The sequence below is a fragment of the Aotus nancymaae genome, unplaced genomic scaffold (genome assembly GCF_030222135.1).
Source record: "Aotus nancymaae isolate 86718 unplaced genomic scaffold, 86718_ANA_hifiasm-v0.15.2.pri h1tg000076l, whole genome shotgun sequence".
NCBI classification, from domain to species: domain Eukaryota; kingdom Metazoa; phylum Chordata; class Mammalia; order Primates; family Aotidae; genus Aotus; species Aotus nancymaae.
The window spans coordinates 23,520,214-23,585,392 of record NW_026988491.1 but is presented as its reverse complement, the minus strand read 5'-3'; the positions used below and the strand labels follow the sequence as shown (position 1 = coordinate 23,585,392).

At 48.2% G+C, this 65,179-nt stretch overlaps 1 long non-coding RNA gene across 1 annotated transcript; it reads left to right on the top strand.

Moving 5' to 3' along the window:
* Positions 1-15,547: 15,547 nt before the first annotated feature.
* On the top strand, positions 15,548-40,219 carry LOC105715240 (uncharacterized). Its single transcript, XR_010339324.1, has 3 exons — positions 15,548-15,589; positions 39,068-39,167; positions 39,996-40,219. It is a non-coding gene; the product is annotated as an uncharacterized LOC105715240 (long non-coding RNA).
* The last annotated feature ends 24,960 nt before the right edge of the window (positions 40,220-65,179 follow it).

The following is a 65,179-nucleotide window of genomic DNA, read 5'->3' as shown; positions in this document are numbered from 1 at the left end:
TGAACTGTATTGTTGCTTTTTGTGTTTTGAGAGGGTCTCAGCTGTGTCGGAGAAGAGGGAGTGCAGAAGCAGGATCATGGGTCACTGTGGCCTCGATTTCCCCAGCTCAAGTGATTCCCCTTCCACGAGTAATTGAGACCACAGGTGTGTGCCACCATGCCTGACTAATTAAAAATATATATATATTTTTGGTAGAGACAGGGTCTCACTACATTGCCCAAGTTGTTTTTTTTTTCTGTTGTTAAGATTGTACTGATTTCCTTTTGTTTTCAGCAGTTTGATTACGATGGAAATAAACACTAGTTTTCTGTGTATTCGTCGAGTTTGAGTTTACTGAATTTCTTAAATCTGTGGGCTGGTATATTCCATCCCTTTTATCAAGTGCCAGCCTCTTCTCCACATACCTTCTGACGGATGGGGCAGCAGGGAGAGGGATCATCTGGTCAGAATCTGATAATTGGGTCACTTTTAATCCTTTTTAATTGTGAAATTAATGTAAACATTTTTGTCTGACTTAAAGTAACTGATTGCTTCTATTAAAGGTTATAAATGCTTATTAAATGAAACTCCGTAGAACTGAAACAAGAAACAGGTAGACCCAGGGAAACGTATCTTTTAAAAGTGTAGATCAAAGGCATTTAAAAACTCACTTACATTATAACCGGACTTGAATTCACATTTCTCTCTCATCGGCCCCATGTTTACTGTTAGAAGGCTTCTTCAGGAATGTCTGTTTAGCATCCAGTCACCGAGGAGCTGCCTCTACCTCTGCATCTAAACCACACTGAGGCCCCTCAGCTCTCCTTCTTTAAACTTCCTTGCTGGCAGGAACACAAAGGTCATCACGGTGGGGACTGTGGGGTGGTGAGGAGGCCCCGCTCATGGAGCCTGCTCTAGAAACACCTGATAGCTGTGGGCCCAGGGATTTGATTCCTGACAGAGATCCTCTCCCTGACCAAACTCCGCACAGGCCCCTGAACTTCCAGCAGGACCTTGACTTTGGGACCTCTGTGCTTGTCTCTGCATTGTCGGCTTTTGGCAAGAACCCCCACCCTAGATAACAGGTCAGGAGACCCCGCCGTCCCCAGGTGCTGCTGCTCACCCTGGCCTGTCTTCTGTAATCATCCTGTTAGGTTGGTTTCTCCAGAGGCTCCTGAGCCCGGCATTTTGTCTTGGTAATTTCCCATCCGGCCCCCACGCGGCTCCTCGGCTGTGATCCCCTGGACTCCTGCTGTCTTCAGAGCTGAATCTGGTCTCTCCCCATTCAGGAAGGCCTGAGTGAAATCTGCTGTTCCCACTTCAGCTACTGCCCAGCTTTGCCTCTCTTCCTCTCTCTCTAGCCAGGTCTTCCAGGCCATGGTTTAGCCCCTTTCACACTCATGAAGGGCGGGCCTGGGGTTCCCTCCTCACTTTCTTCTCGGAAATCAGGAGCCTGTGGTAGATGTGTCTAGATTCTTAGGTTAATACATTATGATTTTTGTTGTTCTTGTGTTTTCTTTGCCCATTTGCAGGCAGACACAGTTTCCTGCAGACGAATCCAAGATCTCATGATGGCCCAGTCCTGTTCTTCCTCTGACTTAATCTAAACGCAGGCATATTTGTGCTAATATGACTTTTCCTGGATTCCTAGAAACCTGACACGGAAATCCCTTAGCCTCCCGGTAGTGTCTCCCGTGCCCAGTCCCATAATTAGGCCCAAATTGCCAGCCACGCAGTTTTCACCGCCCAGCCCTGGCTTCCTGAGGCTGCAGTCTTGTTCCCAACCTGGAGGACGCTCCTGCTCCCATGGCCCTTGTCCCCCGTCTTGGGGCTCCCTTGGCCCCTGCCCAACCTTCTGGGGCTCCCTCGGCCCCTGCCCACCCTCCTGGTGCTCCCTGGCCAGCTGTGTCTGAGCTGGTCTCTGCTCAGAATTCCCATCAGGGTCTTTTTCTTAAAGGGCCAGACCTCAGTTCCGTTCTTTCCAAACACTGTGGACGCCTCCACATGCACTGAGCGTCCTGTCCCACATCCCTTACACTCAGTTCCGTTCTTTCCAAACACTGGGGACACCTCCACATGTAGGCCTGGGTGTCCTGCCCCACATCCCCTTGATTTGGCACGGGCATTCTTTGGTCCTTTGGAAGGTGCATATCAAATCATGCCAGCAAAAAATGAGGACGAAAATGTAAACCCAAGGAAGACTGAGCCCGCAAACCTCGTGCCGTGCGGCCCCGGCCCTGCCTGGCAGCTCCTCCACGAATGCCTCGAACGCCCAGCGCTGGGTTAATGTTGCTGTGCACTGGGGGTTGTCATAAACGTTTTCTTTAGAAGGCCATTTGGTTCCTGTAATTCGGTAACAGCAATACACAGGGCTGGAAAACTGTCGCGAAGCCATACAATTACCCCCAGCTTCTGTGCGGAAGATGAGCGGAGGATTATAAGGACTTGGTGTTTTGAACGATCTGCCTTGAGGAGATCTATCAAACAGCCAATATCGTTCGCAAAATGAAATGTGCTTCCAAGCAGGGAAAGGCCAGCAGGCTAAATCATTGCTCCTGCTTGCGTGGTACCTCATGGCTGCGGGGAGAGGCCAAATTAAAAAAGGAGGAAGAAAGGCATTGAAGTGGTTCTTCAGGTATGCTGTGGCAGCTACAATTTAAAGAATAGTGAAGCATATCTTACTGCAGAGGTTAAGAGATTAGCAGTCCCTTAATTATTACAGATCTGTACTCACATCCCTTCTAGGCTCCTAGGTAAATCCTTTAACGGAATCATCTCGCTCCACTCTCTGTGATTACGAAAATCTGTTGACTTAATACAATAGAAGACATCTTTAAAGCATGTGTGCCTGTAGTTCCTGCTTGTCATTATACAAATTAATTTACTCACATTTAACTGGCCTGACCCTACGTACCTCATTAAATGTCACGCTGAGCAGGATGCAGCCGTGACTGGGCAGATGGGGCTGTGCGGTCACGCGAGGACTCCTGTGGGGACGGGCCAGCTGTGCGGGCCCCCGGAGCGGCCACTGGCAGGTTAATGAAGATGCTGCCAAGGACGGAGAACACCGTGAAGGCAGCGAATGCTGTGAGGGCTGGGAACACCTCTCTCCGGCTCCTCTGTTCCCAATGCTGGGGGGCTTCCAGTGTGGCGTCTTTTTCTTACGAATATTGTTAAGCTTGTCAGGAAAATTAAGTTATCGTCACTAAGGTAATAACTGAGGTCAAAACATGGCTGCAGAGGCGAGTGTAGAGGATCCTAAGACTAAATTGTAAATACGAGGACTTAACAAAAGAGGGAGGGGCAGGGTTCACTGCAGCCAGATTCGGAGTCATCAACGTGAGGGCTGTGGGGCCCCTCGGGCGTGGCCGCAGCACCTCAGCATCAACCACAGAGCCAGACAGCCACCGAGGCCCAGGCCTTCGCTCCCTCCGTTGCAGGTGTGGTGGCCGGGAGCGCAGTGACGCCAACTTCTTACTGTCCCCCGAAGCCATGGGGTCTGGGTGTGGGGGACGCTTACCCCCTTCAGCCTCCCTCCCCCAGCTCCCTCCGTCCAGGTGGCCGGGACAGAGGGTCCCATAGAGGACTCCAGGGCTCTGGAAGGGGCATGACCCGAGTGGGGGTGTCACAGCGTGCCCCAGATGAACTGGCGATGCGTGAGGTTACAATGAGTACGAAGTTCTGGAAAACAAACCTCCACGATGCTGCGGGTTTTGCATCTGTGTAGGATGGACACATTTTAAAGCTTCCAGGTAATGAAGAAAAGATTGATTTAACTAAATAAACATTTCAACCTTCAGGCCAAAGACAACGCTCACACCTAAAATAATGGTCCAGATGGGCTGGGGGCAGCTTTTGCAAAGCGAGTTAAAGGGCCTGTGTTGGTATCAGTCGAAGGGCTTAAGAGAAGTGGGCAGTGGGAGTGGACGGGGCATCCTGTCCTCCGTGAGTCCTCCTTCTCCTTTGGGTGCTCCCACGCCCTCCACAGCTCTAAACTCTGGAGACAGCACCTGTAGAAGCCCTCCTGGGTGCTCCAGGGTGTCTTGGGCTCACTGTGATCAACACTGGACCTCCACTCCCTAGACAGTCCACCACGTCTCTCCCCACTACTTCCAAATCCCATGGGCTCTGCCTCCTCCACACCTCCGGGATGCTTCTGTGGTCAGCATTCCTACGGCGCCATCCTCTTCTCCCACCCGGACTACTGCGACTGGCCCTTGTCCACTCAAGGGTCTGCTTTCTAGGGAAGGCTTTCCCGACCACCTGCAGGGAGATGCAGCCCTCTTGAGCCCCTGCCAGGGAAGGAGGCCTCTGCCTGTGTCAGAGTTGGTGACAGATGGCCTGGAGGATGCTGGCCACCATTGGCTGTGTGGAGAAGGGCTTGAGTGGGACCCGCTGCACAGCATGGCGAGGGACCCTGGGCAGTTGGCCCGGAGCCCGGCGTCACCTGCTGCACTCTGCTTCAGAGCCCACACCTGTCTCTCTAGGGCTGAAGCTGCTGTCAGCTGGACTCTGTTACTGGCAACCAATGCTTAATGACGGATAAAACAGGACTCATGCAAACAGATGCCAAGCCAGGACATACGTGCTCCTTCGCTCATTCGCTGTGACTGTGACCGCAGAGTGGGAGTCTTCACCTGAGCAGGGGACGCCAAGCCAGAACATACATGCTCCCTCGCTCATTGGCTGTGACTGTGACCGCAGAGTGGGAGTCTTCACCTGAGCAGGGGCAACTTTCTGCTTCTGCCCATTGTGTCACCTCCGGCTCATGTGCCACTGGCCTTTGCCCTCCTTCCTCATTAGTACGAAATTGAGGTAACTGTGGGTCAGGACTGAGGCCTCTGTGCCCAGATGCAGAGAGGCTGCTCCATGCAGCAACACAGACCCCAGTGCCGCCCGGCACGGGCTCTCCAGGAGCTGCCAGTGCATGTGGAGGATGTGACTGCAGGTGCATGGGCACAGCCCCCCTCCTTGTGGCCCTTCATTTAATTAAAGCACTAGGCATGAAAAATTAGGATAACCCGAGTGAAGTGGCTCATCCCCATAATCCCAGCACTTTGGGGGCCAAGGTGGGTTGATCACGAGGCCAGGAGATTGAGACCATCCTGGCCAACATGGTGAAACTCCATCTCTACTATAAATACAAAAATTATCTGGGCATGGTGGTCGGCGCCTGTAGTCCCAACTACTCAGGAAACTGAGGCAGGAGAATCAGTTGAACCCAGGAGGCAGAGGTTGCAGTGAGCCGAGATCGAGCCACTGCACTCCTGGGCAACAGAGCAAGACTCTGTCTCAAAAAAAAAAAATTAAGATAAAATATCTTCACCTTGAGAACTAAAAATAAAATCCTAAGCTCCCAAACAGACTGAACAGACCCCGTTTTGACAAAGGGGATCCCAGAGGAACCTCAGAAACTGAGTTCCCAGCTACAGTGAGACAAGAGGTCAGATGTGCCTCCATGGCACAGACAGCAGCCGGGCAGCATTGGTGTTAAAGTAGAGACCATACAACCAGCAGAACAGACCCTGTGGCCAGAAGGCACCGAGCCATGGACAGAGTCAGCAGAGCAGACCCTGTGGCCAGAGGGCACCGAGCCGTGGATGGAGTCAGCAGAGCAGACCCTGTGGCCAGAGGGTATCGAGCCATGGACAGAGTCAGCAGAACAGACCACAGACATCCCCAGTGACGTTTGAGAGTGACGCCATGTCGGCAGGGCCTTGTTGGTTTACAGAGCTGCACGTGCGTGTGTGCATAGGTCTGTGCTCCTAGGTGGACAAGCCAGCATCCTCACAGGCCCACATGTGCCTCGTTCTGATCTGTGTGTCTGTCTGTTCGTGTGCTCACGGATGCACGCACACAGCTGCATGTGTGCATGTGTCTGTGCATGTGTGTGCATGTGCCCATGTGCAGACACGCATCTGCCTGTGCACGCAGGTGTCCAGGTCTCCTCAGACCACATGGGCTCCCGGGTGAAGCCGCTGGCACTGAGAGCCTAAGGATCACGTGCGCCTTAATCTTTGCAGTCACTTCTGTGTCTATCGAAACTGCGGTCCAGATGCCTCTGGACCCATTTCACTCCCTGACTCTGTCCTCTGCATGTCTTGACCCTAAGAAATACTGAGAAGTTGTCATTGCATTTAATGCGAATTGCTGTTATTTATACCAAGAAATTCAGGAAAGGAAAAATGTGCATATCCAAAGAAGTGTAAATCTGATAGCTGATCAGTCCTTTAAGAGGTGTTAAATACAAACAGCCTGACTTTTGGCATTTATAAATTATTTGGTTCATTACAACAAACGGCGTTTGACATTTTTCTATGTCAGGTGGAAAGAGAGCAATTAGATGGGTTTTAGGTTTGTGAGCAGATACGGTTGCATTCATTATGGCAGGAAATGCCAATTAGAACCAGAAAAATGAGAAGAATTGGTTAAATTTTCTCATCAATTGTTACTTATTTGTGTGTCTGATGCGACAAGTCCAGATCTGGAATGCCATTTCTGCTTGATTGATTTAGAAACTGTTTCCCAGAAATAACAAATGCCAGCCTCCTGTAAAACCGCAGCGGGCAAGAGCAAGCCACGTCCTGCATCGTGAATGGACACAGAGCTTGGTGCCTGTACACACAGGTGCACACACATGCCTCCCACACAAACTCAAATGCGTGCCCCATGTTCACATGGCTGCACACTGCACCCCACACCACATGCCGTATTCACACAGTTTGTCCAGGCCTCATTCAAAAGCCTACCAGCTGTGCCAGAAAACAGAATCTTAACTGCACATTTTATATTGGGTTGTACCTTCAGCACTTTGGCAGCCTTGGAGTGAGACAGACCAACATTCCAATGCTGGCCTTGCTGCCTGTGGCTTGCGTGACTCAGCAAATCATGTAAAGATGGAACTGACCTCCCACTTATGGTCAGCTCTGAATGAGATGCAGCAGATGAAGGGTGAGCATGGGACTGTGGCCATGCGGTGTCCACGAGGAGAGGCTCTGGGCACTCTGTGCACTTGGCCGTGACTCCAGCCACCACCCTTTGTCCGGCAGCCCCTGCAGTGGCCCCTCCAGTGGAATGTGAGCTGCCCAGCATTGTCCTGTTCCAGCTCTCGTTGCTGTCCCCAGGGTCAGCCTTGTGCTGGGCACATTAGGCAGCATGTGGAGGCTGGGGAGGTGTGGTCAGTGCCCTCTGATGCTCCTTACCTTAAATCCACCGGCACCACCTCCTGTGGCAGCAGGCAGGGATCTCTGAATTTGGGGTAAAATGCAAGAGAGGCCGTGGTGTCCTGTGTCCCTGGCCACTCCTTCTGAGGACCATAGGGCATCCTGGTCACTGCTGGAACCTGAGCAGCGGGAGAAGCAGATGAAGTTTCCTGACAGGGAGGTGTGTCCCTTTCATCCCAGAGAGCTGGGAGCAGAGTGAGAGTGAGGACGAGAGGACACGTAGGTGCACAGAGAGCCCCTCAGACAGGCCTGTCCAGGGGAGCGTTTGTGAGATGCAGAGCTCTGGTCTGCAGGGCCGCCTCCCCACCATGTGGTGTGCGGTCAGCAGCCATATATATATTATTTACTTAGTTTTACATGTTTTTGAGATGGAGTCTGTCGCCCAGCCTGGAGTGCAGTGATGTGATCTCAGCTCACTGCAACCTCTGCCTCCCTGGTTCAAGTGATTCTCCTGCCTCAGCCTTCCGAATAGCTAAGATTACAGGCACGTGCCACCACTTTTGTATTTTTTGTTTTTTGGTGTTTTTTTTTTTGTTTTTTTTTTTTTGTATTTTTAGTAGAGGTGGGGTTTCACCATGTTGGCCAGGCTGGTCTTGAACTCCTGACCTCAAGTGATTCACCCGCCTCCCAAAGTGTAATCTGAAAGTGCTGGAATTACAGGCATGAGCCACTGTGCTCGGCAGGCAGCTGTATATTTTAAAACAGTGTGCTGTGTTCTGACAGACTGTGTGTTTGTCTGTGTGCATATGTGTGTGGTGTGTGCATGCATGTGCATACCTGTGTGTGCATATGGATGCATGAGATATGTGTGTATATGTGTGCACAATTGTATGATATGTGCATGTGTGCACTCGTGTGTGCCTGTGGATACATGTGGTGTGTGCATGCACAATCATGCGATGTGTGTGTGTGCACCTGTGTGAGTGTGCATGCATGGGGGAACCAAGCAGAGGAAGATGGCCACAGGTCATGTGTGCACATGCATGGTGTAGGTGCACGTCTGTGCACTTGTGAGAATGCATCTGTGTGTGCACTGTGTGAATGCATGTGTGTGTGTGTGCACTTGTGAGAATGTGTGTGTGTGCATGTGTACAATGCACATGGCACGTGTGTTTTCCAGTGTCAGGGCCTTCGCACTTAGCCCAGTCAACCCTGAAGCTCTTTAGTCAGAAGTGACCTTAGAAAAAATAAATAAAAACAGAACCCAACTCCCTCCTCCCTTTTTCTTTTGTTGTGAAAATGTTAATCTACCGCGTGTGGGGCTTTAGCAGAGCCTCATGCATTACCAGGCCTCCTGCCCCGCTGGGCGCCTCTCCATGGAGCTAAAACAAAACGATTTATTTGTGTGAATGGTCATAGCATTCAGGCCTCCAGTGATGTCTGTCTTTAAACTTGGTCTGCGAGATGAATTGAGGTCTACTAGCGAAATGGAAATACTTTGATGCCAGGTGCAGGTGGGGGCATGCTCTCACCTTGTTAAGCTCAGCTGCCCTAAAAGTGCATCACTTACTCTCAGTGTGGTGGGGACATCTCCATTCCAGCCGATGATGCCTCCGTATAAAACAGTTTGTCAAAAAGGTGGCCTCTTTCCTTGAACCAGAAGAAAAAAGAGAATAAGAACGAGATGCTCCGACACCTTGTGCTGCCTCCTAGTATGTGGGCACCTAAGGAAGCTCTCCCTGCTCACGCCCCCCACCCCACCCTGGGACCTCCCTGAAGGAAACTCTGAGGCTGCGCTGCTGGTGCTGGGTCTGGAGGGGAAGAGCAGGGCAGGGCAAGTCCACAGCACCCCTGCAGCACCTCGCAGACCTGCCTGGCTCCAGGATCCTGAGCCTCCAGGGCAGGGGCACCACCTGGGGCTCACGAAGCCGAGTTCTGCTCAGCAGAGCATGCGCCTGCCACACACCCCTCTGTGGTCAGACCCCAGCTCAGAGCCTGGTGAGGGGTGAGCCACAGAACTACTTTCAAGTCCTCCTGGCCAGGCCCGTGCTGCACGCCTTCTCTATCTTGGGCTTGGGGGAAATGGGAGGAAAGTGCAGACCCAGAGGGAGTCAATGGCAGTGCTCTCTACGGATGCCAGCGCTCCCTACAGAGGGAGTCAATGGCAGTGCTCTCTACAGACGCCAGCGCTCCCTACAGAGGGAGTAGATGGCAGTGCTCTCTATGGATGCCAGTGCTCTCTATCGAGAACTGAGGCAAGCCTGGGAGGATAGTGCAGGAGGACAAACTGGCAGCCTGGGAGGAGCCAGAATCCTGGTGCCAGGGCCTGCTGTGTGGACCGATTCTGTGGCTTGTGCCCCACACCACACATGCAGTCGCCAGAGGGGCTTCCCGAGACCTCTGGGCCCAGGAGAGGTCACGCTCCAGGGGCGTCCTTGGGCTGCGATGTTCCCCGCCCCGTCCTACAGGTGCTTCCGAGAGCTGGGCAGTAAAGCCGTTTATTGTCCCTGGAGCATTCATTTCTGGCCTATCCATGTTTAAATAAAACTTTTATATATCTCAATAATTATATCAATAGATCTCAATCTAGGTAATTAAAATTCAACAAGACATTCCCAAGGATATAACAAACACCCACAAGCCATTTTAACGACCACAAGCTGTTCCCCTGAAGGAAAGTGTCCTCGCCCGGGGGTGGGGTGCAGGTGGGGGAGGACTCGGGCCGGAAGCCTCTTCAGGCTCCTCCAAGACGGGCACCTGGCGGCATGTTTTCATTAAGTATTTTATGAGCCTGCATTGGATCCTTTAATAAGGTGACATGTAGTGCAGGACAGAGAACGCAGCAGGGCGGCGGCATGGCATGGTGAGTTGCTGGCCTTCTCTGAGGTGCTAAAACTCTGGGAGGGTGACCCCAGGCTCCCGTGGACATTTATCCACTTGAATGACATCTCCTGCAAACCTGCAATGCAGCCGCAGGGCTGCGAAGCGGCTGCGAAGGTCACACAAGGAGGCGTGGAGGGCTGCGGCTTGTTGTCACCAGCTCTTTGCTGTGGTGTTTGATGACACCGGGATGCATGGCACTTTCCAGTTCTGGTGAACTGTGTTTCACGCTGTGGCAGAAGGAGGCCAGGCTGGCCTGCACCATGCTGCATCTGTCAGCCCCCGACTAAGGGTCTTCTGTAGGGCAGTGGGGAGGGTCACCAAGGTTGGGGGTCAGTAATAACCAGGGCAGGGGGGGGTGCTGCTTCAGGGTGGGGGCCAGCGAGGCACCCTCTGGCTCCGACAGCCATGATTCTCTGGTCCTCATGTTTCTCAGCTCTAAAATGGGGCAATGATGGGACACAGTTCAGGGCTGTGTTGAGGGGATGTGGTGCTGAAAAGCGGCCAGGGAGGTGGGAGAAGAAGCCGAGTCTCCAGCTCTGCACTCGCTGCCCAGTCGTTGGGGGTCGGGGACTGTTGCTCAGATGGCCTCTGGTCCTGTCCCTCACTCCACCGACTGGCCGTGGAAGTTCTTCAGGGTCATCCTGCATCAGTGCCGTGGCAGCGGCAGAGAGGCCAAGGGGCAGTGGTCTGTGCTCCTGGGGATTAGAGGATCACAGGAAATAGAGCTGCCCTAGGGCTGGTATGCCTCCCTTCCTGTCTGCAGTCAGCTCAGGCATGGCTGAGACGGGACAGTGCCTCACACCTGGATGGGGAGCCCACCTGGACTAGAATCTGAACCTCATGGGTCAGCAGGATTTGGGCCTCCAGCCAGAGGCGAACCTCCTGCCTGTGGTTCCTGGGTTTCCCACAGAGCTGGGGGCTCTAAGAGGAGCTGGGAGCAGTGAGAGCTCTGGGTAAGGCCGGGAGCCCAGTGTCTAACTAGATGTGGTGGCCAGGGTCCAAGGGGCAAAAATTTATTCAGCAGAGTTGAGAATTGTTGTGGGACCCACTGTTCCAGCTGTTGGATGCCATGTGTGGGCTGAGCCGCCATGGCTGTCATCACAGTGCCACTCTTAAGAGGTGACGAGAGGGCAGTAACCCCAGATGACTGTCCCTGAGCAAAATGGAAAGGGGCTTTGTAGGGAAAGGTGGGGCAGAGAAAAAAAGGAGGGGCTGGATCAGGCGTAGAATCTGGAGGTCAAGACCCATCCCTCCTCCCTCCTTCCCTCCCATTCTCCCCTTCACTCAAAACAGATCTACCGTGTGTCCAAAGTCACACCACAGGCAGTGCGGGGACAGTGTCATCTCTTCAGGTCCTCCTCCCTCATCTGTAAAGTGAAGAAACTGGATGGTGGAGTCCAAATGTCTTTTACTTCTATGGCTTTTTACTCAAAACTATATTATTTTACTTCTTGAACAGAACTGAGAAGAACTGAGTTTACTTCAGTATCAGTGCATTTATGTAAATCCTTTACTGAAACATCCAAGGGTCTTGAAGAATAAATAAAATGCCAATTAAAATGCCTATGCCTTGGCATGAAATAGATGTTGAATAAGTGGTAAGTTATTTTTATCATTGTTATTTGATATGACACGAGTGTTACTAATAACGTAGAGTTCTTTATAATTAGCATTGATGCCGACATTGAACGGGGCCATCTAAACTTGAGCAGTGGCTTTCTGCGGGCTGCAGTGTGGCCCTGATGAGCCTGTGGTACACAGCACTGAACAGGACACATTCGTGCATAGGTCTTTGTCTTGGAGGCAGATGAGCTTTGTGGGCTGAGTGAGGTTTTCTGCTTCCTATTCCATGGAATCAAAAGAATTAACGTCAGGAAGAGTGGGACTATGGAGGAGCGGGTAGCGTAAGCCATTGGAATATCAGTTTCAGGGCAACAGTGATTTAACTTGACTGAACAGAGCACTGCTGTGGAGGGTCAGTGGGTCGGCATCAGTTGGATGGGAAGGTATTTAGAGACTTTTGGATTTAGCATTCCTGCAGTTTTGTGACTGAGAAAGACAGGCCATGGCAGTCGGAGGAGAGGCACCTCCACCTCATCATTTTGAGCCCCAGAGGAGGAGAAGCGGGATTCGTTTGTGTGCTTGGTGATGGATAGGAAACCAGTGCACATGTACGGCAAAGGTTCAGGAGTCGCTTCCTGCAGGGGGAGCCAGAATGAAGGTCAGAGCGGGATCTTGCTATTGACCTTCAGCTCAGGCTCAAGTGTGAGCTTGAAGTTGGTATTTGTAGAGGCTTATGTCCACGACATGTCAGAAAAAGCATGCACAATTCCTTCCTCCATGGCGGCCGATGAGAACATTCAGAAAGTATCACCAGCAGGCCTTCCGTGTTAACTTCACACTGCCTCTCGGGGATCCCACCTGGTCCAACTTGTCTCTCGTGCTGTACACAGTCTCGCTCTCATTATTAATAAAATGTCTCTCCCTACAGAACTCAATACAATGATATTTTTGCTATATTTACATTAAAACCAACAGATGTTAGCAAGTTAACGTCATTTATTATATAAGACATGATGACAATACAATTAGTATTTTTAAAACTGTAATTGTAAAATTGACCTTATTAAAATTCCACTTCCTCCATAATTAAAAAAAAGTAATTACTTCTAGTAATTGGACCAGAAATGACATTTTCAGTTCATTAATATTCAGCAAATTGTTGTTGAAGATGTTCTTGGCACGGCACACTGTCAGCCTCTTGCATTTCTGTTGGTTTCTTATTTAAAAGTCATCTGGAAATAATAGTTTGCATTTTAACAAGATGTGTATCCATGAATTGATTTTATAAATAAAGTTTTTAATTGCTAATTAATTTGTGGGACTATGTCTCTGTAACACTTCCCAGGCGTGAATGTGGGGGCTGGTGTGCTGAGCCCGGCTTCCGGCCTGGATGGAGCCTGCCCACTGCTGGTGCTCCTTTTGCAAGCCATGAGGCAGACCAGGACCCCGGGCCACGCTCTGCTGCTCCTGAAAGTCTCTGCCTGATCACTCAGCCTGGAAGGCGGAGGCAAATCAGAATAACAGAGTGTGAGCTAGTTTTGTAATTAACTGGGCTCAGCTGAGATTTTTAAAGACTGGAAATCAAGCCACTTAGGGCTGCCCCGGCCAAGTGGCTCCTCCTGTTCCAGAGCAGACACCGTTTGGCCTGGGGTCAGGGGAGGAGCATTCTCTCTAGGAAACAGCTGAGCTTGCAGGAAGGACTTCCAGGATCCCACTCTCCCGCCGTCCCCTGCAAGCTTGTTTGCAGAGAAGCCTTTTCCTCGCCAGCCCCCCTGAGTTTCCCGGCCTCCTCCTGATGTGTGGAGAGGAAATGTGAGTCCTGAACTGGCAGCTGCTTCAGAACAGGGTGGGCAGGGGACATGGGCCCCCCAAAGGCGGGGGGATGTTGCTTTTTCCAGAAGTGGGGTGCTGGATGCTAACGGGGTCCCTCCCCGCATGCACACGGCACACATTCTGGAGAACCCAGGAGCTGGCAGACGTGCGGGGCAGATGGAGCTGGAAAAACGCATGAGAAGGACCTGGTGGGGCAGGACCTGTTACTGATCCCCATGTGAAGCGGGGCCCTGGGGAAAGCCAAGGCCATCAGGAGGGCGCCTGGGCCACGGCCGCCTCCTTTGTGTCTGTGTTGCCGGATTTCTCTAGAATCAACATGGCTTTGAAGAGGAAAAATGCATGCATGTTTAAAGAAAGGAACTTCAAAGGCCAGGTGACAGCCCATCTCCTGAGGGGGGACCAGTGTTGTCCCGGGACACTGCAGTCCCACCTGGGAGCCACAGGCTGGTGGGAACCTGGTCTCACTGTCTAGCGATGGTGTGAGCTTGGCCGGCCACCTTTGGCTCTGCCTGTGCACAGCTCTGCTGGCGACAGTGAGGTGTGGGTGAGAACGTCTCTGAGGTGGCCTGTCATCCTTCCCAGGCAGGTAATCCAGGTGCCTGTGGAGAAAACTGCCTCAGGCTTCCCCTGGGCCCTGCTTCCAAGCCTCCTTCAGGCACCTCAGGAGCAGCCGGAAGCCTGCCTGGTGCCTCCCGCCACACCCCGTTCCTCCTGCGTCCACCCTCTTGGCCTGTGTTTCCTGCCAAGGCACTTGTCCACTTCTCGTCTGTCCAACTGGGAGGCTGCTGGGAGCCTGACCCTGAGGGGGACCAGGGGCCCTGAGTTGGGAGGCTTCTGGGAGCCTGACCCTGAGGGGTAACAGGGGTCCTGGGTAGGGGAGGCTGCTGGGAGCCTGACCCTGAGGGGGACCAGGGGTCCTGGGTAGGGGAGGCTGCTGGGAGCCTGACCCTGAGGGGGACCAGGGGTCCTGGGTAGGGGAGGCTGTGGGAAGCCAGATCCTGAGGGAAGCCCAGGAGTTCTGGGTGAGGAGGCTACGGGAAGCCTAACCCTGAGGAGGACCAGGGGTCCTGGGTAGCCTTGCTGAGCTTCCTGGCAGGGTGGGTTCCAGGAACCCAGGCTGGAAGGTGGGGGGAGCAGGTGCTGGGTCCCTGCCCCAGCCGGTTGGAAAGACATGTTGCATCTGGAGCTTCTCTGTTCGGGGGCCGGGGACGGGGCTGGCCATGGGCTCTGTCCCCCAGCAGGAGTGGCTGGTGGGGCTTCCTTCATGCCCATCAGCCCCTACTGCCCACTCCCAGGCCCAGCCTCCTGCCCCTCCCTGGTGCTCCGTCCTCTCCCTGCCTGGATGTGTCCTTTCTGAGCACATGGCACCCATGTCCTGCCTTGATCTCGCAGCAGCCCCCTGCTGCACCTGGCATCTGTCAGGGACCTCAGGTCCTCCCCACCCCCTGCTGGGCGATATCCTTCCCACCCCCAACCCTGGGGACAGGGCCTGGTCAGCCTCACACCTGGACCCAGGATGGCTCTCTTCCTGAACACAGAGTGGGTTCTCAGGACCCCTGGGCCCAGGCTCTGAACTCACCGTGGCCCGAGCTGGGAGCTGAGGTTCCTGGGGCCCCACAGAGAACTTCCTAGGAGGTGGGAGGGACAGACCCCATCATCATCCCATGGCCATCAGATGTCCTGAGTGTTGCCAAGGCAGGTCCATGCCTGCATCTTTCCCTTCAGGCCTTCCCCTGGGCACGTCCTCAAGGGGTGGAGAAAACCCGCCCCTGGGAGTGGGGTCTCCAGAGCTTCTGCAGGCTCTGCTGGTCCCAGGGGCTTCTGATGAGAACCGGGTGGGTGCAGACCTGGTGTGGAAGGTGGAGACCGGGGGTGCGGGGGGGCGATTCGGAGGCCCTGCTCTCTCCTATTTCCCTGCTGGGGCCAGTTGTGCTTCCTGGGTGATCTCTTGGGGATGAACCCCCCTGGTGTCACCCAGCCGAGTCAGCAGTCAGGACGAGGAGGGTTCCGGGGCTCCCTCTGCCTGAGATGAAGTGGCATCTGCGGTGGCTGCTGAGCCGCTCCTGTGCTTTTGATCTTGATGATTTTCTTTTTTTTTTTTAAATATATATTTGATTGCACTTTAGGTTCTGGGGTACATGTGCAGAACATGCAGGATTGTTGCATAGGTACGTACATGGCATTGTGGTTTGCTGCCTCCACCCCCCCCCCGTCACCTATATCTGGCATCTCTCCCCATGTTATCCCTCCCCAACCTCCTTGCCCCCGCTGTCCCTCCCCTATTCCCCCTCAACAGACCTCAGTGTGTGATGAGATCTTGATGATTTTCAACGATTTTCCCTCCAAGGTGGGTCCTCTGCATGAGTAGCCCGGGGAGGGGCTGTGGAACCTGGAGAAATCCCTCTTTGTTTTGACTTTGTCCTGGCAGTGAAACCAAATGTCCCCTGTGGACGCCGTGGGCCGTCAGTCATCTGCTCGGCCCCTCCCTCCCTTCACAGTGGCTGCTGGCCACCCCAGGTCAAGGACAGGCTGTGCAGAGGACAGCATGTCATGTTCCATGCATGCCCCCACCCAGGCACACTTTAAAATACCTCTGTGTGTGCGTGTGGAAATATCTATAGTTTGTCAATCCATGCACATATGTGCGCACCAGCCGCCATTGTGGTGGGGGACATGCATTCAGCTTCAGGTGCCTTAGAGCCCTGAGTGCACCTGTGCCTGGTGTGAACTCCCAGCTCAGCACTGTGTGATCCCTGAGAACCGTCAGGTCCCTGGAGTCTTTCTGTCATGCCAGCCCCCAGCAGGGGACTTCATCCCTGACAAGCTGCTTCCCTGAGGGTCAGTGAGGGCTCAAAGGGGTCTCTGACACCAGCAGGCAGCCCCCGAGGCTCTGTGCGCCAGTTGAGAGCCGAGCCCTTTGCACCCAGAACCTGCTGAGCACAGTAGAAGCGGGAAGGTCAGCGTCTGCCTTTTTAATGTAAATCAGAAACAAGTCGATACTTGACTCCAAGGCTATATGGAGGGAACACAAAGATAACTTGACACTTCTTTCTTCTTCTTAAAGTCGGGTGGACTCATAGTTCAGCGGAAATCAATGGGTAATTTGAATATGAAGTTTTGCATAGCTGCCATAACTGAGTTTCACCTCAGTCCTTTGGAGAACTCTGTTAGAGTGGCCCAACCTGCCTTCTGATGACCCTTGCTTGGAATCGAGGTGATGTCGCCCCATCCGGCTCCCTGTGCCCTTCCTGTCCATTTCCCACCAAGTAACAACCCCCACTCCCACTCCTCCACACTCATGTTCCCCCAGAAATCTCAATTAGAGTGCAAGATGGGATTAAACCTGACAAAAAGAGAATTATTGTGCTGAAGAAGAGTGCAGATGGCAAGCTCACATGCTCCCAGGAGGCAATAAAATGTCTTAATTTTACAAATTCAGTGGCAGAGATTCTAAACCAGAAGGTGCCATTAGAAGCCGTTCTCAAGAGAACCTCCCACCCCAATTTTAGCACGAGGCATCAGTCACATCTCAAAACCCTCTCTAATCGTGGAGATTGAGTTCTCAGAAGATGGAGACAGGGCTGCATGGGAGATCAGCATTGTAGGTCTGGGTCTGCTCAGCACAGGGAGGAAAGAGTGGACCCTCTGGCCAATCTGAGGTCCTGGACCAGGTGCTGGGGGAGGGTAGACGTGGACTGGTCTATAGCCAGGTTCGTCCCAGCATCATGGAGGGCCATGCAGAGAGGTTCGACCACCACCCCTCTGAGAGAACCCTGGACCCAATCCTGACTAACTTGTATACACCTTTGGGTCCTAATCTGCACGTCCAAAGACCCCTGGAAACCCAAAGCTGTTGTGTATTTCACGACATTCCAGTGGCCTGAGAGGAGCTGATGGAGGGCTATGGAGAGGCTGTGTCCCATGCCGGTGATTGTCTGTCTGCTTCCTGCACCCCAGGGCCTTTGCACCCACTGTGCCTTTCGAATAGAAGGCTCTTCTCCCAGCTCCTTGTCCCTCCTCAGTGTACCTTTACCCTCCAGCCAGGATACATTCCTTTTTCTCAGAACTACCTGACTTTCCCCGGTCACATGAGCCAGAATTGTTAATCACGTGATTGGATTAATGTCTCTCTCCCCACTGGGTCGATACTTCGAGAGCGGAGGGGCCCGGTGTGCTTACTTCACCGCCAAATCCCCAGGGTACTCAGCACAGGACAGAGGCAGGTCGGCACTCACATCACACTTGTCCAGTGGGTGAATGACTAGGTGGGTGAACATTACAGGTGCAGAGCGAGGAGGGGTCTGTCTGGCCTGTGGGATGTGATTGATCAGGAGTTTCAAAGAAAAGATGGAAATGGAGCTGACTTGATATTTACCCTCAGGACTTGAGGTCAGAGCGTGAGAGCACTTTGGGCAGATGAAGCAGACAAGGAAGTGCACGCATGGGGCTCATGTGTGCCGGGCTGGTGGGTCCGTGGGTAGCTTGGCGTGGCATGCATGATGCACAGCAACTTGCATACAGCAGGTGCTCAGGAAGCGCACGTTTCTGCACTAACAAGGCAGTCGGCATATGTGGTTTGGAACCAGTGCGGTGCAGAGGCAGAGCAGTTCAGAGCACAGCCTCTGGAATCACCAGCAGCAGGCAAAGAAAACATCTCCTAGACCTGAGTGGAGACAGAGGGATTGTGTCATCATTTCCTCACCCCTTAGTGTGGCTGGCCAAGACTAGGGGGGATGCTGTTTTCTAGATGGTTAACTTCTCAGTAGGTGAACGGGGTTGGTTGAACTATTTCCAATTATTTGCCTTTCCTGTACCTACCTATTTTGCCGTGTGGCTTTGCAAATAGGGTTCTTTAGAGAAACAGAACCAACAGGATCGATAGATAGATATAGATTTTATATCTATATATATATAACAGAGAAAATTTATCATGGGAATTGTCTCAGGATTATGGAGGCCACAAGCTTTTTTTTTTTTTTGAGATGGAGTCTTGCTCTACTGCCCAGGCTGGAGTGCAGTAGTGTGATCTCAGCTCATTGCAACCTCTGCCTCCCAGGTTCAAGCTATTCTCCTGCCTCAGCCTCCAGAGTAGCTGAGACCACAGGCACTTGCCACCATGCCGGGCTAATTTTTGTAGTTTTAGTAGAGACAGGGTTTCATGTTGGCCAGGCTGGTCTTGAACTCCTGACCTCAGGTGATCCACAACCTTGACTTCCCAAAGTGCTGGGATTATAGGAGTGAGCCACCGCACCCTGCCCACAAACTTTTACTCTATGGAGTCTGCAAGCTGGAAACCAGGAAGGCTGGTGGTATGAGTCAGAGTCCAGAGGTCTGAGAATCTGGTGTAAATTCCAGGGTCCGAGGGCAGGAGAAGAGGGATGAGCTAACTCTGGAAGAGAAGGATCTCTCTCTTCCTCTGCCTTTTCCTTCTGTTGGGGCCCTCACGGTTGGCTGATGGCTACCCACACTGGTGAGGATAGAGTGTCTGTTCTCAGTCTGTGGGTTCAAATGCTAGTCTCTCCCAGATACCCTTGCAGACACACCCAAAAATAATGCTTTACCAGCTGTTGGGGCACCCCTTAGCCCAGCCAAGTTGACACCTGCAATTAACCATCACAGTGGTGGGGTAGGTTTTATTCCTGCCACCCATGTGGGCTTGGTCACTGCACTAGCTCTGGCTGGTGGAATGGTGGCGAGCATGGCATGAGCAGTCTTGGCTGGCACCTGTGAGCTGGGCTGGCTGTCTTGCACTCCTCTCTTTCATCATGGGAAGAATGTGCTTCCTCTGGTAGCAGCTGGCCAAGGAGGATGGGAGCCATGAGGAGCAGATTTGGCCCTAGGATGAAGCTATGGCCAAGCCCAATCCAGCTTGGCAGGACCACCCAAGGACCTGCAGGTGTGTGAATAAAAATAAGTGTTTCTTGTGTGTGCTGCTCGTTACGTAGCAATGGCTGATAAATACACCTAACTCCACCTCATGAGCCACGCGGCCTCCCTCCACAGTCCTGACACTCGGTGTCCTCCGCACTCCCAGCTGAGTCAACGTGAAATGCTGCAGGACAGGAATATTTATGGTTCCTGTCCTCTCCCATGCCAGGCTCCCCGTTCTAGATAGGAAGCTTTGCTGCCGAGGACCAGACAGGTTTAAGGGAAATTTGTTGGTCAATCATTTGGCCAACAAACCCACTCCGTTTGCTGGGAAAATGAGGTAAAGATGTAGAGCAGATTTTTAAAAACTGGTTTTTATTTAATTTTAATTTTAATTTTTTTGAGACAGAGTCTCATACTTGCTCCCAGGCTGGAATGCAGTGATGTGATCTCTGCTCACTGCAACCTCCGCTTCCTGGGTTCAAGCGACCCTCCTGTCTCAGCCTCTTGAGTAGCTGGGATTACAGGCACCCGCCACCACACCTGGTTAATTTTTGAATTTTTTTTTAGTAGAGATGGGATTTTGCCATGTTGGCCAGGCTGATCTTGAACTCCTGAACTCCAGCGATCCACCCGCCTCGGCCTCCCAAAATGCTGGGATTATAGGAGTGAGCCACTGCGCCCGGCCTGTTTTTATTTAATTTTGGGTAACTTACAGACTACACATATGCTGTCAAGAATAACAATGTGATGAGCACGCATGCCACCCCAGCTGGTTTAAGATGCCAGCGTTACCTGTAAAGTCTTTCACAGATTCACCCTAGACCCTTCCTTCCCCATCAGCAACAAGTACCCTGAAGCTGTTTAGTGTTCTCTGCTTTTCTTCTCTTATCATGTGTCTGCACATAGAGTTATAACAACATATTATATATTGTTTCATGCTTTTGAATTTTATAAAACAGAACCATAGTGTATGAAACGGAACCATTTCTTAGACTCTCTTATGTTCTTAAGGTTTCTATAACCTGACATGCTGTCTCCTGTCACTGCAATGTATTCGTTGTCATTGATGCATAAAGTGTTTCTTTGCATGACTATACAGACATTTTATTCATTTATTCTGTGATGGATGGACATCAGGGTTGCTACCAGGTTTCCGATTTTTTTGGTGTATTTCCGGCTATGTACAGACAAGAGATGTGGCGGTACTTGAACCTAGACATGGAATTACCCAAACAGAAATCACGCTCAAATTCACCTCATCTGTCAAGGACAAGTTATTTTCCAAAGTGATTGTTCCAGAGTCCTCCCACTGTGGTGTACGGATAGTTCCAGTTGCTTTACATCCTTGCAGACACTTCATACTTAAGATTTATTTATTATTTACTTATTTATCTTTTGAGACAGAGTCTCACTTTGTCATCCAGGCTGGAGTGTAGTGGCGTGATCTTGGCTCACTGCAACCTCTGCCTCCTGGACTCAAGCAATTTTCCTGCCTCAGCCTTCTGAGTAGCTGGGAGTACAGGCCTGCATCACCGTGCCCAGCTAATTTTTGTATTTTTAGTAGAGACGGGGTTTTGCCATATTGGCCAGGCTGACCTCAAACACCTCAGGTGAACCGTCCACCTCAGCCTCCCAAAGTCTTGGGATTACAGGCATGAGCCACCGTGCCCAGCCATACTTTGAGATTTCAATTGTATCTGTTTTCCCGTTGATAGACAATGGTGCTGGACTGATAACTATATATTGTAAATAAAGCAGCTATGAATGTTTGTGGGCAAGTATTTTTGTAAACATATATTTTCATTACTCTTGGATAAATACCTAGCAGTGGAATTGCTGGGCTAAAAAATTGCTGGGGCCACAGGGTTGGTTGGCTGTTTCAGGTGGAACCATGTGGGTCAGACATGCAAAAATACCTGAAAAGACATCTCGAAAGGCCCATCTTAGGATCTACTCTAGTGATGTTATCTGCAAGAGTAATAGGTGAAGTCATATATCCTGTGACCTCTAGAATACTTAGCTTTATAAGAAATGTCTGAACCTTTCTGCAGTGTGAGTGTGACATTTTCCATCCCCATCAGTGATGTATGAGTGCACTAGTGCCCGATTTTTGCTGCTATTTGACAGTGTCAGTCTCCTTATATGCACCTCTCTAATGGGTGTGTCATGGTAACTCCCTGTAGTTTACACGGCATTTCCCCGACAAATGGTTTGGAGCACCCTTTCAAATGTCTGTTGCCTATTCATAGAGCTTCTTGTGTGCAGTGTCTGTTAAAATCTTTTGCCCATTTTTCATTACTTGTCTTTTTTTATTATTGAAAGGTACATGTGTTTTAGTCTAGATATACATCCTTCATCAGAAATATATTTTATATATATTTTCTCCCATTCTCTGCTTGCGTAATTTATTAGCAGTGTCTTTTGATGAACAGAAATTCTTCATTTCAAGAATTCCAATTTATCAGTGTTTTATGTTATTGCTAAGTACTGTGTCAGAAACCTTTATTTACTGCCAAATCGTGATGATATTCTACTATGTTTTATCTTATAGCTTTATAGTTTCATCTTGTCTTTATGTGTGTAATATTAATTTGTGTGTAATGTGTGAGATAAGGATGCATACTATTTTTTCTATTTGTCTTTTCAGTCCTATCAGTTTTTACCTCGTGTGTTTCAATGCTCTATTATTGGGCACATACAAATGAAAGGTTATTGTATCCTGATGCTCGTTATTAGGCATATACAAATAAGGATTATTATATCTCCTTGGAAAATTGAGCCCTTTATCATTATGTAATGCCCCCTCTATCTCTGATAAGTTTCCTTGCTATAAAGTCTGCTTTGTCTGAAATTAATATATCTATTCTAGCTTTCTTTTGATTCGTGTTAGCATGGGATATTTTTCTCCACCCATTTGCTTTTAATCCATGTCTTTAAATATAACGTGGGTTTCTTGCAGACAGCATATACTTGGGTCTTTTTTTGTTTTTTGTTTTTTTTCTTCAACTACTGTAACAGTTTCTGTCTTTTAATTGGTGTATTTAGACCATTGATGTTTAAAGTGATTATTAATATAGTGAGATTAGTACCTGCTATATGTGCTTTTGTTTTCTACAGTTGTCCTTATTCTTTGCTTCTTTTTTTGTGTGTTACTTCCACTCTTTTTTTTTGCCTTCTTTTTCGTTTGTTTTTGAGACAGGGTCTCACTCTGTCACCCAGGCTGGAGTGCAGCGGCGTGATCTCAGCTTACTGATCCTCCCACCTCAGCCTCCCGATTCGCTGGGACTGCTGGCACACACCACCATGCCTGACTAATTTATGCCAAAGGTGTTTCTTTACAGCAATGCAAGAATGGCCTAACATACTCTTGTTAGTGAAATGTCCTTGAATTTTGTTGACTACAGCCTGGATGTTTTTGTCTTTCTGATGGAGTTTTTGTGCTGCATACATTTGGGTGAATCAGTAGTGAATCTGACGGTATAATCACTCTCATATGTTGTGTTTCTTTTCTGATCTTTCTTTAGTTGTTTTCCCTCCATTTTTACTTTATTCTGCAGTGGCTTTTTTCTCTTTAAAAATTTTCTCTAATGATTTTGGCATTGTACGCTATATTTCTATTATTTTGGTGGTTAGTCTACAAATTTTGTCACTCATACACTTAATCAAATTATAAAATCAATCAATCTCTACACCTTCTTCATGTATTAGAAAAACATCAGAATATTCTAATCAACTCTTTCTGACGTATTTACCTTAGTTGTCAAAAATTCAGTATTTCTTTTTTTATAACTCCATGAGATATAATTATTATAGTTTTGCAGAGGTAAGTTTATCCCACATTTGCCAATTTCTTTGTACTTCTTTCTTCTTTTTCATTTCAGACTTTCCTTCTGATAATGCTGTCCTTCTGTGTGAAATGTATACTTAATTGCATACCTATTTTAGATAGGGTATATTGGTGCATACCATGTATATATTGGGTTTTCTGAAAAGTCTATATTTCATCCTTGTTGAAAGATGGTATTTCCAGTTAGAGACTTCTATGTTCACAGTTATTTTATGGATATCATTCCATTATCTTGTGACTTCTGCTGTTGAAGCTGATAAATCAGTGTTTGGGCTAAAAGTTCTTTGAAAGTAATCTCTCTTTTCTCCCCAGCTACATTCAGATCTCTTTATCATTGTTGGCCTATAATTTCACTATGATGTTTTTCTCTGCAAATTTTTTTCATATGTTTTCTGTTTGTAATTAGTTGGCTTTCTTGAATCAGTGATATGATTAATTGATTTTTCTATGGCTTATTTTTTTTTTGAAATTGACCAGCCGCTATCTTTTAAAATACTGTCTCTGTCTCTTTTCATCTCCTTCTGGGCGCTCCAGTTAAATGTGTGTTAAACCTTCTCACGCTGCCTTTGTGCTTCTCGACCCCATGAGTCTCCGTCTCTGTCTTAATGTATTTTCTATAATTTATTCTGATTTAATGTCCAACTTGTTAATTCTCCCTCCTTTCCTCATTCTCCCCCCTTTTCAGCTTTGCCTAATCAGGCATTAAATCTGTCCTGTGAATTATTAATTCTGAGAGCGGCTGTTTTTCACTTTCAGCAGTTCCATTCGCTTCTTTCAAATTCTGCCTGCTTGGTGCTCACCTTCACAATCTGTCTTTATCTCTCAGAGAGTGTTACTGGTCTGGGTCTGTTACTGCTTTTTAATTCTCTGTTATTTTTTCTGCCAGGGTTTGCTCACTGCCCCCTTTTCCTTGTCTACTTTGTGATTTTGTTCCCCGGGAAGTGCTTACTGTTTTGAAAGTTTTCCTATGGGATGTTCCCTAGCCCTGGGATGGAAGTGGTGTACTCCAGAGAGAATTTGTGTTTGTCTCTGTAAAAAGAAAATAAAAGTTCAGGACCTTCCAAATTCATCATACCAAGGGGAAAAGTTAAGCCCCAGAAGTGGAATCGTAATATAGCTGTTTTTCTTCTCTGGGGCATGATTGTTGCTTCCTGACCTGTGTGCTGAGATGTGATAGGTTACCCCAACTCCCTGTTCCTCATCCAAACTAGAGAGTAGAGCCTTGCTACAGTTATCACTCTACACTGGAATATTAGGCAACCCTCCAAGAGTGTAATCAAGAGTAGCCAATCAGGCCAGGCACGGTGGCTCACGCCTGTAATCCCAGCACTTTGGGAGGCTCAGGTGGGCATATCGCTTGAGGTCAGGAGTTGGAGACCAGCCTGATTAAGATGGTGAAACTCTGTCTCTACTAAAAATGCAAACATTAGCTAGGTGTGGTGGTATGTGCCTATAATCCTAGCTACTCAGGAGGCTGAGGCAGTAGAATGCTTGAACCCAGGAGGTGGAGGTTGCAGTGAGCTGAGATCATGCCACTGCACTCCAGCCTGGGCGACAGAGCAAAACTCTGTCGCAAAATAAAATAAATAAAAGCGTAGCTGATCAAATCTTATGTTTGTGTTGTGGAAAATGTTGTAGTTCTGTTCAGCACCTCGCTCCTGCCTGTGTAACTGGTCGTCATCTTTCCCCACGCAGGGAGCACTGTTCACCATTCTTTGGTGTCCTGTGTCCCCAGATGGCTGCTCTCATACTTCTTGCTTGAAGAAACTCTTTCAACTGGATCCTGAGCAGTTTGATTATTTTAGGTTGACATGTCTTTGGGGATTTGGAGGGATATAGTCTAGAGCCTTGTTAACATGAAAGCTCAGTTGACATGTTGTTTAGACCATGCAGTTACCCATTTCGGGCTGTTAATTCACGCCAGAAGGGACTTTTTGTGAAGAATATTTAGAGGGAAATTTTCCCTTCCTGCAAATATAGAGACAGGCCTCTCCCTGCACTGTCTGGTGGAGACTGAGCATTTGTATTTCACCCACGAGGTCCTGTCAGGGAGGGAGGGTCTCACATGATGTTCCCCATCTTGGGAAGTCTGGCTTTGCCTTCTTTCTTCTAGAAGGCCATGGCAATTAAAGTTCAAGTTCACCACAAGTGACCTCAAGGTAAAAACTGCTTTCAATATCTGGCCATCTTTTTTTTTTTTCTTGTTTCCCTTTAGTTTCTGGCTCAGGTATTACCTGCTTTATTCATTAGTTAAAGGATACACTTAATTAAAATTTTTGATCTGATTTGTTTTTTGTCTTCAGGGGGCAGTCCAGATATTCACATTGCCAAACTGAGATTCTAGACCAGTTTCCACAACTGTGGGTCACCATCCATGAGTAGGTTATGGAATCAATGGAGAAAGTTGCTACCGATATTTTAAAACAGAACAGAATGAAATGGAGTGGGCGAGAAAGTATCATAGTTCATCAGCCATAGTAGGAGTAAGTAATCCGTCATTCAGCTTTGAGTTTGGTTCTGTGTCTCCACTCAAATCTCATCCTGAATTGTCATCCCCATGTGTTGGGGGAGGGGCCTGGTGGGAGATGATTGGATTATGCAGGGGGTAGGGGGGAGTTTCCCCTTGCTGTTCTAGTGATAGCAAGTGAATTCTCAGGAGATCTGATGACTTAAAACTGTGTGGCACTTCCCCCTGCATTCTCTTTCTCCTGCCTCTGTGTGAGACGTGCCTTGCTTCCCCTTCACCTTCTGCCATGATTGTACGTTTCCTGAGGCCTCCTCAGCCCTGCAGAACTGTGAGACAATTAAACCTCTTTTCTTTATAAATTACCCAGTCTCAAGGAGTTCTTTATAGCAGTGTGAGAATGGACTAATACATCATATATGCATACATGGGTAACTGGCTTCCATATAAAGGTATTTCTCACTCCTGGTAATATTGCAATTATCTCTAGATGACAGCAGTGCTTCTTAAACTTTAGCGTGGTCACCAACCATCTGAGGATCTTGTTAAAATGCAGATTCTGACTCAGCAGATCTCTCAGGGGAGGGGCCTGAGATTCTTCATTTCCATCAAGCTCTCAGTAATGCTGACTCTGCTGTTCTGGGGGACACACGGAGGGGCAGACCTCCTGAACACATTGAGATGTCATCTCCCCTCTGCTGCTGTGACCACCTGGGGGTTCTTCCTGCCTGCTGCACAAATAAAGACCATGGCTTTGCTGTAAAGAAAGAGTTTAACTGAGGCAAGGCCAGTCACATCATGTGGGAGATGGAGTTATTACTCAAATCAGTCTCACTGAGGATCCTGGGTTAGGGGCTTTTCAAAGGTAGTTTGGGGAAAGGGGTGAGGGTAGCTAGGAAATGAAGACTTGCTGCTGATTGGCTGGAGCAATACTATAGGGATTGGAAGCTGGGGTGTAGCTGGGAAATGGGTGCTTGCTGTTGATTGGCTGGGATGGAGAAATGAGTGCTTGTTGCTACTGATTGGCTGGGGTGAAATCATAGGGGGGTGGGAGCTGGCTAGTTGGAAAATGGGTGCTTGCTGTTAATTGGCTAGGGTAGAGATGAAATTGTAGTGGGTGGGAGCTGGGGTAGCTGGGAAATGGGTGCTTGGTGCTGATTGGCTGGGCTGGAGATGAAATCATGGCAGGCAGGAGCTGTCCTCTTGAGCTGAGTTGCCTGTGGGTGGGGCCACAGGGCTGGTTGGTGGTTCCAGGTGGAACCATGTGGGACAGACATGCCAAAAAACCTGAAAAGACATCTCAAAAGGCCCATCTTAGGATCTACTCTAGTGATGTTATCTGCAAGAGTAATAGGTGAAGTCATATATCCTGTGACCTCTAGAATAATGGCTGGCAATCCTTTATGCCTGTGTCTTAGCAGGACCTAGGTGCTGCTCCTTCACCTAGCCGGAGGCTCTCTCAGTAGCTTTATAAAGGCAAAGGTTGTTGAACTTTGGAGAAGGCCTGTTATCATTTAAACTACAACCTAAAGGTCTTCCAAAGCTAGCTAGGCCTAAGTCCAGGACTAATTAAGGCGGCTTGAAAGCTAAAGGCAAGAGGGAGGTGGATTAGATCGACCTCTTTCACTGTTATAATTTTCACACTGATACAGTTTCAGCAATGGTATCACCTCCTTCATGCAGCTGGCACAGGACTCTGGGTCATGAATACAGGTGTTTAGCACCCACAAGCCTTTCCTCCACAGAGCCTTACCTGCAGCTCATACCAACGGCACTCTTCAAGGAGTTGAGTCTAAGAAGTACTGGGGTCATCGGGATACCCTCGCAGAGGTCTGAGTATGCCATAGATGTCCTCCCTATCCCATAATAATAAAACATGTGCATTCAGAGCCGTCCTTCTAAGCCACCTTCTGAAACAGTGGGTGCCATTTATCTTCATGCACTTAGAGTCTTCTCTGCCAAAGACCTTTTTCTCTCTACAAGATGCGCATACCAACTCAACACTGAGGGCTAATAAAAATGCCCAATAAATTCAGAATACACCTTCAAACAAGAACACCATATGCAAATGGCAAAGTAATTCCATTGTTAAATGTTATTCCTGAAACACTTGTGTGAGGCAGAGCTATTTAAATTGTAGGTCCGGTATAATTGCTGTTGTGTTTTCTGGCAGCAGCAAAGGCTGTAGTCAAATGGCTATAAAATATAATAGGCAGTGCTCCCTGCTTTTGTTTCCAAAGTAAACTACTTGCATTACTATTTACATATCAATGCAAACTTCCCGTCACTAAATCATGCAAATAGAAGAGCAGGGTTTAGCACAGCCCAGGAATGGAACACTGGAGATCACTTTGCAAGCTATTTCTTTTTTATTTATCCCAGATCCCCAAACATTTGGGCTGGCCTGGCCTGTAATGCAATTACTCTGAGTCTCTGGCTCAAAAGTGCTCGTGTTTATTGTGCCCATTTGATCTGGCATGGATTTAGAGATTAGAAGGCAAGAGGCGACTTCAACCGCTTGCGGAATTGCTGGTGCGCTGAGCAAAAGATGGGATTGATTGCAAAGCCGCCAGGGAATGCTAAAGTGGCCTGGATTTTTTTTTCTTTTTTTTTAACTTTAGGAATTACACAAAGTCTTGACTCTACAAGACTCTTTTTACAGTCAGAAAAATCACAGTTTGGTTTCAGGCAAAATAATATAAAGGGGATGGCCACTGTATTGGTTCATTTAATGCTGCTGTAACAAAATACCATAGACTGGGGGCTTATACACAACAGGAGCACATTTCCCACAGTTATGGAAGCTGGAGGTCCAAGGCGAGGCTGCAGCAGATACCATGTCTGGTGAGGACCCACTTCCTGGTTCATAGATCAGTGTCTGGTGAGGATCCACTTCCCGGTTCATAGATCAGTGTCTGGTGAGGACCACTTCCTGGTTCATAGATCAGTGTCTGCTGAGGATTTGCTTCCTGGTTCATAGATCAGCGTTTGGTGAGGACCCGCTTCCTGGTTCATAGATCAGTGTCTGGTGAGGACCCGCTTCCTGGTTCATAGATCAGTTTCTGGTGAGGATTTGCTTCCTGGTTCATAGATCAGTGTCTGGTGAGGACCCAGTTCCTGGTTCATAGATCAGTGTCTGGTGAGGATTTGCTTCCTGGTTCATAGATCAGTGTCTTCTCGCTGTGTCCTCATGTGGTGGAAGGGGTGAGGGAGCTCTCTGAGGTCCCTTTTCTAAAGGCACTAATCCCATTCATGGGGGCCCCACCCTTATGACCTCATCCTTCCCACAGACCCTACCTCCTAACACCACAGCCTGGTGGGGGAGGATTTCAACAAATGAATTTTGCTGGAACGCTAGTAGTGTTCAGACCCTAGCAGCTAGCTATTCATATGTTGGAGGAAACAGAGACAGCCCATGCAGGCAGTGCAAGACTGAGCTATTTACCACTTGTCTGTGGTGACCAAGATGGGGTGTCTCCACTATAACAGACTCATAATCCATCCCTCTCACTAAATGGTTCTAAAATAAAATTATACATAACCTGTGAAATGTCAGAATGGCCAAATAATAGTAAAATCCTTGCAGTTAAATCCTCCACTGCCCTTGGCTCCAGCTGACACACTGGCTGTACCAGTGGCTTTGCACTGAAATCTCTCTGATCTGTCTCGTGCTCCATTTCATCTGTGAAGGTCCCCCTGACGAATGCCACACTCCTTAAGAGCAAAGTTTAATAGTTTTTGTTTTGTTTTTGTTGTCGTTGATGTTGTTTTTTGAGACTAGTCTTGCTCTGTCGCTCAGGCTGGAGTACAGTGGTGCGATCTCGGCTCACTGCAACCTCCACCTCCTGGGTTCAAGCAATTCTCCTGCCTCAGCCTCCCGAGTAGCTGGGATTATAGGTGCCTGCCACCTTGCCCAGCTGATTTTTGTATTTTTAGTAGAGATGGGGTTTCACCCTTTTGGCAGGATGGTCTCAATCTCCTGACCTCAGGTGATCTGCCCACCTCAGCCTCCCAAAGTGCTGAGATTGCAGCATGTGAGCCACCATGTCTGGCCTAATGGTTATATTCACACCATGTTATAAAGCCAGAGCCAGAGAGGGGCCGAGGATGGTCCTAGCTCTCCGTCCTGCAGTGACAATCTTGATGGATTATGGCTGGCCAGGCCCAGGGTTGCACCCAGCTGCAGCTGACACGGGGCGGAAGGGCAACCTGCTGCCTCCCCACAGAGAGGCCTTCAGGAACATGTGGGCAGTATTTGGTTAATTACATCACTTCTTTTTAAGTTAAGGAAGACTGCAGATCTGGGGCATCCCCGATTCGCTGAATCCGCTTCCTCCTTTGGCCCGCTCTTTCATTAGCTGGTCTGGTTACTCAGACTGGTACGCTCTTCGTGGACCTGGGTGATGAGCTTGTGCTGTTTCTCAACTCTGAGTATACCCAGAGCCTGCTGTGTGCAGGTGCCCCAGGCTGTGCCTCGGGTGCATAATCCTGGCAGGGCTTGTCATCCTCAGTGCTGGTGACACTGTGGGCTGGTAATCTCTGTGGAGGAGCCACCCTGTGCAGCGGGGGAAACCGAGCTGCACCCCTGGTCTCCACCCACCATATGCAAGTAGCACCCTCCAGCAGCAGACAGAAATGCCTCCAGACATTGCGACATGCCCCTAGAGGGCACAGCTGACCCCTCAGCACCCGCCCAGGTGAAGACCTTTGGTTTAGAGCATGTATCCCCAGCCCCCGGGGCATGGACTGGGATTGGTCCATTTCCTGTTAGAACAGGCAGCAAAGCAGGAAAGACACAATAAATGTTGAGTCTTTATTTTTATTTCCCATTTCAACCCAGTCAGCAGCTTCCTTGGCGTTCCCCGGAGATGGCCAATGAGATTTTGTTTTCGGCACCTTTATGAATTCACGCAAGCGGACATATTTGATGTGTTTCAATACATTGCAATTATTATTGATAATAATTGACACTTGAGAGTTTTGACAGCTACTTTTTAGTCTTTGTTATATCTTTGTTTTCCAGTCCCCAAAAAATGTTTAGGCTCGTCTTGTATTTATTCTGCCCCAGCCTTGAAACAGCTATTTCCTCGCAGAATGGTAGTCTGTGTTAATGGGAATGATACTTAAGTATTGTGATTTATACTCTTCGCTATTGACTTGGTCAAGACCTTTTCAAAAGACAAAGCTGGTGAATAGACTTTCTTTTTTTTTGAAATGGAGTCTCACTTTGTCACCCAGGCTGAAGTGCAGTGGTGTGATCTCGGCTCACTGCACCCTCTGCCTCCCACATTCAAGCCATTCTCCTGCCTCAGCCTCCCGAGTAGCTGGGACTACAGGTGTGTGCCATGATGCATGGCTACTTTTTGTATTTTTAGTGGAGGCATGGTTTTGCCATGTTGGCCAGGCTAGTCTCAAACTCCTGACCTCAAGTGATCTGCCCACCTCGGCCTCCCAAAGTGCTGGGATCACACTTATGAGCCACCGCACCCAGTCAGTGAACAGGCAGTTTCTAAAGGTAAAGATTCCTCATGAGCTCTTGTGTCATTATTTTTCCAATTCAAGGCTACATTGTCTTTATTTAATTTCACAAATAGGACGTTGGTATCTCCTGTCACTGAGGCCCCAAATTCCATTTCTCACTGACGCTGACAAAATTTCCCCACAGCACATGCGTAGGAACCTTAGAATATCAGTCTCAGTGATGATGACGATGGCTTCAGGCTTTAGTTTCTGCCGTCTCTTTTGTCATGAGGGTAGGTCTCACTGGGGATGTTACGCTGAATGTCTGTATTTTAATGTCGATCGCAGTAGCTACTCTTCCTGTATTACGTCACCAAGTAGATACCATTGGGTTCATTTATTTTATTTCCTATTTTTAGATATTACTGTGTAAGATTTCTTCTATTGTATTTTTCAGTTTATGTCTGATTTGCTGTTATGGATTCCAGTTCTGTCTTAAAATTCTCTATTTTTTCATCCATTTTCCTCTATGTTCTTAAATATGGGTAATGACAACTATTTTAAAATCTTGTCTGCTAACCACAATATAAGAATTACATGTGGGTCTACATCTGTCATATACGTTCTTTCTCCTGATCACACATCACAGTGTCTTGCCTCTTTTCTTGTCTAGTAACTTTTTTATTGTATGATTTTTGTAATCCTCCAGTATCAGCAGAAAACTCATTATTTTCAAGGGCACATGGAATATTCCCTAAGATAGACTGTGCCCCAAGTCAGAAAACAAACGTTAACAAATTGGAAAGAAGTAAAGTTAAACAAAGTATGTTCCTGGCCATCACTAGCATTTGATTTGGGAAATTCAAATAGAAACATCTGGAGGCAGCAGTACACAGTTTCTAGAATGGCTACAATAAAGAATACTGACAGTAGTATGTGCTGACAAGGATACGGAGAAAATGGAACTCACAGACGTTGCTGGTAGGCTTGTGAGATGGTGATGCCACTCTAGAAAATAGCTTCTTCCCCCTTCTAAAGCTGAACCTTCACCTCCCGCATGATCCTTTGAATCCAGTCCTAGGGATTTACCCAAGCGGACTGAGAATTTTTGTCCACATAAAGATCTCTATATAAATGTTTTAAAGTTGATTCATAATTGTTCAAAACCCCAGACAGTTCACCAGAGGCTATATAGGAGCAAACAAACGAACTGAATACCCTTGAACAGATGCATGGCTAAGCACACTTGGGCCACAAAATGGAATACTACTTAGTGATGAAAAGGAATGAATGATTGATATACCCACCACCTGGGCGAGTATCAGAGACATTCCGTCCAGTGAAAGAAGCCAGTCTCAAATGGTTACATACTCTGCGTGATTCCATTTGTGTGCTGTTCCAAATAAGGCAAAAACTGGTCGGTAGTCAGGGTTAGGGTAGGAGGGGTGTGACTATGAAGAGACATGAGATTTTTGGGGGTGATGACTTGTCCTATATTCTGATTGTGGTGGTAGTCGGGTGAATCCATACATGCTAAAACTCTTCGCAGTATACACCAAAACAGCCAATTTTACTATAGGATAATTGAAAGTTAAAATTAATAAAAATATCTATGAGCCACATCCCTGCGCTTGTACTGTTTTTAGTCTGGTAGGTAAGAATGATCTGAATAATAATTGCACCATTAACTGAATGTCTGCTGCTAAGATCTGTGAGTGATATACATGTGTTTAATTTCTAGTAAAGCTCCTTGCGTTAGTGTGATGATTTTAATGTTACCCATGTGGAATTTTAAACTAAGTGAAGGCAGATAATTTGACCAAGAGCCAAGACGTCAGCCAGATCATTCCTGTTGGTTTTTGTACATGAGTGTCTTCAACTTAATGGAAACAGACCAAAGAGAAATGGGGGCCAGACCATAAGCAGAGATCTCATTTCCCTTCAGCTCATTGTTTCTCTCTCTCTCCTTCACACACACTCACTGGTGCAAATCATAGCCCCAAAGATACAACCCCAAACACCAAACTGTGAATGCTGAAATCCTGAAAGACCTAAATCCCCAGACTCTAAAAATCCCTAACATCTAAAATCTCCAAAGTCACAATCCCAAAAGGTGAAAATCTTGAAGGGCTCAAATCTGAAAGCCAAATTCTGGGGAAGGGATTGGTGTGTCTTCAGTTATATGTAGGGCAGTTGCGTCGTGTTAGGGAGAATGGCTACCTTGCTACTGTCATTATTTGAAAATCAATATGGTTTAAAGAGACACATATGGGTGCCGAGTGGACAAGGGGTGGCCTTGATTTTAGGTGTTGACCTCACTGGACTAAGGAATACCTAGAAACGTGGTAAAACCCTAGTTTGGGTGTGTCTGTGAGGGCCTTTCCAGGGGAGGTCGGTGTGTGCCCTTCTAAAGCTGGGCAGACGAGGTGGGGAAGATGTGCCCTCTGTGTGGGTGAGCACCATCCCTTGGGCTGGGCATGCAGAGAACACACATGGAAGGTGATGTGGAGGGTGAACTGTCTCTCTCCGAGAGCTGGGACAGATGTTTCTTCTCCTGGACATCGGAGCTCCAGGCGGGCTGGCTTTGGACTCCTGGACTTACCTCGTGGGCCCCAGGTCCTGAGGCTTTTGGCCTCCGAGTTACCAGCAGCTCCCCTGGTTCTGAGGCCTTTTGACTTGGCCTGAGCCACACTGCCCGCTTCTCAGGGTCTCCAGCTTGCAGACAGCGTGTTGTGGGACTTCCAGCCACCACAACTGTTTGAGCCAATTTCCCTAATACATTCTCTCTCATATGTAGGTATATGTATCTTACTGGACTGTCTTTCTAGAGAACCCTGAATAATACAGATTTGATATAGGAAAAGCTGAATGTTGTTTTACTTATTGAATTCCTTACAATATAATGGAAGAGACCTTTGAAATTGTTCCCTCGCAAAAAGGCTGTGGTAATTTAAGTGGACGACGCCACTTAACAGTGAAAGATAAAAATTTAAAAGCCGATTATTATTGAGGCTGTGAAAGCTTCATTGCAGCGACTGAGCAGAAACTGGACTTTCAGATGGACAGCAAACACTTTCACAATTTGCAGACCATAGCCGCCGCACAGACACACAGGCAGCCAGTGTCCTGGAGATCACGGAAGTGACAGGCGGGCAGCAAATGTGAGGAATCTTCCTGCCAAGCTGTTCGGTGTGTAGGGCTCCTGTCTCTTCACACATGGCGTGGGTTTGGTATGCTGTTTATTTCGTCTTCATGTCATTTCCAATACTGCAGCTATAATTTGTGCAGAGACCTCTAGAGAGTTCTATTTTTTTTTTTTTTAAGCTGGGCATGTTGGTGCATGCCTGTAATCCCAACTACTCAGGAGGTCAAGGCAGGAGAATCCCTTTAACCTGGAGGCAGAGGCTGCAGTGAGCTGAGATCATGCCACTGCACCGTAGCCTGGGAGACAGTGTGAGACTCCATGCCCCAGAATTAATTATTCTTTCTCATCCCACCCCCTTTTCTGCTCAGTGTGCCCAGTGGGTCCTACTGTTCTCTGCAGCTGTGCCGTCCCTGCTGTTTTCCACCCCCACCCCATATCTTCTTCAGCTTCTACCTAGCTAACCAATGTCACACTTTTCATTATGAGCCAACAGGGTTAACACCACGATTATACGTCCTTACAGCATGCTGTGTGCATTTCACTCTTATTTATGATGGTTTACTGTGTGGGCGCTCCCCAGGCTAGGAGCTCATGAGGCTGGCCCATTTCTGTCATGCACATAGGTGGGAACTGGGCTGGCATGTAGCACATGCTCAGTAAACATCTGTGGAATAATTAGATGAGTACAGAAAAGAACAAAACTCATCAAACTTGTGTGGGTTGGAGCCTGCAGTTCAAGCCAGTTCTCATCGGCCACAGTCAGGTTATTTCCATTTCAAATCAGACAAAAGAGAATATCATAAGCCTCCACATGTAAGGAATGCAGAGTTAAAGGGTGCAACACGCCCCCCTGTGCTGCCCATCTGGCCCCACGTGGCCGGATGCCAACGAGGTCACCATGGACCCACCTGTGGTGCCGGCTGTGACCTGCAAAGCCACCTCCCACCCACACCTGTCTGTGACTCACCTACCCCTTCCAGGTTCTTCTTGATGGTGATTTTGAGAAATAACGTGAAATTGCATAAAGACAGAAGCCACAGGAACGAGGAGCAAAGTACTGCAGTTCATCAGCATGGCAGCGCGTCCCCGTGTCCCGCTTCGGCGCCTTGCCAGCAACATCTGGTGACGACGCAGGGCCTCTGCCCCACCCAGCAGGCTTGCCACAGCTTAGGCCCGTGACAGTAAGGGGCGCAATGCCCACTTCTTATTATTTGAAGTTTTACTACGTGGCAGGTACTTGGCGTGTTTTTTACGTGAGTTTCTTTGTTTACTCCCCATGGATGGGGTCATTATTATTCCCATTTTACAGGGGGAGGAAACTGACAGGCAAGAGGTTCATTATCATGCCCAAGATTACACAGTTAAAGGTGGCGTCTGAGGTTAGGACCTGCGTTGGGTGGACTCAAGATTATATGAGCAATGTCAATACTCCAGATCAACCCATTTTCTCTTAGAAATCACTTAGATTTGAGACTGGGATGGGTCAGAGTACTTCTTTATTTATTTGTTTTATTTTATTATTATTTTTTAATGAGACAGCATTTCGCTCTTGTTGCCCAGGCTGGAGTGCAACAGCACAATCTCGGCTGCAACCTCCACCTCCTGGGTTCAAGTGATTCTCCTGCCTCAGCCTGCTGAGGAGCTGGGATTACAGGCACCCACCACCACACGTGGCTAATTTTTTATTTTTAGTAGAGATAGGGTTTTACTATGTTGGCCAGGCTGGTCTTGAACTCCTGACCTCAAATGATCCACCTGCCTTGGCCTCCCAAAGTGCTGGGATTACAGGTGTGAGCCACCACGCCTGGCCCAGAGTACTTCTTAAGGAGTTTATGCCACACTCCCAAAGTCCTGCCTCCCCTCCCTTCCTTCCTTCAAAATGTTTTTTTTTGTGCTAGCTCCATGGTCTTCTTTGTGGCTGACTCTGACCCATCCTTTAGGGCTGAGCCTAGATGCTTCCTCCCTAGAGAACGTTCTGATCCCCCTTGGCTGTTAGGTCTCTTATTTCAAGTTTTGGTTGAAGCTACAACTTCCCCTGGCGGCATCCATCACAAGAGGGAAAGCGCTGTTATTAATAGATCGTTGTTTTCCAAATTAGTGGGAGCTACAGAGGACAGAGCTTCTCATGATGGGCCCCTTTACCCAGCTCATCAGGTTTACCACGGAACAGGATGGACACAGGGCCTGAGCTAGGAACACAGAGACCTGCATGGCGTGGCCCTCCCTCCAGCCCCCAGTGAAAGAAGCAGCGTGGTGGACGCTTCTTTGAGTTAGAGATGCTGAGTGCTTCCGCTATGAAGCACAGAGGAGTGAGGGGCATGTGCTCCATGCTGAGGGATCGGGGACAGTGTCACAGGGAGCTGGGGTCAGTCCCCCATTGAAGGTGAGGAGATTTCACTGCAGGGAAATGGAAGAAGGACTTCAGGAGTTTCTCTGTGGATGATGTGTGTCTGGAGAGCTCAGAATGTCTGACTCTGGACAGTGTCCCCAGAGGTGCCTCACGTAGAGGGGAATCCGTGCATTTTTAATACATAAGTCGATTGAATTTGGTCTTTCTGGCTGATCACATTTCCTGGTCTGCATATGCAGTGGTGTCTAAAGCACAGGCTGTGAAGTCAGAATACCTGGGTTTGAGTCTTCATTCCTTGGTCAAACTGTAACTTCAATCAGATGATTTAACCTCATGTGCGTCACTTTTCCCATGGATGTGTTAGGAAGGGTAAGTAGTATTATTGTCATATTAAATGTGACAGTGAGTATGAAGTAGAGTTCCCAGTACATGGATTTAACTATCGTTATCACCATTGTCATCACCATCATCGTCACCATTATGATCATCATCACCATCCTCACCATCACCATCATCACCACCCTCATCACTACCACCACCATCACCATCATCACCATCACCACTATCATCACCATCACCCTCATCATCACCACCACCATCACCATCACCACCATCACCACTGTCACCACCATCAGCACCGTCACCACCATCATATCTTTTTTATTAACACCAATGTCATCACCATTGTCAGAACTGTCATTATTGTCACCATTCTTATCCCTGTCATCACTATTATCGTGTTAGAATCATTTTCCTGTCTTGGTATTAATGTTTTGAGCACATGACATACTTATGGGAAATCTGATATTGACTTGTGTCCGCAGGATTCTACAGGTAGCAAACACACATTTATTGTTTTCTAAACTGAATTGGGTTTTGCCAAATGTGGACCATTTGGAAGCTAGAAATTGCAGGGCTGTTGAATCGGCAAGGACAATGAATTTAACATTTGGACCTTGGCCACTGGCAATTGAACTTTTAGTCAGGTGTCAATGTTTGGTTGGACTGTAAGGTTTCTGAAAAACAAGTAGGTCTTAACACAGGAGATACTGATGGTCTATGATCAACCAGGGGTGAATGAAGCTAGTGTTGGGGCTGACCCGAAGGAGGGAAGGGTGGGACGAGGATGGGCCACTCAGGGTTCAGTGAAGCTGAGCTTAACGGAGCAGTATTCGGGGGAAGGGTGAGTAGGGACATGCTGTGGGAGGCTGGGCATCTGTAAGGGCTGGCAGGTAGTGGAGCACCTGAGAGCTGTAGATTCAGACAAGCCCGGGCAGGAGCCTGAGCTCTCTCTGCTGTGTAACCTTAGAATGTCCATCATACTTCTCCAAGGCTCAGTTGTCACATCTGGAAAGTCAAAATACTGGGAGACACTGGTTTCTAGATCTGTTGTGGACAAAGAGGGGATGAGGCAGCTGGAGCGTGCGTCTATGACACAGTAAGGGTAAGATCAGTGGGGATGGTCTTGGCTTGTTGCAGTAACGAGCAACCTCAGATCTCTGTGGGTTGACGTGTCAAAACCTTATTTCCCACTCATGCAAATCTAGGCCAGGCCCTCTGTCTCTCGGGTCCTCATCCCCCATGACTCGGCTCAATTCCTGGGGCTGCTCTGATTCTCAGCACCCTCCATTTCAATCTAGGACCGCAGTGGCCAGGCAGCAGCGCACTAGGGGAGTCATGCCAGTGAGTGGGGGCTCTGGCCCCGAATGGCTTGTCCCACAGTGTCTCAGGACCATGACAGAGCTGGTCACGTGGTCCCACCCACTGCCAGGTGGCAGGAGGCGCGATGACCCCTTAAGCCCACAGGGACAAAAGAACTGGGCATAGGGCGGGAGGGAGAGCTCTACCCCAGGCCTCAGCTCGTGCTAGGCAGGACTGCTTCAGGTTCTGTCGTGACTGTTGTAAAACCAATAAAAAAGCTTGTAACTATAATAACATGGGTTTTCGAAGCCATGTCTGAACGCTCCTGCCTCAAGTTGGTTCCATGACAGTTGCTTGCTCCTGCTTCTGAGGCATGAAGAAAGGAGTGGGTGTGGGAGGCGGGCCTCGGAGTTGCAGGGTCACAGAGAGAGAGGTCAAGTTAAGAGGAGTGGACAGTGGTCTGAGGCCAAACAGACCTCCGCTAGAGAGCCAGCGAGTGGGGACTTTCTCAGCTGAGAGACTCCGAGTAAGTCACTCCGGGCCTCTGAGCTGTTGTCTGCATTTAACATTTTGCTGGGGTTGCAACCTGCTTTTAAGACTTTAAAAATCTTGATGAGAAGTGAAAGCTGTTATTTATAATGTGCAAATGGCTTTCAACCTCCAGAGACAGACCCAGCCAAACCACACTGAGGCTGATTATAACTTGGTTTTGAGAAAATTAGCAGGACTGGCCTTACATGATGATTTAACCAAGGAGTTATTTGACATGTTCTACTTGACAACATAAAAAAAGAAAAATAAATTGTTTAAATTGGTGTAGCTCAGCCAGAGCTGAGCACTTCTTACGTTGTTTTTTTTTTCTTGGAAGTTGTATAGGTGAAAAAAACGTCTTGGCCAAATTGAAACTTAGGTGAAGTGAGATGTGCAGTGCGGTTGGTCCTCCGGGAGCTGGACATTGTTTTATCCTGGTAAGCACCTGTCAGATCTCTGCAGATAAGGCCATGGCACCACCTTCTTGAATTTTGAAATGGGCCCAGGTGGGTTTACACATCGAGGTGGAAAGAGTGCTGGGAGGTGCAAGATGTCGCTGTGGGAGGGGGGGAAGTGCCAGCCCAGAGATGTGACCTTAGGTGGCAGATGTCAGCACTGAGGACAGAGCCCGGGGTTACCATGAAGGGCAGAGACCTCCAAGAGTGTGATCGGTGGGGATGGTGGTGGGGCTGACCTGAAGGAGGGAAGGGTGGGGTGAGGAAGGGGCCACTCAGGGTTCGGTGAAGCTCAGCTCAGTGGGACTGTGTTCAGGGAAGAGTGAGTAGGGACATGCTGTGGAAGGCTGGGCATCCCTGAGGGCTGGCAGGTGGCAGAGACCTCCAAGAGTATGAGGTTTTCCTGGAGCTAAAGGAGAGAGAGTTTGGAATGTGTGGTGTAAATTAAAAGGATGTGTGTCTTCCTGTGCCTCAATTTCCCCCGTTACCTCCATAGTCACTTCTTTGCCTACCACTGGGGGCCAGATCAAGTATTCAACAAAAATTGGTTTCTGTTAGACGTCGCATGTCTATCGTCATCTTAGTCTCCCAGATGGGAAACTGGCAGCGTTTCCGAGAAGGCAGCTCTATTTGAGGCGTCCCAATAGTTATGAGGGTGAGGCCAGAAGATGTCGCACAGCATGGGCTGCACTTGGTGTGACATGAGGAGGGAGCCGTGCCTTCGCTCTGTCCCCAATGGTGCTCTCGGACATCCATGCTGACGTGAACACGCTGTTCCACGCTCAACTGCTCCTCTCCTCTGATTGTCAGAACTCCAAGGACTCGAGAGAAACAGTGGGAAAAAGCGCACAAGGAAATCTACTGTGAGTTAATAACGACAAACCCAAGCAGATGGAGAAAGGGAGAAGCTAATCAAAGTACAGATCGAAGAAGTGGAAAATGAAGATTAAGGATCTGGAGCGCAGGCAGGCGTCCTGGAGGTTTTTGCCATTCGCAGCTTTTCAGTTGCTCTTCGCACCGTTTCAGTGCCGTCTTTTCAGTGAGTCACGTCCCCTCCAACACCAGCACCCTCCTCTCCGAATCCCCTCACAGCTGGGGGAGGTGGGCTGATTAACTCCCAGCTTCCAACTGCCGCATCAGGGAGGATGAGTCCCGAGTAAACCTGGGCATTTTTGGAATTCAGCAGTGACAACAAAGAACAGACGGCCTCTGAACGGGACCGAGGAGAAGGGAAAGGTTTCAGTGTGTTTTCAAAATTGGTGTTTGGTGTTTGGGTAAAATGAATCGTCCAATCTGTAACTTAAAGTCATGACAACAGAGACAAGTCATCATGACTCTCTCTCCTTCCAGCGCGCTCACATTGGTGACACTATCTGGGTTTTCACAAGGTGTCATCAGGATTTGCATTTTCCAATTTCAGTGAACATGAAAAAATAATGCAATGTTCTCTGCCGTGTGATGTCCCTGGTCGGCTAAAGAATCTAAATTCAATCCTGCCTTTCCCCACGTGCCCTCCCACAGGCAGACACAGGCATGCTCATTTTGCATGGGAACATGAGTCCCTGAGTATGGGATCCTGCTTTTAGAGCAAGAGCAAATGGTCCTTGAGCAGCAGGTCTCAAACAGGGGCTACTTGGCCCCCAGGGAATATATGGACATGTCTGGAAATGTGACTGGTTGTCACAACTAGGGGTTGCAGTTGCTACTGGCATCTAGTGGGTGGAGGCCAGGGATGTTACTAAATGTCTTACAGCGCACCGGACAACTTCCTACAACAAAGAATTCTCCAGATCTCAAATGTCAGTAGTGCCAAGACAGAGAAATCTGGTCCTAGGATGATTGTCCACAGACAGTAAAAGATAGTGATGGTAGATGATGGTGATGGTCACGATGGTGATGACAGTGGTGATGATGGTGACGGTGATAGTGATAATTATGGATGGGAATGGTGGTGATGATGATGATGGGGGTAATGATAATGGTGATGTGATGGTAGTGATGATAATAGTGATTATGGTGATTATAGTGATGATCATGGTGATGATACTGATAATGATGGTGATGATAATCATGCTGATGGTGATGGTGATGGTGGTGATAGTGGTGATGATGTGATGATGATGATAGTGATAGTGATGGTGGTGATTATGATAGTGATAGTGATGGTGGTGATTATGGTGGTGATGATGGTGATGGTGATAGTGATGGTGATAGTGATGGTGATAGTGATGATGATGATGGTGATAGTGATGGTGCTGATGGTGGTGATAATAGTGATGATGGTGATGGTGATGATGATGGTGATAGTGATGATGATGGTGATGATGGTGATGATGATGGTGATGGTGATGATGATAGTGATGCTGGTGATGATAATGGTGATGGTGATAGTGATGATGATGATGATGGTGGTAATGATGGTGATGGTGATAGTGATGATAGTGATGATGGTGATGATGATGGTGATAGTGATGGTGATGATGGTGATGGTGATAGTGATGATGATGATGGTGATAGTGATGATGGTGATGGTGATGATGATGGTGATGGTGATGATGATGGTGATGGTGATGATGATAGTGATGCTGGTGATGATAATGGTGATGGTGATAGTGATGATGATGATGATGGTGGTAATGATGGTGATGGTGATAGTGATGATAGTGATGATGGTGATGATGATGGTGATGGTGATGGTGATGATGATGGTGATGGTGATAACAACGGTGATGCTGGTGGTGATGATGATGGGAATAATGATATGGTGATGGTAGTGATAATGAGAGTGGTGATGTGATGATGATGGTGTTGATGGTGATGATCATGGTGATGGTGATAGTGATGATGATGATGGTGATAGTGATGATGATTATGGTGATAAACATGTATATTGAAGATAAAATATTCTCATCCATGATTTGAATGCCCAAAAGTTGGCTCCCTCCTATGGGCCATCTCTGTGGGCTTCTAGATACCTGGTCTGCCTACTGGATGTTTCAAGCCTGCCCCCTCTCTGAAGCAAGTCCGATGCAGGCCACACACTCCATGACTGAACACTGTGCCCCCTCAGTCTCTACTCATGTGGTCTGCACCTTAGGCCCTCTCTGCACACTGTACTCTTGGCTGAAGGCCTTTCTGGGGCTCTAACCTGGCTACCGTGCATAAGGCCCCTTGTCTTTGCCACACAGACTCTGGAGGGGAGTCCTCTCTGCTGTATGGGAAGCCTCCTCCTGCTCAGGGGCCATGGGGTGGGCTTCTGCAGCCAGCCTTGAACTTTCAGTGCCCTGTCCTAGGATAATTGTCCACAGACAGTAAATCTGGCCCAGATTGTGGGCCAGAGTCTTTAGCCGATCTGCACCACCAGCTCCAGGAGGTCACACCAGGCTTTCCCAAGAACTTTCTCCCTGGGCTCTTCTGGGATGTCCTGCAAGCTATCAAGCCAGTAGCCAGGCCTCAAGAGGCAGGTTCACCTTCTTTCCAGCATTCAGACTAGGAACCAGTGATCTCTCTCCTCTCTCCCCATGAGTAGAGATAAGGAGAAATGCCACACAACTCTGCTCCATGAACATACCCCTCTTTCAGTTACTCTCCTGCCTTCTCCTTCAGACCTGGACTCTGGGTTGACAGTTTCAAATTCAGGTTAGCAGGGATGGTGGTAGCCACCCGTAAAGCAGTGTCTTCAGCTGTTGGGCCTCAGACTCAACAAGAACATGATGGAAAAGTCCTACTTAACATTCAGTGTGGGTATCACCCTCAGGCTCGAGATACACAGGTTGCACATCTCTACTGGATCTCGAGTACTCACCTGTGGTTTTTGTTTTGTTTTGTTTCAGGCTCTGAGCTGACCATTCCCCCAGACATTCTTGCTCATGGACATAATGCACATAACTCTAAATCATTACTCCCATTGTGCAAGTAGAGAAACTGAGGCTCCAAGCTATGACCTTCTCAAGTGTATGTTCACTCTTTGAAACATGTGCCTGAAAGTTCAGTTGATGTCTGTGCTAGTTAATGTGTTAGCATGAGTGGGTCGTGGGATGCCCAGATTAAACATTGTTTCTGAGTGTGTCTGTGTGTCTGTGAGTTTGTTTCAGGATGAGTCAGCATTTGAGTCAGTGGACTCAGAAGAGACCACTGCCCTTCCCAATGTGGGCAGGCATCATCCAAGCCCCTGAGGCTCTGAATAGAACAGGGGCAGATGAAAGAGGAATTCACACACTTTTCCTGCTTCACTGAGCTGGGACGTCTCAGACCGTCTTCTCCAGCCCTTGGACTTGTATTCACACCATTGGTCCTCCGGGTTCTTGGGTCCCCCTGAGTGTCCAGACTCAGACTAAATGATACCACTGGCTTTCCTGGGTCTTGAACTTGCAGACCCATATTGTGAGACTTCTCAACCTCCATAATAACAGGAGCCAATTCTTGATAATTATCTATCTATCTATCTATCTATCTATCTATCTATCTATCTATCCATCCATCCATCATGTCTATTATCTATCTAATCATCTATCTAATCTATGTATCTATCTTATCTATCATCTATTTAATATATCCTGTCTATCTAATGTATTCTATCTATCTTGTCGATCTAATCTATCCTCTTATTTATCTATCATCTATCCAATCTATCTATCCATCTATCATCTGTCTGTCTATTATCTAATCTATCTACCTACCTACCTATGTATCTATCTTATCATCTATCTAATCTATCTACTCTCTATCAATCATGTATCATTCGATACATGATTCATAATCTATCATTTATCTATCTAATGTATGCTATCTAGTCTATTATCTATATTATCTATCATCTAATATATTTATCCTCTATCTATCTATCTGTCTATCTGATATCTCTCTCTCTCTGCACCCCCCCCCCAGTCTAATCAGTCTCTTCCCTCCTGGTTCTATTTCTCTGGAGAACCCTGGCTCATGACGGTGTCACTCTGGGCACGTGCGGAATTGTCTGCTCATTATTTTGGTCTCAGCTGTGTTGCCTTTTACTGTTTCCTTCTGCAGATGCACTTCATAGTCTCTTCAGCATGGCTAAGAGCAGGTGGTCTGCCGTGTCTGGTAGTGAAAACTTGATGGTCCATTCATTCATTCAGTGCTAAGCCTAACTTTTTTTTGCATACATTTATATAAGCTCATGAATGTCAGTTAGGTGACAGTGAGACTGTCTCCCATGAGACCAAGAGAGTGCTGGAGGAGAAGATGCCTCCTGGAAACCACAGCAGGGGTCCCAGTGCTTTGACTCAGTTTGACTAAAAAAGAGACAAGCAATTTTCTCAGTATCTCCAATTCTTTCATTTCCTGGAGTTCATCTAAATACGGGACATGTTGCTTTCTTACTCGAGGTGTCCTTAAGACATACTTAAAAACAGTCAGTACCGGTGTTTCAGTAGAGAGAATCCATCCATCCATATATTTTTATATTTTTGAAATGTGGACGTTAAAGATAAATAAAAATGGAGGCCACACTTTGGATATATCTTGTGACCAGCCACCCATAACCTCATAGCTGAAACAAATCATCCTGATTTCCTAAAAATTGTAGCTCTACTCATAAATGAAACACAAAATGTAAGCTTCACATTCTTACCATTGTGATTCAGTGACATTAAACCAATCAGCCTTTGACAAAACAGCTCAAACAGCTCTACTTGTGCTAAAAAAAAGTTAAAGTGGGCCGGGCATGGTGGTTCATGCCTGTAATCCCAACATATTGGGAGGCCGAGGTGGGTGGATCACCTGAGGTCAAGAGTTCGAGACCAACCCGGCCAACGTGGTGAAACCCCATCTCTACTAAAAATACAAAAATTAGCCAGGTGTGGTGGCAGGTGCCTGTAATCCTAGCTACTTGGGGGGATGAGGTAGGAGAATCACTTTAACCCGGGAGGCAGAGGTTGTAGTGAGCCGAGATCATGCCACTGCACTCCAGCCTGGGCAACAGAGCAAGACTCCATCTCAAAAAAAAAAAAAAAGTTAAAATATGCTAGTTAATAATAAAAAAGTTGGAATACTTCCTTTTTATGCTTTATTAACTGTGCTGTGACTGCCACGGGCAAGTTTTTTACACTTTAAGTTTCTTGGGTTGTGAGCTGTGCCTTCTCTAATTGTTTGACAATAAACTTTAAAATTTTTCCTAAGTTGATATGACTTCAATTTTGACAGATATTATAATAATAACTTCCTACCATAGCATTTGGGTGAAGAGTAAATGAATTAGTGTCTGTTAAGTGTCATATAAAACTGCAGAGAAGAACTATATAATTGCTAACTTCTTATTTTCAGTTTATTTCCCTCTGTCAGTTTGGTACATTCTATGTGTGTACATTTGTGTATAAACACACAAGACATATTTTTTACCCTTACATTTTAAGTGTATCTTTAAAAATAAGTCTAAAAGTATTCAGTATATCTACGCTCCTCCTGGATGGGACAGGGAAATTAGCATGATTTAACTTCTGTCCACACTCACCCATTCCCACAGCACCTGCAACACTGTTGCCAGTTATTTTGTCAGATGTTATTTTTTGTTCTTGTTTATCACCAATGCCTTTTAATATTTATGATGAGGCTTCACCATTTGTTTGCTGAGCCTTGATTTGTCACATGAATGTGTCTGTGTTTCCGGCAGTGCAGAATTCGGGGCTCGCCCTGGTGATTCCTTTCCTGTGAAGGCTTCATTGCTGCTGCATTCTGAGGACTCCGCTGCCGCATCCTGAGGGCTTCGCTGCCTCTGCGTCCTGCTGCGAGTGAGCCCCTGCAGTCAGTTCCAGGATGCTTCTCTGTAGATGGCCTGCTTTTGACCTGCAGAAGTGTAGAATTCCTCTGTGTGTGATATGTTTGACTGCCCTAGATGGCCCAGGAGAGGGCTTTTCTCCTGCATAAGCAAAAGGTTCCTACCCATGACCTCCTAGAACGGGTCTTTCCTCTATTACCTCCGCCGTCTTCTGGCCATCGTAGTGGGCATGTGCCAGACAAACGGGGCATTTAGACAGGCGGGGGCGGGGGTAAGGGTCTGTGTGTCTCTCTAGCCTTGGGGCAATTCCTGCTTCCCGTCTCTGGCTTCGGCTGTCAGAGCATGCCGGCCTCTATAAGTGCACGTCTGGCTGAAGCTGCGAAGACGGGCTGCCTCCTCTCTAGAAGTGAGAACCTGAGTGGGTTCTCCTGTGCTTTGTTTCACCCTTCAAAATGGCAGATTCCCCCTGCCCGTGTGGATGGGGGCTTCTCATGGCCCAGAGTCTCCAGGTCAGGCCTGTCCCCACCCCAGGCCTGCAGCCTGTTTGGCTCTGCTCCTGCCACCTGGAGACCCCTGGGCCAGCATATCTGCCCATCCTCTGTATGCCAGGAGCTCCTGTGGGTGAAGCGAGGCTGTGCTGCACACCTGCCCAGCACTTTCACATGGCCTCAGGCACGCCCACCCAGCACTTCCACATGGCCCCGGGTACGCCCGCCCAGCACCTCCACACGGCCCCGGGCACACCCACCCAGCACTTCCACACGGCCCCGGGCACACCCACCCAGCACCTCCACAGAGCCCAGGCACAAGTAACAAGCCCCTGCGTCCTGCCGCTGCGGGAAGAAAGGACCCTGATGTCACAGGGGAGTGAGGTGTGGCTCTTGAGCTAAAAATTATCTGTGAAGTTCTCAAACCATCTCTGCAAAAGACAAAAAAAGGTAAATAAGTCTGATGGATGGGTGTTTTACTTTAATTTTTTTAGAAAATAATTTTGTATTAGGTTCATTACTTCACTTGACACTCCTCCTTCAGCTGGAAATCCAGCTCCAAGCTAAGATCAACTAAACACTGGAATGGAATCCAATTTAGATGTTCCGCTAATTCAGTAAACCTAATTAACATGGTTCTGCCTTTCGGATCTGTTTGGCGGGGTGTAGTGTTTCTGTTTGGTAAGCAGATAAGGAGGTAAATGGGTCACTGTATTTATGACTCACCATTCCCTTTAATGTCCACACTGGAGAGAGTCTGTTCTGATCACAATTAAAGTGCTTTTATACCGTTTTAGCAGTAATTGAGCGAACCTGGCAATTTGTACTTTGATTCTCTCAGTTAAGTAATTGATGATCACCAGCCTTCATTGGATAATAATACATTCAATCACTCGGCCTCTGCTGGTGACTTAAAAATAGCCGGGACTGCACTGCTGAGTCACTCGGGGAGATGGCCTCTCGGGAAAAGTGGGCACTTCCCTACTGACAACGGCTTCTGGAGGTCACTGCTGTTTGCACAAACCTTCCCAGATTTAAGAGTTTGATGTGACCTCCGAGGGCTGTGGGTGAGCGTGGGTGACGGTGCAGGCCCAGGAACCCATGTGGAGGTCTCAGTCTCCCTGATTAGCCCCAGACGGGAGCCAAATAAACACGAGTGGGAAGCTCCATGGCAAGTTGGTAACCAGCCTGTGGATCCTGCTGGAGTCCGGAAGCCACAGGAGCCACCTTCCTTCCCGGGCAGCCGCTGCGCGGAGGAGGAGCCCGCACAGGAGTCAGGTTCTGAGGCTTTGTCGGTGCCTGGGAACAGAAGGGAGCCCCGAGGGGCCACTGGGTACAGCTGAGGGGCCGTGGGCTCTGAGTAAAGGCTTCAAAGGGTTGTGACATTGGCAGTGGGAATTTCCAGGGAAAGATGACAGCTTCTTGAAGGGCCGGAGACCAGAGGCTGAGGCAGTCAAGGAACAGCAAAGAGGAGGAAGAGCAGCTGGAGAGGTAGGAGGGCCGGGTGTGCCCACCTGGGAGGCCGAGCAAGGTGCGCTAGAGGGAGGGAACTGGAGGACTGGGGCCCCAGGGCTGACCTCAGCCTAGGGGAGTGTCACCTGGGTGTACTTTGGGGGCCTCCTGGGGTCCAGTCCAGGTGAGCCCCTCACGTGAACCCTGGCGCCACACCTTCACTGTGCTAGCAGAACGCACCTCAAGGGGGCTGGCGCTGAGTGGGGGCCAGTGCCTGACTCCAGAAGGAGGGGATGGAAGCTGGAAGGCTGCTCAGGTGAGGGCAGCATCCCCAGACCACAACCCAGCCCTGTGAGGACTCGCACAGCCTGCTGGAGCAAAGGCTACAGCACCCAGGCTTCAGGTGCGGGAGGGATTGGAGTGGGGAAGGGCGGGAGTGATTGGAGTGGGGAAGGGCAGGATGGGGAGGGCACCCAGGGCTTCAGGTGCTGGAGGGATTGGAGTGAGGAAGGGCAGGAGGGGAGGGCACCCAGGGCTTCAGGTGCTGGAGGGATTGGAGTGAGGAAGGGCAGGAGGGGAGGGCACCCAGGGCTTCAGGTGCTGGAGGGATTGTAGTGCGGATGAGCCAGAGAGCACCAGAGCCCCATCAGGCCCCGGCACTTCCAAGGGGGAGCTGGTACCACCTGGGGCTGCTACAAAGAAGGGCCTCCTGGCTTATTTTGGACACAAACCTCTGTCTGAGCTGCCTGGTCTCAGATGCCCCAGACAGGAACATTCCTGCATGGGGCAGGTTGGCTGGCAGCCTGAGGGCCTTTCCTGGGTGGGATCCCTTTCTTGGGTCTCCCAGAACCATGGGAAGCAGACCCTGGCCACCTCCCTGGCATCCAGCTGGGGCCAGAGGGGCAGCCAGTCCTGGGTGGCAGAGAGGATGGCAAGGCCAGGCCCTGGGGGACCCCAGGGAGGCAGCTCCAAGGAGGACCCCTGCCTCGTGGGAGGGCCTGGTTGCAGCCTGGAGGAGCTGGGCCCGGAATACAACCCCTGACTCGATGGAGGAAGCAAAACCAAGCATCCCTGCAGGTGCCTCTGGCCTGTGCTGCATAGGATGGTGCTGGCCTCCTTTCCCTTATTTCCTGGGGCACAAGGGAATGAGCGAGGAGGATGTAGCCTTCCAGGATGCAGCCGTAGGAAGATAAGGAAGGGAGGGGGGCCTGGGGGGAAGACAGTAGTGAGGTGGGGCTGGGAGAAGGTCAGGGCCTCAGCAGAAGCTCCCGCTGACAGGCAGGTGGGGTCTGCCCACTGCCCGCCCTGCCAGGCTGCCTGCAGTGCCCACCCAGACCAACCGCCTTTCCTTTCCACAGCCTTGCAGCGGCCTCAGAATGCGAGACCCTGCTAGGCAGTTAGGAGGTGGGTTCCCCGTCATCTGCAAGGGCTGGTCCTGCTGGAGCCAGTCAGATCCCTGAATAGCAGGAGATGAAGGTGAAGAAGAGAAACTGAGTGAAGCCCTGTGTTCCAGATGGCAGCCAGAGGCACACGTGCAATTCAGCGTCCAAGCTACCCGTGGTGTGTAACAAGCAGCTCCAGCACTGGGACTTCAGCCCACAAGTGCTGCTGTTTCTCAGGGTTGATAGGATGGTGGGGTCCCTGCTGGCCTGGGCTGGAGGAGGAGGCTGGCCCCCTTCACATGCCTGAAGAGCAGCAGGTGGGCAGTCTCAGCTCGCCACTGTGGCCTGCCCAGCAGCAGCTCTGGCACCATCACAGGCTGGCCTCCTGGCTCCCAGTGACCCAAGACAGCCCAAGCTCTGAGGTGCAAGCTTCAAGTTTCTGCTGGAGTCACACTGTCCAATGTCCCAGCAGATTCCAGGGAGGAGAAATAGATTCTGCAACGCAATGAGAGTTAGTGCCCCTGCAAGGGGCTCTCATGGCGATGGGTGGGAGGGCCCTGCCCTTGGTGCTGACAGCCCACCCTGCCAAAGGGCAGGTGCAGGGAGGGCAGGCGGCAGGAGGAGGAAGCCCCGACCTCATCTCGTCAGGCAGGTCCGGGAGCAACGCCTCCCTGACCACCTGGTACCTAAAGGCCTGTGGAGTGTCACTTAGCCTCTCCTTGCTTCAGTTTCCCCAAGTGCAAACTGGGATAGGAAGGCCCCTCCATGGCTCACCGTAAGCACCTATGGGTGATTGGCATGGAACACAGCATTTGCCTGACCCGAAATAACCACTGAATAAATGTTTGTTTTTACCAGTATTCCCCCACAAAGCTCATACTGTCCATGGTCAAGAAGGAATTTGGCAAATTGTATTAAATATTTGCTCTTATTGTTTTTTATAAAATGGATAAAAATCCTCTGTAAAAATTCAACTCTAAAAGAAAAATACAAATCAAAAGGTAGAAGGTAGAAGCCGCAGCCAGATTTTCCATAGGCCGGAAGCTCTTTTCAATGACAGGATGAACTTCAGTGTGGGTCTGAACAGGTGGGCGCGGCCCTGTGGGAACGGTCTACTTAAACACGAGGCCAAGATCCAGGCTGGTCTCAAATTCATCTGCAGACCTCCTGGAAACTGTGGTTCCCAGGGGTGCCTCAAGGATCTGTGCTGTTGAGTGTCTGTGCAGCACGTGGAGGGTCAGTTTCAGGCCGAGATTCAGAAATCGGCCGGGGAGCCATGGAATGTCATGGCTCATTCAAATGAATATTAATAAATACAAAGTTTGCTAACTTTCTGAGTCAGAGATAAAACCCTTAAGCCCCTTAAGCCTCAATCTCATATTCTTGCAATGTCTAAATATTGCTTAAATTTGGGGCTGGATTCCACTGCTGTCATATTTTACGAGTCACAAAAACTGTGACTTTGTTTCATTGTTTAATGAAGTTGTAAATGTCAAAGCCGATTTAGTGCCTGCAGTGAAGGTTCTTTCTGCTTTACTGGGCATCTGATTAAGAATTTATATTTCATTTAATTTTCCGTGTGCAGACTAGAAATAAAGCATTTCTCTCTGATTTCTTTTATGAACAAAACGATAAAACTTATTTTTCCAGTAAGTTCTTTGATGTTTGGGGGAAGTGTCTGAGGAACACTGGAACTGTTGTGTTGGGGGTTTGGTGCATGGTGCCTGGAGCAGACGGTGTATCTGTTGTCAGCCACCATGAACACAGCACATGACAAAGACCCCAGCACCTCAGGGACAGGGCATATGGATGGTGGGCTCAGCTCAGGACGACGGGTCAGCGATTTTGTCGGGGGTGGGCTGGCAGTTCCCTGGCCTAAGCTGGACTCCGTCACTCGTCCTGGTCACTGAGGGTCGATGACCTAGGTTGGCCTGGGCTGGGTGGCCGAGGTGACCTGGTCCATCAGGCCAGCCCAGGGGTGCTCACAAGGAGATGCTGAGCCTACAGGAATGGTGGCGCCCATGCCCGTGCCTGGAGATCAGGAAGGCTCAGGAGCCACCAGTGTTGCTGCATACATTTCGTGGGTTACTGTTTGTTATCCATTATATATTTATATAAATCCATATATTTATATAATTATAAATCAGCAGTTTGTGTCTATTTAATTAAATTTCCTATAAATTAGGCAATGAAGTAGGATTCCCGCATTCGAAAGAAAACACAGACAGGGCACACAGAAGCTTGGCAAAGCGTCAGAAAAGAGGAGATGGAAGGTTCCAGAAATGTAGAGTTTAAAGTAAATAAAACAAATAAGAAAGAGAAAAGAAAACCCAGAATATGGATGAGGTCTTAATGAGAACAGAATACATTCCCCTTTCAGTGAAAGAATGACCGATTGCGTTAGAAGACAAAAGTCAGCTCCGTGGCTTATAAGAAACACTTGAAATTAGGTGGTACAGAAAGGTGAAGTATAAATTAGTGGCCATTTGAACTTCATTCCTGGAAGAATATACACTTAGAAGCAGACAAGGGGAAAGTCAATGATTATATAACGAAAAATTGTCCAATTTATAAGAAATCTAAGGCCGGGCGCGGTGGCTCACGCCTGTAATCCCAGCACTTTGGGAGGCCGAGGCCTGTGGATCACGAGGTCAAGAGATCAAGACCATCCTGGCCAACAAGGTGAAACCCCATCTCTACTAAAAATACAAAAGTTAGCCGGGCATGGTGGTGCGCGCCTGTAGTCCCGGCTACTCGGGAAGCTGAGGCAGGAGAATCGCTTGAACCCGGGAGGCGGAGGTTGCATGAGCTGAGTCCACGCCACTGCACTCCAGCCTTGGGGGACAGAGTGAGACTCTGTCTCCAAAAACAAAAAAAAAAAAAAAAAGAAATTTCATTAAATTGACATAAACTGCTAATTTATATTTGTATAAATATATAGTGGGTAGCAAACAGTACACCCACTAAATGTACAGAGCAAAAACTACCAGAAAATCCAGAATAATGTGAACAAAAATAGAAGCAGAATAGGGTATCCGCATATGTCTCAGAATCCCAAGCAGAAAGTACATCAGAAAGAGTGTACGGAACACAAGCAATAAACAATACAATGTAACTTACGTTCTTCAACAAGATAACGTCACGTTTGTCCTATCACCTGAATATTCCAAAAAAATGCATTGCCGTTAGCCACCAAGTAAACCTTAACAAATTTAAAAAGAAAGAATCTCACAAATTGTAAGCTCTATTTATAATCCATTTATAATCACAAATTATAAACTCTGTTTATAATCCAAACTATTTATAATTTGTGAGATTATAAACTCTATTTGGTTTCTAAGAATTCGACGTGCAAAAATGGTTAGAAACCAAAAGAATCTACGAATAACCTGCGAGATAGCAACACATGTAGAGAGAAAATAAAGACATTTAATGATAGAAGGTTTTTGTTTTTTTTGAGAGGGAATCTCGCTCTGTCGCCAGGCTGGAGTGCAGCGGCGCGGTCTTGGCTCACTGCAACATCCGCCTCCCGGGTTCTACCTCTTGACAAAGGCAGTAATTCTGTCATGGGACCCACCCTCCCGACCTCATCTGACCCTAGTAACCTCCCCAAGGCCTCACTTCCAAATACCTTCACGCTGGGGATCAGGACTTCAACATATGAATTTTGGGGGCACAAAACGTTTCGCTCATTACAGCAGTGATCCCATGTTCTTGGAGAGAAAGGCTTCACAGAAAAACCAAAGCCAATTCTCCCAAAACTAATATAAAAGTTCAGTGAAATTCAGGAAGAAAGTCCTTATAGGCTTATTGTGAGGATTGGATAGAATGAACTTCCAGTCCATATGACAGAGTCTCAGAATGCCAAGAAAATCGTCAAAAGACTCAGTGATTGTCTTAGTCCATTTGTGGTGCTGCAGAGAAATACCCAAGGCTGCCCGCTGTATCAAGAAAAGAGGTGTATTTGTTTGCCAGTTCTGCGGGTGGTGCGGGAAGCAGTGCCCTGGCATCTGGTCCTGGGGAGGCTCAGGGAGCTCCCTCTCATGGAGGAAGGGGAGTTGTGTGCAGAGATCGTGCATGGAGAGAGGAGGTGAGAGAGAGAGGAGGAAGACCCCCGGCTGTTTAACAACCAGCCCCTGCAGGAACCTGCAGAGTGAGAGCCCCCAGCTTGAGGACAGCACTAGCCATTCCTGAGAAGTCCGCCCCCACGACCCAGGCACCTCCCACCAGGCCCCACCTCACACGCCAGCGATCACATCTCCACACGGGGTCTGGGGGACAAGCGTCCTACCCTAGCAGTGCAGTGGTTCTAGGAGGAATATTCCATAAGCAGGTGTTGAGTTACAGAGATGTGGAAATGGGAACAGGTCGATAACCTCGTGAGAATGCACGACTCGGTCTGTGGGAGGGGAGAGGGCTGGGTGGGTCCCAGCACCCGTGGGGCTAGATTGGAAAAGAAGGCGGGCTCGTCTGTGTTAAGCATTTGAAATGGGAATGTATTTAGTCACAGCGTGAGGTTAGATTCTGCGTGTGCAGGGGCGAACCCATTTAAATGAGCCTCTGAGCGCGCAGACCCCTCCCTGTGAACACAAAGGCCTCTGAGATAGTCTGAGGTCGAGGTGGTGACGGAGCTGTGGCCCATCTCACCCCCCAAGGATCTTCCAGACACAGCCCGGCAGGAGAGGCGGGATGGAGGTGCAGCTACACCGTACACAAAACGAGCTTTCTGTAATTTCCCAGCTCGACAGAAGAGAAGACACTCACAGAGCCTGCTGTTAACACTGCACATCTGAAGAACTATCAGCTGAAGATGGAGTTTGAATTTAAAACTTGCCTTGTCATCCGCGTTCCCAGATGTGCAGGGCCGGGGCAGTGTCAGGAGCTGGTGTTGGGAGAGCCGCAGCTGCCATCTGGGTCTCCCCTCTGGTTGCCTCTGCTCCCCTCACCCTGGGGAGTGGAGGAACCGGCGCCCAGGCCCTTCAGCGAGAAGGTCAAGCGGTTCTGTTGCACAGGCTTTCAGACGATGAGTGGGCAAAACTGAGATGCTCAAATAACCACACCATGAGGAGGTCGTGTTTTACTGGCAATAGTGCTAATAATACCTTTCTGTCATGTCTATTGTTATGGCAGCCGGCCGCTTCAGGGAATCAAGACCAGCACAGACTTTGCACCTTCCTCAGAGGCCCCTGGGGAATAGGATGGCTTTAATAGACAGGAATGGTAAAAACCCATATGTGCACACCATAGGTCCACGCAGTGTGCTGCAGCCGGAGGTGCGAATGACATCTTGGCTCATCGCTCGGGGACCAGGGCGGCTCTGGTAGTGCTCCCACCGGGGGAGGGGTGCGCATCAGCCCGGGAATCCGAGGGCGAAGGGTCTTCTCCTGGGCCTAGATTATTTTGCAACTGGCTGGCTCCTGGGGTGAATAATTCATCATCTGTTGCTTTGCTCTGGCTCTAATGGGCTTATTAAGCCATGGAGCCCTGGAATCCTTCCGGGACCTCATCGGATGAGCAAGGGCCTCTCCTCTCATGGGTTCCTGGCTCATTTGTGCCAGGGAAGGGGTGGGAGGGGTGCCCACACCTGCAGCTGACCCAGACTTGTGGCAGGAGGAGAGGGTGGCCCCAGGCACAAGGACCCCCTTGGAAGGTGACGACTCCACCACATGCGTCCGCAGCTCCTTCTGGAGGCTGCTCAAACACTCTCCTCCCCCGTTACCAGCTCCGGCCCGGGCCTGGCTCACTCTTCCCTCCTGCCTTAATTTTGCTCGTGGCCCTGACCGTGGCATAAACCGTGGTGCGGCTGAAGCTTCCCTCAGGGTCTGCCTTTCCCAGCAGGCAGGGCCAATGATGGTTTCATCCGCAGCTGGATCCAGGCCTCTGGAAAGTGGACCCCAACAAACCGTCATAAAATAAACGGTGACACCCACACCCCTTCCCATCTCCAGTTCTTCTGACTTGGGGGAGAAGTCAGATGGGGCTCCTGGGAGGAGCGGGTGCTGCCCCTCCTTCCCCTCATACTGGGGTGACAGTGAATTATTAGTGAGCTCCAGCACTTACAGGGAGGAGGTAGCTGATTAATCAGGCTCCGTTTTGGGTTTTCTTCTGATCATCTATTTTTTCCTGCATAAATCCCCTGAATGACATGTAGATAAATTCTTGAAATGATGAGTGCCCCCCCTTGAGACAGGATTTCATCATCTCACCTATTTAACTAATTTATTAGTTACAATTACAACTCAGAATGGCACCAACTTCAGCATAATCAAAACTACATTTCAATTATTCATTGAGCCTTTAATTAAGAAGCCCCACTAAATTAATAAAAGCTTCAGTGTGAATGAAATGAAAAAGTGCATGGAAAGTCTTGACCAACTTTTCTCTGTCTCAGGGATTACGTTTCCTTCTGCAGATGGCTGCGAGCTCCCTCCTGACACGAGCGTCCTGCGGGGTCCTGCCGGCAGGTGGGCAGGTGCGTGTGAAGGGAGGCAGCCGGCGTGCTTCTCACCTCAACAGCCGGGAAGGAATTCTGAGTCATCATTAGTGCAATGGCCGCGGACGCCCAGGGAGGAGGAGCCCCGTGGAATGGAGGTGGGCTGCGTGCAGCCTAGGTGGGGGATAGGATGAGGCCTCTGTCTCCTTTTCGTCCTGCTCAGAACCTGTAAGTGCAGGTTTCAGAAGCTGAGGCAGGGAGCTGACCTTGGCGCTGATGCCCGTCAGGGCCTCTTAGGACCTGGCAGTTCTCCCGGCAACTCCGTCCTGTCCACAGCGGGAGCCCTTCTGGCCTCCGCCTTTGCATCTGTTTCCTGCTGTGGGAGATGCCTCTCCTACCCAGGGACAGTTTTCCAAGTGCTCAGCCTTAACTTTGGGGAGAAAATGCAAATTAGGGTGAGGCAAGGGGCTGTTCAATCTTGTCTCTGGAAGAAGGCTTCATGCTAGCTCCCCCAGCTCAGGCAGCTCCTACCCCGGACTTCCCAACAGACAGAATCCGTCCTGCTCTGCTCATCACCAAGAGCTTAATTCTCCTGAGGCTGCAGTGCTGCAGTGAGCTAAGCTGACACTTCCCTCGCCCCCAAAGCTGCCACCTCCACACCCCACCTGGGTGTGCACCAGATGAGACAAGGGTGTAGCAAAGTGCGCACACCAGCAGCCCCCGAGAAGACGCCCTGACGGTGAAGAGGACACAGGCTGCTCTGCTTGCCTGTCCCCTGGACGGGTGTGTCCACTTCACCTTTGGAATGCTGCACATCATGAGCACTCGGCAGCCCTGCGAGTTTCGGCAGCTCAGTCCCCATCACCCCAAGGTCAGGCCGGGGCTGAGTCACGAGTCACAGCCTGGGTGAGGTGATTCCCTGTGTGTGGTCACGTCCCAGATCCAGGGGACGGTACAGATATGAGTCTGCTGTTTTCTTTTCTTTCTTCTTGTTTCCTCCCTTCCTTCCTTCCTTCCTTTTTTTTTTTTTTGCTCTTTCTTTCTTTCTCTCTCTTTCTCCCTTTCTTTCTCTCTTTCTTTCTTGACTGGGTCTTGCTCTGTCACCCAGGCTGAAGTACAGTGGCACGATCTCAGCTCACTGCAACCTCCGCCTCCCAGGTTCAAGCTATTCTCCTGCCTCCTGAGTAGCTGGATTACAGGTACGCACCATCACGCCTGGCTAAGTTTTGCATTTTTAGTAGAGACTGGGTTTTACCATGTTGGTCAGGCTGGTCTCAAACGCCTGACCTCAAGTGATTCACCTGCCTCAGCCTCGCAAAGTGCTGGGATGACAGGCGTGAGCCACCGTGCCCGGCTGAGTCTGCTGTTTTCAGAACTTGGTCCCCAGTTGCAGGGAGATGCCGCTGAGGACACCACTGAAGAGCTCTTGAAACACTGAAGAACAAAAAATGTATGTGAGATTAATTCATTGCACTTCAGTGCTTGTCAGAACATTACGGAGATGGTGGCTGCCAATTAATAATGCATCTTTATGTAACGTCCTTTACTTTATTATCCTTAGCATTAGGGATTCAAATACTGCAGCCAACATGTATATTCAATTATTTATTAAAAACACAGACAAGGAATTAGACAATACAAGCAGAATTTACCATCCAAAAACAGTAGAGAAGGCCACGGCCCTAGATCACCTGGTTTCTGTGCAGAAGTCAAATATGTGCAGGTTCTCAAGGGGACAGTGTTTGTTTGGGTTTTGTGTCAAAGGGTCTTAGGAAGCAAAGGTCCTGGGTTTTGTCTGTGTCTACTGATGCTTTCCTGAAGCTCTGCTCCTGTGACACATCTCCTGTTGTCTGTCTTTACATATTAATAAAGGGATTATCTTCACTGGCCCAGGCCTAAGACCAGAAGGAGGACAGTGTGACCCTTCTCTCCCCGCCTTCCCTCCTTCCCCCTCAGTGCCTCTCAACTTCCCCCTTTCTGTCACACACACACACACACACACACACACACACACACACACACACACCCCCCTGTACCTGATCACCTCCCGCTTTCTGGGGGAGAATCTCAGAATCTGCACTCGGAGACGCTCACCTGTCCTTGGACCTCTAGGAAATTCTTTGCAGGAGTGTATTCTGCTGCCACTCCCCGGCCTCAGTGAGGTCAGTCTCCAAACAGAAGCAGCTCATGGTGTCATCGCGGGGATAAGATGATTAGGAAAAACCTCTCACAGTACAAGTTAAACACAAAGAAATGGCATCTCTACATCCAATCTTTCTCTCACTTCTCGAACCTTCTAGATTTCAGCTTGGCCCCTGGAGAGAAAACACGCACACAAACTCTCTATTTCTTGTACTTGAAATTTCCTCCAATATTTGAAGGACCCTCTCATGCATCCTCTCCACCTTTTCTGAGCAGGCAAGCCCAGGCCCATCCATAGATTCAAGAATTCCAGATTCCGTCACTCTAACATCCACTCAGCTTCAACAAACGCCGTGGAGCACCTGCCACGGCTGATGAAACACCGTGAACATGCCACGAGTCTCTGCCCTGTGTGCGTGCTGCATCCCAACGAACGCCACCTGCCCAGTGCCCACGCCGTGCCCTCCTGGAGCGGGGCCCTTGGACACACAGACATCGTCGGCGCTGTGTCAGGGGCCCTGCGGACCACATGGTCTCACACCCCGAGTTCTCTACTTTGATTACATAGCCCACGTGGCTTACCCACGTGATTCTACATCATATCACATGGACTTTAATGCAAAGTTTCCGGAGGCCTCCACGGCAGGCTTCCATACAGCCTGCACCACCGTGAGCTAAGCACACCTCTTTTCTTTAGAAATCATCCAGTCTTAGGTAGTTCCTTACAGCAGTGTGAGATGGACCAACACCCGTTTAAGGATTTAGAGCCTAGAGATGCATCCTAGAAGCTTTTTTACATTCTTTTACGGGTGAAATCCAAGCGTGACTGGAGCTAAGAGGAACTTTAGACTCCATCTGGCCCTATGCACCCATTTTACAGTAGTGAGAGCAGGGGTCAAGGCTGAGTTTCTTCATTCATTCATTCACTCATTCATTACGTGCAATAATTTTATTTTTGCTGTAGCCATCTTCCTTCCTTTAATTTTTTTATCAAATAGCATAATTTTAATGGCTAATGATATTCACTGACTCCCAGTTCTTTATATTAAGGTAGGTGTCTCAGCACAGCCTTGTGGCACGTACATTAATTTATTTTTTAATTCAACAAAATATTTTAACTTTTTATTATAAAAATGTCAAAGATTTGAGCTGCACCAGCCCAGCTCAAACAACAACAACAGCATAAACAGTGTTCCAATGTTTCTTTACCTATTTTTCCAATGTTTTTTCTAGTATTTTGAAGCTTATTCTGGACGTCATGTCATTTCAACTATAAATACTTGATTATGCATCTTTACTGAAAAGAATACAAAACACAGTACCTATATGTATCTTTCTGTCCATCTAGCTATCCATCCACCATCCATCCATCCATCCATCCATTATCCATCCACCATCCATCCATCCATCCATCCACCATCCATCCATCCATCCATCCATTATCCATCCTCCATCCATCCATCCACCATCCATCCATCCATCCATTATCCATCCACCATCCATCCATCCATCCATTATCCATCCTCCATCCATCCATCCATCCATCCATCCATTATCCATCCACCATCCACCCATCCATCCATCCATCCATTATCCATCCACCATCCATCCATCCATCCATCCATCCACCATCCATCCACCCATCTGTTGCAAAGCACACCATGCTATTATTACATCTAACAAAGGTTACAGTAATTTCTTGTTATTTTAAAATTTCCAATGGAAATTCAAAATTCACATTCAAAATTTCATTATTGTCTCAAAGCAGTCTTTTAAAAATTATTCTTTGAGTTTGGTGGCTATGTGTTTTCAGGTTTTTATTTTTGACAGCAGCTCACTTTTGTTTATATGCCAGTGGTTCATTTGTTGGAGAAACTGGTGTCATTTCACTTGCATGTCATATAAACTGCTCGATTGAGCTGAGGCTCAATTTGATTTTAGTTCACATTTTTTTTTTTTAGCAAGAATTCTTTGCAGGTGGCACCAGTGTTTGCTTCACAGCAGGAGGCCATTAGGTCTTAATGACATTAAGATTGGCAGGGTCAGACTTAGCCTGCTCCCCAGCCCCAACCAACATTTTACTTCTTGAATGTGGAAAGCAGCCATTTGTGATTATTGAATAGATGAATTATGTCATTAAGAGCTGCAAGATGGTGACTTTTCTAATTCTAACTTCATTTTTGGGTAATAGCTGGAAATTTTCTCTCAACAAAAGTTTTCTTTCATCAATTTTTTAGCTAAAAGGAGAAAGAGAAATATTTGAGCCTTACCCTCTTTAGTTTCAGAGCCAAGAATTGGTGACTTTCTGAGCCTTATGTGCACACATGGATTTTATGTGTCTGATGTGTTTCAATCAATTACAGTTACCCTTCTTTCTGACTTTCTTTTTGTTCTACACCAGGCTGGTGAGAACACTTTTCTTTACATGAGAGTGTAAAGTTTGTGTCAAATTTAGAAAAAAAAAATAAGTCTAATATGTCTTCCAATATTTTTCTGTATCCTTTTTTCCTGGAACTTCAGCTATGGGCAAGTTAGATTGATATTTTACTATGTGTAACCAAGGCTCTGTTAATTATTTTGTTCTTTCTTTCCTTTTTTTTTTTTTTTTTTTTTTTTGAGATGGAGTTTCTCACTCTTGTTACCCAGGCTGGAGTGCGATCTCGGCTCACCGCAACCTCCGCCTCCTGGGTTCAGGCAATTCTCCTCCCTCAGCCTCCTGAGTAGCTGGGATTACAGGCACGCACCACCATGCCCAGCTAATTTTTTGTATTGGTAGAGACGGGGTTTCACCATGTTGACCAGGATGGTCTCGATCTCTTGACCTCGTGATCCATCCACCTCGGCCTCCCAAAGTGCTGGGATTACAGGCGTGAGCCACCGCGCCTGGCCTTGTTCTTTCTTTTCTCGCTATGCTTTGCCTTGGATAATTGCCATTGCTGTGTCTTCAAGCTTGATTGTATTTGCTTCTGCTGTGTTTTATCTGCTCATAAGTCTGGTGAGTGTGTTAGTCATGGTGAATATTGTGTTTTGTAGCGTGAGTGATTGTATTCGTTTCTTCTTTTTCTTTCTTCATTACGATCATGTGTTCTTTTAAATCCTTAAACACATTTGTAATAGCTGTTTTCACATCCTTGTCTGAAAAGTCCAACGTCTCTGTCATTTCTGGGTATTTTTCTGTTGACTACTTTTTCTTGGGGTTACAGGTCATATTTTCCATCTGCTAACACAGTTATTGATTCCTAAGTGGATGCCCAACACCGCGATTATCTTGTTGATGAGTTTTTGTGTTTTATTTTCTTCCTTTAAAGAGTTTCGAGTTTTGATTCGGTGACATTTGTGTTACCTTCAGGCCACACTGGTCTCTCCTAGGCTTTATCTGAAGACTCCAGAGCACAGGTCCTGGGAGGCTGGGTTAGCCACGGAGCACACCATGTGTTCACCAGGTCCTCTCTCCTTGGGCTGATGGAAATGTCAGTGAGCCCCAGCCCTGCTTGGATTCTTGGAATTGTTGAGCGTATGGACCCTAGGATCTCCAGAAGAGCCTGACGGAATTTTGCCTTCTGTCTGCATACTTCCATATTCGGCCGCAGGCTCAGGGAGCCCCGTGCCGATTTCTGGAGCCCTCTCTCTGCAGCGATCCTTTCTCAATGTTCTTCTTCCCCTAAATCTTAGCCACCTCAGCATCTCACAACATGGGTCTCTGTATCCTCAACTCAGTGGGACTTGCGCTCTGCCTGACCTTCCTCTGGATGGTGGGGTCGGCTCCAGGCAGAAGGCTGAGCAATGGCAGCCTCATCGTATTAATTCTTTTCTCTCGGGGATTTTCCATTCTTGGGGTACCTGTTAGTCAGTATCTGAAATCAATTGTTTCATGTGTTTTTCTAGTTTCCAGCTTGTTCACAGTAGGAGGGAAGTCTGGCACCACTGATACTGTGTCAGTGAAACAGGGCGTCTCGCAAGGTTTGTGGGGGGATTATTTAGCATAAAAACGTATCCAGATGATACCAGATAGAAATTCAAAAGGAAATTTAACTAAATTATTAGTAAGAGCTTGCAACAGCTTTTAAAATCATTGATAGCTAAAGTAGACAAATAATTCCAAAGGTTGGCCTGCAGGCTTGTGTTGGTAAGCTTGCTTCCTGGAGTCACTCTTTCCACAGGCGTTTTCAGCATGTTTGCTTTGCGTGGGGTGCTCTTTTAGGAACCTGGGCTGTCATTGCGAATAAGTCAGGTCCTGTCTCCTGTGCTCATGACACTGACTGCATTGCAGTGGGAAAGACAGACAAAAGTAAGCAAATGAAGCAATAGTATAAGTCACACACAAGTTTTCCCTCAGAAGCAAACAGTGCTTTGCAGCTCCCTGGCCCAGTGAAACACTGGGAACGATGAACACTAAAAACACACAAAGAAAATCTCAGTTCCACCAGGCAGACATTTTATGGACCAAATTCGAACCCCAATGGAGTAAAGTTTGATGTTAATAGAAAAAATAAGTGTTGGGGAGGAAAGGCAGTTTTCCTGAAAAGCGGACTTCATTTCTTACTAGTCAAATTGAATAAAGAAAGCCAAAATTCTAAATTATCGTCTATTTTAGAAAACTCCTGAAGACATCGTGACAGCTCGGGCCAGCTGCAGAGACATCTGGTTGGTGGTCACAGGAAGGGCAGGTGCAGGACCGGCCAGGACTCGGCCCCCACTTCTCAGCTTGACTCGGCCCTGCGCCAGTTCCCTCCCAGGCTTTTCTTCCTGGGGGAGGAGCAGAACCTGCAGATCCCCCAAGGCTGAGTCCTTTTGGCCCCAGCACAGGGCAGGAGCCGCCTCCTCCACACCCACTGCTGCCCCAAACCAGCTCTGGTTGCCTGGCGATCCCTCTGCTGACCTCCGGAGCTGAGGCCATTCATATCTATCCCCGCGCTAGGGATGGACTGAGGGGGCCTCGTTGTCAACAGCCCCGGCCCGTCAGGCCTCAGACATTCACAGCGCCGTGTTCAGGCTGAGGAAGATTTGCCACTGACGGTGGAGGAAACACAAGGTCCCAGCTCCCACACATAGTGGGCGAACCCGCACTTAGGGGGAGAGACCAGACTTTCCACACCTCAGTGTTTAACACGGAAGGCGAAATCAGGCGAACCAAGTTTTCAACTCAAGCTAGAAATAGAATAACAAAGTAAAGGTAAAGAAATTGGGATTCCTGAGTACAGAAGAAAATAGTAGATTAGAAGAGATGTATTAAGTGGCTTTATAAATAAATTAAATAGCTATTTCTTTTAAAAGACATAAAATAGACAAATATCTAGCAAATCTAATCGAGAAAAAAATAAGAGTGTGACCATATACATTTTATGGATTTTAAGAGGGGATTATTACTACATAAAGTGGGTATTCAATAAACATTTGTAGGATTAATGAAAATATATTTTAAAATGGAATTTTCTGTACAACTGTATAGTAACAAATTTGAAATCTGGATAAACTGGCTCATAGTCAGGGAAAACACAAATTGCCACTATTGACTCAGAAAGAAATGTTTGCTCCATGTTGCTGAGATCGCCTGGCAGAAGATGAGCTTGCAAAAATCAATAGTTTTTCTTATACTAGAAATAAGTACCTAAGAATAGAAATGAGGAAACATATGTTGCACAAAACTATAAAATGCCCAGGAATGTATCTTGAAAATAAAGGTGCAAGACTATATGAGGTTAGGGGTAGACTAACGTTGTACAAGATATATAATATATTATATTACAGTCTTATATATAATAGGACTATATGGAAAGTCTTATTAAGGGACATAAAACAGGATCTGAAGTCATGGAGAGAGAGCTCGTCCTTATAGGGAAATGCCTCATCTCCTAAGACAGCAGTTCTTCCAGTCTTAATGTAAAAGTTTAATGTGATTCCAGTGAGATTACCAGGCATCTTATTTAAGAAACTGAAAGTTTATAGGGAAGAATAAATTCCTGAGAGTAGTCTGAATTCTAAGAAAGAACAGTAACTGTAAAATTGCCTGATGTGAAAACGATAACTTATTTCCAAGGTGCTTTAATCAAATCAATATGGTACAGGCCCAGGAATGGAAAAGGGAATTGGGGAAGCAGAGAGCTGAGAAGCAGAACCTCGTCTATGGGCTCTGATTCTTGACAGGAATGGCGTCCAATCCAGGGGGAGGGAATGGTTCCCCGCATGAGTGTGGCCTGCACAGAGAGGCCCATCTGGATGGAAATGAGTCAGTCCCCAATATCAAACCTTCGTAGATGCCAACACAAACGCCAGGTGAACTCAAGGCTTAAACAGTAATGATGATAATAATAATAATGATATTTACATCCAGAACCTTGGAGGTTTTGCAGTAATCCACAAAGAAGGAAATTCTTCTTTTTTTTTTTTTTTGAGAGAGTCTCACTTGGTCACCCAGGCTAGAGTACAATGGTGCAATCTCAGCTCACTGCAACATCCACCTCCTGGGTTCAAGCAATTCTCCTGCCTCAGCCTCCTGAGCAGCTGAGATTATAGGTACCTGCCACCACGCCAGGCTAATTTTTATGTTTTTAGTAGAGACAGGTTTCGCCATGTTGGCCACGCTGGTCTCAAACTCCTGACCTCAAGTGATCCTCCCGCCTCAGCCTCCCAAAGTGCTGGGGTTACAGGCATGAGCCACCGCACCAGCCCCAGAAATGATTCTTAATAAGGGATTTAGAAGCCATAAAATAAAGTCATTTGTGCTCAGATACTGATTCAAGTATTTTGATGGCAAAAAAGATACTTTATATCAAGCCAATATAAAAGTAACATATCGGTAAAATATTTTTTAATGTAAATGATGTTACATGTGAGATTATTATTTGTGATATCCAAGAAACATACATTATTAGAAAGCTGGCAAAGAATAAAAGCAACAAACTAACAAATGTCTGAAAAAGATGTCCCAACACACAGCTGTGCAGAGATTTGCCAGTGAAAGAAAGCATGTGTTTTATCACCCTCAGACTAAAGAAAATAAGGGGAAGCATAAGGTCTCCTGCTGGCAGGGAGAACGTTACTGTTTTTAATATTTCTGTACGTTTAAGTTGTGACGGCATTTTGGAAAGCAATCTGGAAAATGACGCCTATGCCCTCGCCCATGCCCTTTGATGCCACCAACCCATTCTCTTTTCTGTGTATTTGTGGTGGGCAGGGGGTGGTGGGTAAAGCAAAAATGTATTTCCACCAAGACGCTGCCATCACACGTTGGGGATCCGCCACATAGGAATCAAACGTCCATAGAAACTACATGTGATGTATGTGGCTGTTTCTGGAAGCAAGTGTGTGTGTGTGTGTGTTTCTGTGCCTGTGTGTGTGTGTCTGTG